Below are 72,089 nucleotides of genomic sequence, written 5' to 3' on the forward strand. Positions count from 1 at the left end.
GCCATGGGTGAGTCACACACAATCAGCCCTAGGAAACCCCAGTGATTATGTCACCTTAGGGTTTCCATAAGTCAGAAATAACTTGAAGGCAATCAACAACAACAGTTACAGAAAGTGAAGAGAAGGAAAAAGTATCCAGCTCTGTTCATTTAGCTGGATGCATAACATTGAAGGTGAAGTAGTGCATCCATCCACACAAACAGAGCAGGAGGACTGTCCACCAGCCAATAAATAGACATGGGGAATACTGAAACAATTAAAATGGGGCAGGGGAATGAGAGTAGAAATGTGTTGTAGTTCTGTCTGATAGAACTTCACAGTAGCACTTCCTGGTCCACAATCTGATAACAAAGGAGATTCCCCCATATTCCACCACACTCCACCACTATGTTCTACTGTTGAACAACATTAGGATGACAGTAAGAGGTGTTTGACAGTGGAACACACTCCTTTGGAGTGTAGTTGAGTCTCCTTTTCTGGAGGTCTTTAAACAGAGGCAGGATGGCTGTCTGTCTGGTATGCTTTGATTGTGAGTTCTTGCATGGCAGGGGGTTGGGCTGGATGGCCCTTGTGCTGCATGTTTCTATGATTCTAACCATCAGAGCTCCATCCTATAACCAGAACAGCAAGCCTGTGAGCATAGGTGCCTTCACATTGCTTGTTGTCTTATAGGATTTTCTTAGGCAAGGAGTACTCAGAGGTGGTTTTGCCACTTTGTTAGGCACGATCAGCATGTGCCTAAGTGGAACAAACATATACAACAAAAATACATTCTGGACCAAAGGGAGGGGGATGGTAGAAGGGTGGGATGATACTCCAGAAGGAACTGCCAGCTAGTGAGAGGGCAGTTCCTTAAAGACTTACATACCAAATGAGAATGAAGACTGCAAGCTACCTTCTCCAGTTAATGTGCTCAAACTAGAGTCTAGAACCTATGGACTGCAGCTTCCTGCCCTAGAAATGCCCATGCCACACAGCCTTCTGGGAAGGAGAAAGTCGGTGATCCAACACAGAGGGGACGACCAGTGCTCCACTCTTGCTCCAGATCACAAATATTGCAGGTAAGTCTAGCAGTTTTCTTTTGTGGATGAAAGAGGAATAAGTATTTGGCCTCTGAGGATGTATTTCTGAAGTCTGTGCCTTTCCCTTCCAGGCCCAGACATAATCCTTCTGTTGAAATCATTCTAATAATACCATGCTATTCATACTGAAGAATAGCTATTCCTTTTTTTTTTTTTTTCAATGTAGAAGTGGTATGACAAGAGGGCTAGTTCACATATACGCAGCTGAGGTGAGAGTTCTTATGTAGATATTTTGCTTCTTCTATAGAAACATTTGCCTCAGTTCGCACCCATGACAAAATAATGGAAATGAACCTCCCTTTGGGAAGGATACTGGGCCAGTTTCAATTGCCATTTAGAATTTAGTTGCTCCCTGCATGAAAAAGACTGTACTAGTTCAGAATACATGCTGCTTTCTGAATATAACCATTGGGGGTCCAGTGTTTTCAGAAGAAAAATGTATCAGAGATATGTATCACTTTCATTGCATTTGGCTATATTGATAAGGGGGGAAATCAGTCTGGAAAAATTATGGATATTTTGGATCCTATCTTCCTGTAAAAATTGGTCATGCACTCTCATCCTGATTTTTCACAGTTTTTCCATGCAGTAAACTCACAAATTAGTAAACTAATTCATCTTGCATCAGCCAATTTTATGCCTACATGCTAGATGTAGAGACCACCTATGGTTTCTGATGCCATGAGTGGAAATGTCAAGGGAGTTGAAGAAGGCCTTAGAAAATTTGAAGCAGACTTCATTGCAATTTGTCACAGCTTTGCACATCTTGTTAAGCCTAGTTTAAAAACCAACAAGAAACATTCTTTCGCTCCCTCTCCCTCCCCACCTTTCTAGGAGTGGAAGAGCAAAGTCCTTAGAACATCCCTGGAGAAGTGCCTAGCTCTGTAGGAGAGCAAAGCCAGGAGAGATAAAATATGCATTGAAAGTGAAAGAGAAAGTGAGTGGGGAGAATGAAAATCAATAAGAAGGTCTTAAAAATTCCATTAGCCTTGGAGGCATGAATGACTCCTAGAACAAGCCAACAAATTAAGTGTTTTATTTGACAATTTACTCAATTATTTCATAAATAAGTATGTACTTACTTGGTCTTATAATTGACAGTGCAGCAGGCTGCCACTAGAAACTTGGGGGTTGCAAGATCGAGATCCTCATTAACTCGGGAAGTGGAGAGAGGAGACCTGATCAAGTAATAGGTTGGATGCATTATGTATGGGGCAAAGAGCTGGGTCAACTTTTTTCGGTAACCCTTTTTTCATTCACTGATTAAACAAAAAGAAATATGAAGTTAAAGATTTCAGGGCAGAGATGATAGCAAATCAGGTTGCCCCCCAAAATGCCCATCAACCAAACAAAGCAATCCTGAAACTTTCTTTAGACGTTTCTTAAACAAATGGGTTGGTCTTATTATAGTAATTTGTGCTAAACTTTAAAAACTATGTGATTATATGCTTCTCTTTCACATCATTTCAATTCCTCTGAAGCATTACGAGAAGAATTCTCTAAGCCAAAAGAGCTTGCTCTCATTCTTCCCTTGAATAAATATTATATACATATGATTCTGATGAAAAGCATTTTATTTTACAAAGCAGCCAACAGCAAATAAGTAAGCAAGTATCTAATTTCATCCATATTATAAACTATGAGGAGATTCGACATGGGAGGAAAGTATTATTGCTCTCCAGTAACAACTGGTGGGTCTCCTAGAGAATCTAATTGGCTGCTTCACATTGGAATTGCCATCAGATTTCACCAGTGTAAAATGTCAAGGTGCACTTCAGATTTCATAAGTAAGTATATAGCAGTGATGTGAAAATGCTTATATATATATATATATATATATATTGTCCTTGCTAAGATTGTTTCAATATATCAAGACATTTTATTTTTTAAAAAATGCTCAAATGCCATGAGAATTTTAGTCTTTTTTTTTTTTTTGGTGTGCATGTGAGTGTGTGTGTAAAAATATGGAAAGAAAAGTTGCGTGAGAAAGTGTGAGGGGTAGTGTAGAAAAGAATGTATTTTTGCACAAAATGTATTTTTTTTCCTCCAAAAAAAGTCTCAAAGTGTGAAAAAATGATTAAAGATGTGCAAAAGCACACATAATTGTACCCAGTGGGAAGAAAATGTTTGCCATTACTCATTCTTGCATGTGAGAACAAAAGGAGTGAAGATTTACATCACTAGTATGTACTTATATGCTGACATGTTGACTTGTATTTAAGGGCCCCACTTAGAGGTAGTAAAAATGGTACAAGCATTTTGGCGGTTTGGAGGTAAAGATAAAATGGGGCAAAAGGATTTCCTAGGAAAACCCCTTTTAGGCACCAGTGCAGTAACTGTGGATTGCAATCCGCAGGGCTGCTTGCGTGGGGCTAGGAATATGTGAGATGTTTCTCCATCTAGATTTGTTTTATAATGGATTTACCTAATTCTGTATGTTTTTCAGTGAGCATAGAATAAAACACCATTTACAGTTGGAAATCAGTGCATTTTTAGGCTTGTGAAGAAAACAATCCATTTGACAACATGAACGCATCAGTCATCACAAACTTATTTTACTTGCTTTAGCATTATAAAGTCCATTCAGAACTAAACATATAAAACTGTACTACCTGATTTATTTCTGAAATGTAAAAGTATAAAAGCTACAACTCTGTACAAACAAAATTATCAACAATGCATGAAAGAGACTGATGCAAACAGCTGCGCCCTAAGGATGTGTTTTCATTTCTGCTATCCAAGAAGTAGGACAAAGTGGAAACAGAAATCACAAATTTGTAATAAGCAATAAACAGTAATAATGCAATAAATAATAAACAAAATAAAATGTATTATTTGGACAGAAAGAGCACATTGTTAAAGACCACACTGGCAGGATTTTTATAAAAAGTTTAACTCAACATTGAAAATACTGACATTTTCAACAGTGCATTATCCCAAATAATGCAGCCTCCCCCCGCTATCACCATATACTCCTCTTGTAAAGATCTCAGCATTCAGTAGGTGAAAGTTGTATATACCTGCATTATGCACCTACTTTACAGGGCTGTTATGCTGACAAATCATGGAGGACAGTTGTGTGCATTAGCTTTGATACATTGGTGAAGAAAGGATATACCAAATATTATTTCATTAATTCTGTACATTGTCATATAAATCTTCATGTTAAACCATTCCTGGCATTTTAAATAAGTAAAACCTTGTCTTTAAAACATGCTATATTTTATTAAACAAATGAGAAAATACTTTTATCATAGTTTTTTCCCCTTCCTATATTTTCCAAAGTTTTCAGTTTTCTCACTATGGAAAAGGGGCCCTGAGTTTTTCCCTGAATTTTCCATTCCTCATAGTCACATCTCTAGGTCCAGGGTGGCAGGAAGAGAGGCATGCTTGCCCATGAAGGCAAATGTCACAGCCACAAAGGAGGTCAAGACACCATAAAATGTAGGGCATTCAAGAAAATGTATGGCATTACCACATAAAAGCTAAAAACATGAATCGAAATATGAATTCATTTCATATAGTTTATTTATAGCTGTATTCCATATAGCTGTATTTTATTATCTACTCAGCCATATTTTTCTGATGAATTTATCTTTGTTAAACTGTCTTGTTGGTTTGCAATAATGCTTATAGAACTCAGAGCAAACCAAATGCTAAAAATTGTACTTTACTAGCAACAAACCCTTGACTTATCATTGCTTTCATTTGTCTTCCCGTTTGCTCTCTCATCCCTCCTGCTTCTTCCTCAGCCCAAACAGTCAACCCAACTTTCATCCTCACCACCCCAATGATTTGCTTCATAGAAATGTAGAGTTGGAAGAGACCACAAGGGCCATCCAGTTCAACCCCCTGCCATGCAGGAACTCTCAATCAAAGCATCCCCAACAGATGGCCATCCAGCCTCTGTTTAAAGACTTCCAAGTAGGGAGGGGATCATCCTTTCCTTTCCAGATCATCATTTCCTTTTTACACTTCCATCAAAACAAACAAACAAAATCATCACATGGCCAATGACAAGCTTTTCTACAGCCCTTTGCAGCAGCCAAGGTAGATAAATCTGTTGAGCTTGTCATCCTCCAAGGACAGGTTCCATGGCTCAGAATAGTGGACATTTTGGAATTCCTACCAGACCCTCAGACATGAAGCTGAAATGTAGGACATGTCTGGGAAAAGAAGGTCACCTTGCATGGGGGGCAGTAAGTCATACACACACACACACACACACACACACACACACACACACACACTTTGAGACGTTTGGGTAGAGGTAAATAAGTTCTGCATAAAGAATAACAACAGGAAAAAAGAAAGTTGTATGCTGTGGATTTTTATATGTCTTAACGTTACCTTAATGTTGGTAGAAATGTTCTGATTCCAGTCTGAGGTATGGATCAAAGCTAGAGGAGCAGAGACATTTCCCAGAGCCTCGGGGAGCAGCGCATAGAGTGCAGATGGTCTCTCATGATGGTCTTGGCTTGGCCTTCTGATGCTTTAAATGATAAACTAATCTATGGTGTCATGCTGTCAGTGTCGTCTGTGTCAGTACTGAAACATTCCTTAGCATCGCCAAAAGCATTTGTCCTGCTGTTGGAGCTCTTTACATGGGATGGCCCAGATGTCTTGTTTCACAGGTTAGAATAGGTACCTTTGAAGGCAGTGACACATATCGGATGGAAAGAAAGGCCAATTTTGACTTTGAGATATAATCATCTCCTTATTTCTAGGGATGTAGACAATGCATCGCTCTACAATTCAGAATATATTCTTTGGAGGATATTTTTATAGGCTATATCTGAGGGTTTTTAAAGAGGTGCCTCAATCGGTGGTGACTGCACGGATCAAGAAGCCATGAGCCTGGACTTAGAAAAGAACTTCAGGGGTTTATCACAGTGTACTTCAAAGGAGAAACTAGCTTTACAATTCTTCCATAGCTCAGGTTTTAGCATGAGAGCATGCAGGGAGGGGGGGGAATGCCTGGTTTCCTGACTGACAAATTATTTGCACAGTCAGATCTCTCCTCACCGATCAAAGCCTTTGTTAGGCAGGCATCATAGGAACTTTGGCAATTGAAGATCCAGCCCAAGTCTCAGTTCACTAATGCTCCCACAGAACATTTAATTCAGGCCTATTTGCTGAAATAGGGCAACATCATGCTGTCACAGGGAATAAGGTAAAAAACCAAGGGTTTCAGGGGCAAAATAAATAAATAAATAAATAAATAAATAAATAAATAAATGGAAAGAAGAGCAAACCAGTCCCAGTGGATCTTCTACAATATGTGAGGGAAAGTGCAGAACGTTTTTTCCAAGTCCATTGATGGTCTTGTTGGGGACACAGAATTGGGATGTAGATATATCCTGTAATAATAATAATAATAATAATAATAATAGGAGGAGGAGGAGGAAAAGCTTGAAGAATATCTCTCAGAGGACATGAAGGAATTTCCTAAACAGTCCATTTACCACATTAAAATTTTCTTCTGTGATTTTTGGTTTTTTTCTTAGACACTTTATTATTTCTAAGGTCATAATTTCCCAGCCATGATTTCCCAAACTATTAAAATTCTTCATTGGAAAAATAAAAACGTCAGTTGTCAATAGCTAAATGTATAAAACTCCGTAGTGAGGATTATGATCATAGCACAAGTTAAGTTTTACAGGGTGGGATTCAATCCTGGTAAGCTTTACACTTGATAGATGCAGTTTAACTAGATGGTGGAAATCTATCATTGCTGTGCCCTTCCCATTCTCCAAACTGTTGTCCAATTATTCTTATTGATATAGCAGTAAAAATCTCTCACAGATCCCACTGCTCTGCATTTCTGTGTTGTCCAAATTAGAAATGTCTCATCTCATGCAAAAGCTATCTTTTCATCAAGAACAATCCCATATGGGCTGAGAAAACTGTATTTTCCCTTTACATCAGAGCCTGCTGGAGACAGGAAAAGTGAGGTGAAGAGGAACAGGAAGCATCAAAAGTGTAGACAAAGTTGACCAATGTGGTGTCCAAACCTGAATCATCATCAACAACAACATCATCCCATCTTTTCCCCAAAATTGGGACTTAAGGAAAACTAAAATTTAAAATAAGGACAATACAATTAAAAACATACATAAAGTGAACATTAAAATGGAATTAAACTGTTTGCAATATTAAATATAAACTAAAAAAAGATAAAAAGCAATTTGAAACAGTTCGGTTAAAAACAATACAGCACTTTCTTAAAACTCCTAAAAAACTTTTGTTTTAAAGGTCTGTCAGAATAATAATAATAATAATAATAATAATAATGACCTTTGCCTGATGGAAAAGCATAAAGAGGGACCATTCTGGTCTCTTTGAAAAGGGAGTTCCAGAGACTGGGGGCAGCTACTGAGAAGGCCCTGTCTAACAGCCCCACAAGCCATGCCTATGAAGGTGATAGCACAGAGAGAAGGACCTCTCCTAAGGATTAAAGAGCCTAGGCAAGATCATACACATAGATACAATCTAGTAGACAGACTGGACCTAAACCATATGGAGTTTTATAGGTCATAACCAGCACTTTGTATTGTGCCCAAAGACAGGCTGACACCCAGTGGAGCTGCTATTGTCCCTGTAACCTGCCCCAGTTAACACTCTTTGCTACAGGTATCTCCAGGAACAGGGACAGGTGGTACACAAGCTTAATGCAAAATTACTCTTGGCCATTGAAGAAACCTGAGCCTCCAGGTTTAAACTGACTCAAGGAGTACACCCAAACTACAAACCCCATTCAACACAGACTGAATCCCTACTCCTGATCTGCCTTTTGACTAACCAGGAGCAACCTGTTTTGTCTGGACTAAGCTTCAGTTTGTTTACTGTTATCCAGTTAATTACTGATGCCTGACATTGGATTAGAATTGAAACAGCTGCCTTGGAATTAGGTGGAAGAAGAAATCGAGTTGGCATCAAACCTTTGGACAATCTCTTCCAGCAGTTTCATGTAGATGTGAAATAGCCTGGGGGACAGACCTGAGCCCTGAGGGACTCCGCAGGTTAGCAGCCAAGAAGCCAATGGAGCCACAGTAAAACAGAGGCTTCGTGTTCCATCCTAGTAAGGCAGTCCAGATGGGTATTCTGGCTGCATGCCCTTCAACATTTCACAGATGAAAACTGGGATGCATGTGGCCAAGTGTAGTCAAGATGACAAAATTATTAATGAAGAAGAATAGCCAAGCTACAACAGTGTCCCTCTTCTCCTTTTCCCCTAATGAGCTGAGTGCAAACTACTTTAAACTCAAAAAACATACCCAGGCATAGTTGTGTTAACCATCCAGGAAAATACAATAACACCAAAAAACAAACAAACAAACCCACAAACCCAAAATACATCATGCAACCTTTTGAATCCATCAGACGAAGATGTTAAAAATCATACAAGGGAGAGGGGGATAGGACATTAGAGTTACAGGCCTACATTTTATCAATATGCCGTTTTTGTTGTTGTCAGTGAAGATGATCTGAAGGGATATCAATGCAGGCAGAGGCCTCGGCATGATTTTTAACACCTTTGCCTGGTGAAGAAGCCAGTGGAGCTTTGAAAGCTTTCTTGATTTGCAATGTACATTTTTGGTTAGCCCAACAAAGGTATCACTGTTTTATGAATTTTGGATGCTATTGTACTATGAACTCAATGTGCAACAGTTGAAATAAGCCAATGCCTAAGAAAAAAGTGGGAGGAGGAGAGAGAAAAAATGTTTCAAAAACAATTGAAAAAAATGTGATGACAGAGGATAAATCTGGATTGTCCCTGCCATATCAGTAAAGTTGGAGGGCATATGGTCAATTATACTAAAATCTGTGAGAGGCCAAAAAGAACAACAAAGATGTGCTCCCTCTGTCTGGGTCCCAGTGTAGGTCAGCTCCCAGGAAACCAAATCTGTCTCTGTCCTAAAAAAACCAAGTCTGAAAACAGATTGAAATATATCTAGATAATCTGTTTCATCCAGAAATCTCTGGAGCTGGGACACTACCATACACTCCAATACTTTGACCCAAAATGATATGTTGGACACTGGTTGATATTTATCCATTATACAGGGATTTCAGGGAAAGCTTTTTTCAAGAAATGCCTTATGACTGTCCAATTTAGACCAGTTGAAACTCTCAGCAGGCACTGACTACTGCCTTCGCATGGGAGATTATCACACAGAGGTTTACCATTCTTAAAACATGGCTAGATTGTCCCTAAAGCACGAAGGTGTGATCACGGGTCATGCTTGTCTCCTGTGATGAAATCATCATGGAGGTGATGCTTTAATGGTGCTTTAATGACAGGGTGCCTCCCTGACAAGCGCAACCAGCGATTACATCCTTGCGCTTTTGGAATGATCTAGCCACGTTTTAAGAATGGTAAGCCTCCATGTTATAATATCCCTGGACCCACTCTGTGGCCTATTTAATGACTCAGGAAAGGCAAGCATGTAGCACACATGGGTTGGCTCTCACCTCTCCAAGGATCCTGTCAACATCCTGAAGCTGCACAAATGGAAATGTATCCAATAACTCAGGACAAGGAGGAGCCTAGCTTTCTCAAGTTCTGTTAGTAAAGTAATTGTATGATTATTCTACATTCCACAGTGGTCTTGCTCTGGACCAGTGGTTCTTAACTTGTGGTCCATGGATCCCCAAGGGGCTTATAGGAGGGCCATGAAGGCTTGAGGTTTACTCAGACCTTCTCCATGAACCAAGGCAAAGGTTGGCTGGACCTGTGAGTTGCCTGCCATGCCATGTGGTCAATTTGCTATGGGAAGTGGGTGGACTGAGCAGCTGAGCGACAGCAGAGATGACAGCTAGCCAGTCAACCAGCCTTTTCTCTTCTCTCTCTCCCTCCCCTCCTTTCCAGAGGAAACATATGACTTTTGTTTTCCTCTTCTTCATCAGGATGAGACCAAGACAGGAGAAAGAGAGAGGGAAAGAAAGAGAAGGTGGGCAATCAAACAAAGGATTTGGCAGCCCTTGTCAACACTGAATTGTGAGTTTGGAAGAAAAGGTTGGTGCCCACTGAACTGAAGCTCCAGTGTGAGTAACTGCAGTGTACAGGGGATCCAGTGTGCTGTGAGCTTCTTTCACAAGCACAGGTTGTTGTTGTTGTTGTTTGGCTTTTAAATCATGAATTAAGCCGTGGGGTTCCATGGCAACAAAAGATATTTAAAAGAGATCTGTGGTAAATACAAGTTTAAGAATTAGTGCTGTGGACCATTAAGCAGTAACCAACAGGTGAACAAAATCCTTCAGTTAGAATAATCTACCTTTAGGGATGGGCTGCAAAGATTGGGTGAAGTAAAATATTGCATCTGGCTCTCTTTTTGACCCAAACAACAGTTGTCTTGATGTGTCCTTGACATCATTTTCTTCTGTACTCAATGTAATACCAGAAGCTGAAGGGAACCAGGCCACTTTTCTCCATTAATGCATTGGGTGGATTGACACTGGGACTGGTAATATTTTATACAACAGAGGGAATAAACCAAGTGTGTCAATCTGTCATTTTTAAAAATTAGAAGCAAACAACCCGCATGGATTGTTAAATTAAATGTCCACATGAAAATAATGTTTGCGTAATTAATGTTTAGATTTCCAGAGTCACTTGGGGAGCAAGTATGTCCATACAGAATTGCAGTCTTGTCAATGTTTCTGTTTAAGTGCAGAAATACTAAGAGCACTGTTATTAAGTTAGCAAGCCAGCTGATTATCTGCTAAATGAAATGATTAATGGCTAGACCCTGCTACATTTCTTGGCAGTCATATTTGGTGATCATAACATCCCAATTTTATAGAATCCCCACGTTGGATTGTGTGGTGTGTTGCCTTTGCTTAACCTTGCTGCCTAAGCATTTCCACTGACTTCCAAATTAAAATGAAAATGCAGCCTTTAAAACCTCAACTTTAAACAGCAGAATGTGCAATGACTTTAATTAGTTTATCCTGGCTGTGAGGTGTAATAAAGCAAAGGGGTTTCATTTACTACCAGCAGTCTTGCTGTTTAGCCTGATCTGACAATGTAAAGCAATATTACTCAAAGCACTCATCCCTGGACCAGTACTGGTCCTTGAAGCACCATCTCTAGCAAGTTTCTGGGATAGAAAGAAACAGTTGAAGCCAACTGGCAAAAATATGGTACAAATATGGTATTACTCCCTGGCACATTGGGAAAAATAAATTACCAGTCCAGTCTTCCACATCAGACAGCTTGAGGTGCACTGATACAAAGAACAGAAATGTGCACATCTTTGATGAAAATCACGTTTCAATAGATCAGCCACAGGATCCATTCACATTTTCTAATTGTTTTTCAAAGAGATAAACACACACATACAGATAGAGATAGAGATAGAGAGATAGATAGATAGATAGATAGATAGATAGATAGATAGATAGATAGATAGATAGATAGATTTCCACAGAAAGTCCATTTTGTACAATACAACAAATAGGTCAGAAAACTCACTAAAATGCTAAATAAGCAAGCAAACAAACAAAAAGCATGAAAATTACACAAAAACTCTGGTCCAGCCAGAAAGAAAATTCTTGCAATTATTTGTTATTGTGCACAAAACAAAAATGAAGATTTATATCCCTCATATGATCTGCACCATAATGGTCCATTCACTTATGGCACAGGCTACACTATTGTTTATCACATTATGCCCTAATGGGTCACCAGTTCTAACCATCTAGCAAAATCCCATGTATCATATATACCACATTGATGAATAGGAAGAAATAGCAAAGTAAACAGTATCCACCAGTGTTTTGAGGCAAGCTGCAAAAGGTTCACATTGTACTCCAGACTCATGGTTTGTCCATAATGGAAAAACATTGCACTCCCTCCAAAGCTGGTGCAGGCTGTCCTGGTGATGTACATCTACTTCTCAAGAGGATCTGGGTTTTTCTGGCCTTAATCTGACTTTGCTCCAAACTAAGCAAAGTCCAGGAAAATCCTGATTTCTTCCTGGTACACCAGAGTGACTTCAGTTTTGTTTGGCATGTGGACAGCTAGACTGGATCAGGTTCAGCTTAATCCAGTTATTCACACACCAAGAGCTACATCATCCCCTTTCACCATGCTGAGCATGGCAGAGAAAGGTGATGACCTGTTTTTGGAGCTGCTACTGCCACTTCCTTCTGGGAAGAAGCTCAGTGTAAAACCTGCCCAGTATGCCACAGCACTATACAAATCTACAGTGTTAAATACATACATACATACATACATACATACATACATACTTCTGCTGAGGACAGAAGTGAACAACCAGAGTCCTTGTTGATCATATGTCTAGGCACCTGTTTCTGTATTCAGCAGATGCAGTAGCATACCAGGAAGGCTTTACATAGAGCTCCTGCCAATGAGGAGGCAGTGGTTGCAGCTCCAAAACAGGAGAGGGGCCAACAGAGTCAATACGTTGTTGGCCTGGCTGGCCCATGTGCACAACAATGCTGCATCACAACAGATTCATCCTGAAGTGTTTGGTTACCATTATGGTTGTTCCAAGACCAGTCTGGGGTATATAATGCTCCAGATTAAGTGGCAAGTGAGATGCACTCTCAGATACTGGCTAGATAACACTTGATGAGGTGGCATCCTACACACATGAAGCAGCAAGGTAATTTTGATGGCTCAGGCCAGGCCATGCACTATGCCCCTAAGTGTAAATAGAATAGACCAGGAAGTATCTGCTACCTCTCTCCACTATATGTCCCCCAAAGGGACTTGCCTCACTGACAAATAGTAGGGCTGCTGCTATTACCATTAAAGTAGAGAAGATACAATATCTCAGTGGAAGCAGATCTCTGGAAGTTTTTCTCAATTACTCACAAGTGGCATATAATGAGGCACAAGTCAATCTCATTATTCATGTCATCAAGACCTTCCAAAATTCATATTCTGATTCAGAGAGATTTCTGGAGAGAACACAAAAGGCAACCTCAACTTTAGCTAGTCCTGTACAAATAAAGATTCTTTTTGCCAATTTTAAATATTTTGTGTCATGAGCTTCTGTGAAGCTGGCACTGTAGATGTTGGGTTGATGCATAGTGATCCAGTTGGCAGATGCAATCTTACACATATTCACATGTAAGGCAGAGACCAAGGAACATCTTCAACTCCATGGCCCAAATTCAATTCAGATACTTTCAATGCTGGATGAAGCCAAAGGCAAAAGGACGAGACCAAAAATATCAGCAGATTTTAGCTTCAAGACGTTACTTCTAGCAACTAAGCCTTAGGATAGCATTTCAACATTTTAGAAGGAGAAAAATGTGCACAACAGTTGCCATGGAGAAAGGACATGGCAATTGTGGGAATTCAAGAGCTAATTTGGCCCTAGGTCTGATGTTCTCCATCCATGATATAAGCCTTTATCTTGCTTCCTCTGATGTTGAGAGAGCGTGACTTGCCCAAGGTCACCCAGTGGGTTTCAATGGCTGAGCAGGGATTTGAACCCTAGTCTCCAGAGCCGTGGTCCAGTGCTCAAACCACTACACCATGCTGGCTCTCTAGATACATACATCATAGTTCCCTCCAAAGTCACATTTTGGATTTGTCTAATGCAACTGAGGGAGAATTTAACTTCATTTCATTTTGGACACTTATCCAAAGTCAGGGCTGTCTTCAAAGTTGGGCTGGAAAGAACATGAAGGAGTGTTTGTTTGTAAGGAGAAAGTGAACTGGACATATTTTCCTGTCTTTGCTCTGGCTCTTTAGACATTCTTGCCTTAGGATCTAGGATCCAGCTTTGTCCATGACTGGAGACAATGGCATTTCAAATCCAATAACAATTAGAGGGTCATAGGTTGCTTCAATTAATTTCTTGTCCAACAAAGTCTGGAATTTAGTTCATGAAATATTCATTCACTTGTACAGACTGCTGCATCATCAGTCTGAAGATAGACAAGATATACAGTCAATGTTTCTGCCATGCCATGCTATCCTTATGTGGTTTAATGTCAATCAAGCACAATTGTTACAATGTTTTAAGGCAGGGCTACTTAAAATGTTGCATAGACTAGTTCCAATCCACAACCCATCAGTTGCCAGTCTCTGGAGAGTTTCCAGGAAATAAATGGACATATATATGGTACCAGTCCTTAGCACTTTTTTTAGGGGGGGGGGGGGTATTGCCATACTGTTTGGATGAGCATTTTTATTTTTTGCCATTGTAAAGTCTGGTGAAATAATATGGTTTGTATATTTATTTATTTCCACACACACACACTTTTGCAAATTAGAGGCATGAGTGAAAATGCCTTGGCTTAACACCACTATGCTTCAATTATAATTCAGTTCAATTAAGAGGATCAAGCAAAGTCTAAAGTTAATTCCAAACCCATTTTTGAACACATACAACCTCTCGAGGTAAGCACAGCAAAAACAGATAGCAGTGTCACAGCTGAGTCCCATAAATATAAAATTTATGACTGAGTGTCAAATGTTATGCATAGCTCACTGAAACAAATTAAGATAAATGCAGTTCAATTGTGCTGGCTCTCAACTTAGGTCTTTCTGTCAGTGTTGTCTCTGCTTTGTTATGATAAAGAATTACAGTGCTCTCACAACTACTACTGCGCACCCACCCTGCCCTGTTCCTTGCCACATCTTGGCAGATTTTTCATGGTCATTTCAATGTTGCCTGCTTCTCTTCTTTCTAATTTATGTGCATAAATAATGTATATAATCTATGAAGGATTGATTGGAGGGTGTAAGGGCTGATCCATCATTTCCCTGTTTCTTTGAGTTGCCATTAAACCTACCTGTTGTATGAGGTGAATTTGTTATTATTGCTTTTTTATTTAATAAAAGTGTGATAGATAATGTGCCATATGCCACAACCACAAAACAAAAAATAAAAATAAATACAAAGTTATCAACAGAGACCTAGTTTGTAATAGGCCTGAGTTCAAACCACCAGTCCTCTTCAAGTTCTTCATTGAGCCAAACAAATTCCAAGGTGTAGTTGTTTAGAGAATAAAACGGGAATAACATTTATGCCACCCTCAGCTTCTTATCCCTTCAGTGTTGTATGGTCATATATAGAGGCATGTTTGTATGGGTTCTTGAGAGATTCCATCTTAATGAATTCTACCAGCATCTATGAACTGACCTGACACCCATTTTTCAGACTACTATGAGGGTAGAAGCATAACAATTAATTGCATTTCTCACAGTTCCAAAAAGATTTTAAAATTTTTAAAAAGTTATACTTCATACATTAATAGATATGAGACCACAAGGACGAATCCAAGAAAAAGTGAATACTATCCAGAAGCAATAGATCCACAAACATGTGGAAATATGTTAGCCTTACAGAGAGCCCTCAGTATCTGCTGAGGTTTGACTCCAGACACACGCACACCCCACTCCCCATGGATACCAAAATCCATGGATGGTTAAGTGCCATTAAACACAATGCTGTTTAATGGTATAAGGTGCCCCTTATATACAGTAAATGGTGAGGATGGCAATCACAAACCCCTTCTGAAGAAATGTGCCAAGAAAACCCCATGATAAGAGTTGCCTTAGGGTCACCATAAGTCAGAAAAGATTTGAAGGCACACAACAGCAACAAATAAAAATGGTGAACAGCTAGGTTTGCTTTTGGGGGAAACAAAATTCCTGAATATTTTCAGGCTGTCGTTGGTTGAATCCCTGGATATAAACTTCATGGATATGGAAAGCTGACTGTAGTTAGGTTTCTCAGTCTCTGACCAACATTCTTGACCAATCACATTTATGTATTGTATTGAAAGTCTTTTTAAAAATAAACAAAATTCCACATCTAAATTTCTTCATATTTTGGTTCATTTAAAAAAAATTATGGGAATATGCTATGTTAAATTATTTGCTCCTGAAGGGGAGAATGCACAGGTTATTCAATTTTGCTCCAACTCTCAGAAGTCTTAGAAAGCTATCCAGTTTTCAGACATCGCTCAGAACAGAAGTGAGAAAGTCTCTGGTGAAAGGGCAAGGGAAATGAGAAGATGGGTGAGGATCAGGGAAGCTACAGCTTTCCAAAAGTGGCAAGGTTAATCTACCCTTGGCTCTCCCCATCTACCCTCCATATGACATCAGGAGGTAGGGAAGATCCGAGCAAGACTACAGACATCCATCTCAGACCCCCCCCCTTTCCCAATCTTTACCAGTAGGGCAACCTAGAGACAAAGATTGTCCTTGTCACTTATGTCTTAATAACAGGCATCATTGTCACACACCACTTATTGGAACACAGCCTATGATCTCACAAAATCCTGCTTGCTGGGTGCCCCCATGCCTTGGGGTCAGAAAAAGTGAGCCAAGGAAGATGGGACAGGAGTAGTCCATGAGGCTTTGCAAGGACCAAAGTGAAACAAGAAAGATAATTAAGGATTCCCTTAATTTCTCTCTCTCTCTCTCTCTCTCTCTCTCTCTCTTTAAATCTCAATACTTTCCATATTCTTTCTAAAACCTATGAATTGTTGTACACATTTTTCCAGTATATCCATTTGTAGACATTTTCTGTGTGGACTAAATGTCTTCACAACTAGCTGGACACATTTTTAAAACATGAAAGAATTGTAAGCTTCAGTTTATTTTTATTTTTTGATGGAACACATAACAAGCCTTGGACATATGCAGCACAAGTGTTCTATTCTGGTCTACTCCGGATGAGACAAAGTGGCTATTTTTGTTCAGAATTGACTTCCTGGAACTATACTGCACTTCATCTCTGGTTGTAGGGACAAGAAGAAGTTGCACTCCCAGAGGAAGAGGAGAGATGCAGCTGCACAGCACAGTCAGTATCAGGGTGTTTTTGACACCAGGGGTGGAGAAAGGAGGGTTTATAAGCTTGCTCTATCTTAGTAGCAACCTTGTTGCCATACATCCACACACCCTACAGATCCAGTGCAGACTTGGATTGGTTGCTACAGGGCCATGCAAGAATTCCTGGCCCACATCATCTTATTGGCATGTTGCAGAAAAGAGGGCAGCAAAGTTTTTGTCTATCTTACACTGCGTGCCTAGGGGACTTCAGGAAACAATAGAATGTCAGTTACTGTGGAAAGGGCATCGCTCAATTGGCATCAAGGGTCAGGTGAAGTTCAGTCCTGGAAGGGGAACAACCTTTGAGACTGACTCAGAGTGGGATTCCCTTTAAGTGATGTGTCAGATGGGTCTCCCTGGCCAAAAAAAATGACTGAGTGTCTTAGGTCAGGATACAGACATAGTCAGGAACCAGGGCTCAGGTGAGTTCTGACGTTGGAGGAGATCAGAAGAGACCACTGCCATAACTGGAATTCTACATTTGAGAGGCACCATTGCTGATCCATGCGGAATTATAAATAAATAAATAAATAAATAAATAAATAAATAAGGCCCTAGTTGATCCCATCACCTGTTCTTGGCCAACTTGTTTCTGAAGGAGATGCATTTGCAAATCCAAAATCTTTCATCCCATCCATACTGGTAAAGCATTGATTTTTATCCCAAATATCATTTTGTGAGCCACAACTCCTTCGTTATTGTGTACTGGGAAAGGGTCTGCTTTAGTACTGTATTCATTAACTTTGCAACAATACCATCATCTATTGATTTAAAAGCCAAAACGATGTTTGTTTTTTAGGCTAAAGCTGTATCAGAAAAGCATAATTGTCTTACAATCAGTTATCGACCATTCAAGGCAAGGCTGAACTGAAACTTCTCAGCAGGCATTTTCTGGGCAAATTTCTGAGATTTTCTTCTTTTTTTCACAAAGGAAGAAAAAGCCAGAGAGAGAGAGAGAGAGAGAGAGAGAGAGAGAGGATGCTTGTAAATTTTATCACGCCTGAGCATTGTGGAGGATGCAAAGCTATAGCCAGTTTTCTTGAAACACCGGTGGCAGAAATGAAAAGAATGAGAAACTATTGTTGTTTGTGAGGAAAGTAAGGAAAGCAGCTGTGCTAATGGTGTGCATGGTGAACTTCACTCCTCAAAAAATAGCTGGAGAATTTATCCTTTTTGAATATGGGAAGCAGCACTACACAGAGATGTCCCACTGTTATTTATTAAAACCTCCTGGAACACAAAACAACTTTAAAGAAACATAAAGATTTACTGAGTGAGACCAGGTTTATTGTTTCTCAGGAAGTGATGGAGGTCCCAGTTGGTATTCCTTCCTAGCTTCTGCCCCAAACTGAAAGCATTTCCCTCAATTTCTCACAAAGCCTCCTAGCAATGAAGACCCTGGTTCTTGCCACTTAAAGAGAGCATACACAACACTTCTCCTACTGGGGAAATTCAGTGATATTTGTCTTTTAGACCATTTGTCTACAAGAGAGTAGAACATTTTTGATCATTTGCACCCAGTTTGACTTCCAAGCACATCTCTGCACTTTCATCACACGGAGCAGCAGACTGTGTGTTTCCCGGTGCCCTAGGTTTCATGTGCCTGGATTTTATTTCTTTATTTCTTTATTATATTTGTACCCCCAATTTCTGCCCCCAATATGGCAAACTAGGCAGGTAACAATAAATTTGAACAAAATGGGTGTAGCTAAAACTATAGAAAAGATGAAAAGATAAGATGATTTCAAAAGGAATCAAAACACACCGATGAGGAAAAGAAAATGGAAACTACACCCACCCACTTTAAAAGCCTATGTGCCTTTATGTGCATGCATTCTGATATAGGTTGGAATTGTGCTGGTGTCTTACATGTATGGAACTACCTCTGTAGTAGCAGTTGGCCATTTTTGTCTGATGTGGAATGTGTCCCTTCAGTTCAAGGTTGTAGAAGTGGAGTTGTGTATGCAGTGCCATTATACATGCAGGCACATATTTTGTCATTGTTCATGGATGCATGTGTACATTCTGCATTGGTTTGCCTGTACACTGCACATGGATTTGCATATTTGGTGTCTTGGTCCATCTGCACAATATTATCATTCAACACAAGGCTTGAATAGCATAATTAATGCATAACTCTGAATGTGCTATGCAACCCAAATGTAGGATCTCTGCCATATCTGAAGATAAATCAAGTGACAGGAATACGTGTGTGAAACAGGCTTGTGTAAGAATGCCATTCTTTGCTAGATAAGAGTGATTGGCAACACAGAGATTACCATTTTTTTCTTTTTCCTACTGCTCAGATTGAACAACCCCAGATGCACTGATCTGTTAAACCTTTGGGAAAAGTTCTTGTGCTTTTTTATATAACCCTCACACCTTCTTCTCATCATAGGCCTCCAATAATAACCTAATAGGAGAAACTAATCTGTGCATAATTATAATGCAGCACCTACCTCTTCATTTATTTTTAATCCCTTAACAATATGTCCAATCAACGGTTCACATTTATAACATCTAATTATGCAGGGACATTATTAGATTAGTGGCAGATTAAGGGCATTATCAATCCATTTTTGAAAAAAAATCAGCACATGATGAGGTTTTTTATTTGCCTTGCAGCAATGAACATGAGGATAATAGAGCTGGTATCAGGATAGCATTCATTTGTAAGGCTGATACATAAGGATGTTTTCCCTGTGTCTTTGAGGGGCAACATGGGGTAATACATTAACTTGACTAAATTTTTATTTAATATCACACCACCAAGAAACCAGGAACCAAACCAAGAGGGAGAGAGAGAGAGAGAGAGATCAATAACAAAAATTGGATGAAGCTGAGGCCATTTTATTTACCAATTTACAGAAGATCTGCAGAAGACTTGTCACTACATGGTCTTTAGCTCAGACCAGCTTCCCAACAGCTATGCCATGAACAACCTACCCAAAGCCACAAGCTAATGTAGCCCGCCAATCCTCCAATATTAAAGGCGATCCTTCCAAATTACCCTGTCCTGTTCTGTCTTTAAATGCAATTCCAGTCAATTAAGTGAGTTGGAGACAAGCTACATGAATGGAGGTCTAGGAAAATTGAGTTACTTACCCAATGGTTGGAAATGCTGTGAGAAGAAGGGATAAAGTGTGTATGCCACAAATGGTCAAAAGTCAAGAGCCAGGTGGTAAATCAATACTAGCAGGTCCAGGAGGTTCAGCAACAAAGAAAGTCATATCTGTCTAGGTTGTAAACAAATATATGCAAAGAGGTTGAATACCAGTTTTGTTTTCAGTGCTGCTCAGATCAACCTGCTTATAAAAGTGAAGATCTCACCCAACCTCCCAGCTGTTATCATCAAGGCATTCTAAGATATGTTGTTCCTGAGCAGACCTTGGTTGCATTTGAGCTAAAGAACTTTCAGCTAACTGCTTTAACCTGTCTCTCTTGAGGACTGGGTAGCTGTTCCTTACCATATTTAGAGGCTGAGCTCTCTTCATCAACAAAAGAGAGCTCTGGCTGGTCTTAGGCTGCCTGACTGGGTAGCTGCTGGTTCTCTTCCTTTTCATACTATATTGGCGCCACCATGCCGCTTCCCACCCGTTTGTACTGGGCCATTAATTACAAAAAGGGTTGTCTTCTAAGTCAAATGCTGATTTGTTTTTTGTAATCAGATAATTCTTTCTCATTCACTTGCCAATATTTCATTTTCTTTAATAAGGGCTCTGCATATTGTTTCCTGATATTAGACCTTCAAAGAACAATGAAACCAATCCTCTGGTCCTGTAGCTCCAAATAAAGTCTGCCCTAGACTGGAATATTACCCAGACCTAACTACAGGGAACTATTAATGCCTCATGTTCAAATTGGAGATAGCTGAAAAACCTGCCAATACTTAATGGATTTAACTAATTCCACCTTTCCTAGACCCTGTTTTGGAACAGGACGCAACATGTGGCTGAAAATCCCTAAATTTCTGAGCTTGGAATATATTTTGTAATGGAAAGAAAAATGTGTTTAGGGGAAATGGACAAAACCACTGCCTACATTTCCAAAATCTATGCAAACACATTTTAGTCAATGAAGGCTTTTGCTCAGTCATGAAAATTTGGGGCAATACACACACAAACACACACACACACACACACACACACACACGTGTATATATGTATGTATGACTTTAAAAAATCTGACAGGGTTTTGAGAACTGAGGGCCTTAACAGACCAGCCTGAAAGGCCAGCCTAGAGGCAGAGTCAGCATGTCACATCCTGATAATGCGCACCTGACTCTGCGTGCACCCTGATGCCGCATGCTACTCCAGATAGCACACAGCATCATGGCACATCTCCAGCACTCCATCCAGATGATGTAGCATGCCATATAGTCACACCACCACAGCTATGCCGTCCTTTCAAGGGTGCAAAAAGGAGCCCCCCTCTCTCTTACCCCTTGCACTCCTTTCTCCTTCTCTCATCTTGGCACAACTTCCCCTGACTAACTTTGGTCCCCCATCCCACACACTCCTTCCCTAACTCAACTGTAATAATATGATAGCTTTGCCTTTTAATAAAGCTCCTTTCTGGGTTAAGTCCCAAAGTGTCAACTCTGTTTTCCCCCAGATAATTGCTCTGCTATCTAGATCAAAATCCTCCCCATTACATGCTCAGCGTTCCTGTTAATTTGGGAAATTATGCAGCGTCAGCTGTATCTGAATGACAGGCCCCTGTGCTCTGGCAGAATAGACCCAGGGCCATAAGTAGAAGGGGATACTCCAGATCTAGAATGTGTAGTGACAGTAGTATGCTTAATAGGGCCTTATGTTCTAAGTCTGTCACTTTGCCTCCTGAGATTATCCTCTTTCTGCTGCAAGCTGAATTCTGTATCTTGAGGGTGTCATACAGGAGAAATGCCTAGCTTGTCAGTCAGTTGATCCTGAGGGCAGTCCTTGACTACTCTGGAGACTGAGCTTTTGTTTCAACAACTTGCCATTTGTTGGCACTTCCTAATTCCTGGTGCCTTTCTTTGGGCCGAAACACATGGCCCTTTTGCATCACATTTCAGGGGAGCTTCGCACTGCTGGGTTTCTATACCACATGTCCTGAAGCTGCCCTGAAGCAGCCCTGAAGCCGCCCTGGCCATTTATATATGGGTAGCTTCAAAGCACTCTGGAACATGTCGGTTATATGCCACACACCACTAGAGCATCTTAAAGCAGCTTCTGGCTCCAAAGCCAGTTTTTTTGCTAGCCAGGTTGAAGGCAGCTTGGGGCCATGGTGTATGGTTGCCATGGCCCCAATTCATCTTCAGACTTGAAGGCACACAATAACAAAACAGGCAACTTAATAAGCATTGCAGTAACGTACTGGTTAAACATTATAAGTAATAACAATGAATTATTATTTTGAAAATAATAAGCCAGGGGAACTCCATCATCAATCCCATGACCACCTTGGCTAGTACATGAAGGGAAATTGTTGAAGAGAGGGGTGGGCAGTACACCAATAGAATCCCTAGTCTGTCCCAGCCACTCAGTTTCAGGTACACACACTCACACCCAAAAACTGAGGGACAGGGTCATGTCAGAGGGATGGAATCCCAGTAGACTACTGCAAGTCAACTCCTTCTCCCCACTCTCCTGGGCTTGCTATTACTACACAGAGAATCCAGTAAGCAAAAATGAGAGAGATTAACAGCCAGACTCATCCAGCCAGGTTTCTGTGATAAACACAGGTCAGTACCCTAAAGATGCTTCTAATACAAATTTTTGTACATAACACTCTGTTGAATGCAGGCAGTCATACTGGGAAAGAAAATGGGAGTATTCAGTTGTGTCTCTACCTACATAGGATCTTGTGGATTCCCAAAGGAAGGAGACATGCTGGTTTCCAAGGAAACATTTTTGAATTGCAAATGGACACTAAATTTCCTTGACTTTAAAAATCTACCAGTGACCACACAGCCGAAGGTGGAGGTGCCAGCCTGCAGATAGCCCTCCCTACCATCTGAACTAAGACTAGAAACAGAAAATGCAGGCCTATGACTAACATCTTCAATTTTTTCCCTGTTTGCCTGATGAAGAAGGCAGTGTGACCTCAAAAGCTTGAAACATGTAATTGTGCACATTTGTTGTCAAAATAAAGCTATCGTTGTTTGGATGTTATTGGATTTGCTATATGGCCAACACGGCTACCCCTAGATGTCAGTTGTGCTGGGTAATTTAATCTATATTCTTGATACAGCCGGGGATGGTATTAATGGATTCACATCCTTGCAGAATCAAATTTGTAGGATTTGACTAATTAATTAATTAATTAATTTGTCCTGAGCCAGACAATAGTCAAGTGGTTCCATGTAAGCATATATATATACACACACAAAAAACCCTATCTGTATCTACAGCGCTATATAAATAAAGCATAATAATAATAATAATAATAATAATAATAATATTTTATTACCCTTCATTTCTTTTTATCACAATCAGAACAATTTTTTTCAATGTAAATGCCTTTAACTTCCTCCTCCAATGGGACATTGTACAAAAACATTCCAGATGGACATTAGTTAAGGTAGACTGCTCCAAACATACCAGACACTAATTTTATTAATCTAGTATCACCTTGAAATTAAAATATGAGGTCTTGTTGAATCAGTTGTTACATTCAATGCTTAAGTTTTATTCTTTATTGCCTTAAAAAATAATTACAATTGCTGCATTTTTATTGAATATGCAAAAACCTTGTCGTATCTCTTCCATCTCCAGGAAGCCTTAAGTGTTTCTTCTCTCTCTCTCTCTCTCTCTCACACACACACACACACACACACACTTGAGCAAGGAAGGTGTGGGTCTTTGTTCTAGTTCTGCCCTCTGGAACAAAAAAGAATACGCATTCTACATTGACAGCATTTCATGAATCAATGAATTTTGCTCATGTGAAAATATTTTAAGAAAAGGACAATTTAATTATGGTGTTTTCATAATCTTATTTGAGAAGTCGTGGGAGAATGAAACAATAATCTTGTAGAACAGTGTCTGAAATTATGTTGTTGAAACACACTTCTGATTATTGGTAGCAATCTGGATTCTTAATTATTAGGCATCAAACAATGGGCCTTCGTAAGCAAGTAAGAAGGCACTCCACTCACATTATCACTGCAGATTTAAACTAGCTTTGCATCTCTTTAGCTGTCATTTGGGGGGGGGGGTGTTTTCTGGTCATGTAGAGATTTGCATGCTAGAAAAATCTGTCCCCCACACCATTTCGTGAGAGAGAGAAAAATTTACAATTCCCAAATCCTCTCAGGTCCAAATGTTGATCATCAAAACCAGGTACATAGTATAAATACTTATTCTCATGCTGCTACTATTTACCTGGAATAGTACTTGCCTCCTTATATCTGTTCTTGTGAATTATAGTCCCTAATTTTACCTCTTGGATATGTCTTGTTATATGTTTGAGTATTCAGTTGCTAAAACTGTTATGGTGCAAAGTTCAGGTTCTTTCTCAGAATCTAAACAAGTTACATGTAGGAGTGGAATTTAAACCACTCCAAATGCATGGATATAAACAGCAAAGTGTCTGTGACTCCTGGGAAATCCTACATCATTGTAGGTTCTGCATTCCTGATAACCTCAGGAGACACCTTTAATGACCTGGTTGGAGCTAGAGAGGAGGTTACCGTGCAGTTCTAAATAAATAAAAAATATACTGTATGATCTACCAAAACCAACCAATCCCTGCAATAATGACTGAACCCTTCTAGTAAAGAACAGATGTGTGCATGGGTGTGTATGTTGTAAGTGAGTCATTGTGTTTTGCTCACCTTCATGCTGCACATATCTCAAATAGCTCTTCATTTACAATTCTAAAATGGCAATACTCCATGTATGTGAAATGAGCTGGCATTTAGTCTGATTCAGTTCAGCTTATCGGTTATCTTTTGCTATCAAATATACATAAAATGTAAATCATGAATATACTTGTGATGCAACGGGCAAAGCCACACAAAACAAACAACCCAATTCAATCTGGTTGAAGCCAAATTGGAAAGAAGAATGAAGAACTCCAAAGTTAAAATAAGCATAAAAATGACTGCATCTTTAAGATAAAGATTAACTTATAGAGCAAAAGGATATGCATATCCTACAAAGCAGATTACAGAAGTCAAAGAATATTGACAAAATGGGCTAAAAACCCACAATCCAACAGCTGGTATTTAGGTTTGTTTATTTATTTTTAAAGCTTTAATCTAGAGAGATTCTAAATGCCCTAGTTTTATAAGCTCTTGACAGCAATTAAAACCATCACATTAAAATTAAAACAACCTCCAAACCAAGAAGTTTTATTATATTTTTGTATACTAATCTAAAGCACAACACTCATTACAGAAAAAGAAAATGAGCACAGTGGGTAAAAAGAAATGTTCTTTGGATGTATGGCTATAGCCATGACAGTTGTGAAAATGATTATATTCAGCAAAAAGCTCTTAAATAATGATGTTGCTCAGTTGAAAATTATTCAAGCTATTGCTACTCTGCACAGCTGGAGAATGCTGAAAAGGGATGGGTACAAATCAGAAATTCTCAGAGTTCACCAGGGAAAAATGGAATAATTTATTTTAACTTCTCTTGTAGGAAAGGCAAATAATATCTTGAAGGCTTTTACACTCCATGGGTGATAGATAACTTTTTCTCTTCTCTTTTGGATAGCCAATAGCATTCCTAGATCTCAAGACCTGGCACTTCTCAGGTCCTCAGGGAAAGAAAGAGAAAGAAATCTCAGGACAAAAATGCTGTCTTGATTTTTTGTTGTTGTTTTGTTTAAGTACTTCTGGCCTCCACTGCTGCAATACAGTACTACAGAGATTACTGCTTTGTGGTTCTTTCTGCCTAAATGCTAACTTTTCTGATCCTGTGAAATTTCATTTCTGTGAAAATCTTGAGTTTTTTCTTTCTTTCTGTTCATTGCAGAGATTAGAACACATGGGGTGGTGTCTTGTTACAGGTGGGGAGACTGGGAGACCCACACGAGATATATCAGTGTTACTCTAAATGTTGGAGAAATTAACTTTACAAGACTCTGGTTAACAAGAGTTTTTTGTGGGGGTTTTGGGCTATGTGGCCATGTTCTAGAAGAGTTTCTTCCTGACGCAGCATCTGTGGCTGGCATCTTCATAGAATGCTTGCCTGGAAACTTACAAAAAACTATGGATGCCGGCCATGAAAGCCTTTGACTTCACAGTCTGGTTAACCTTCAGGACCACCAGCACCTGTGTGCATCAGTAACATTAACGCACCCTGCATACCCCATGCTATACTAGGGGTCCCCATATGTCATATTTCATATCTGGAGCCAGTATGTTCTTGAGAGGTCACAATGACCTTTAGGAACACTAGTTTTCAGGAGAAAAGGTGCAAGACTCAAGGCTTATGAACAACCCAGGTAATAATAAAGTCAAAACTGATAATTGCTCCTTCCTTCCTTCCTTCCTTCCTCCAAGTCATTGCATTTCATCTAGGAAAGGATCAAAGGACCTCCTTGCACCCAAAGCAGTAGGTTGACCTCTCTGCCTACCTCCTGCTGTGTTCTCAGCCAAACTTCCCTGTCTATCCATCTTGATCCAATAGCTGTTTTTGTCACAGTAAAATTAAAGCCATCAATAATAATAATAATAATAAAATTTTTATTTTTATACCGCTATTCCAAAGATCACAGCGGTGTACAGCAAGAATAAAAACAGTTAAAACATTACAACCCCACACCCCCAGCAATATTATAAAAAATAACAATAACAACAATAACAACCCCAAACAACCCATACAGATGGCTGTGTAGAGTGGAATACTACAACACATTGTGAAGGGGAAGAGCATAACAACAAGGCTCACGGCGGAATAAGTAGGTCTTCAGGTTCTTGAAGACATCAAGGGAGGTGGAAGTACGGAGCTAATTGGGGAGGGAGTTCCAGAGCTGAGGGGCTGCAACAGAAAAGGCCTTCCGAGATGATGCATATCGAGCATCTGGAACTCTTAAGAGATGTCTCTCACCCAATCTGAGAGTGCGGGGCGGGTTGTATGGGGAGAGGCGGTCCTCCAAGTACCCTGGGCCCAAGCCATTTAGGGCTTTATAGGTAATAACCAACACTTTGTATTTGGCCCGGAAGCAGATAGGCAGCCAATGTAGATCTTTTAAGACTGGTGTTATATGGCTGGCCCTGGAACATCCAGTAACCAGCCTAGCAGCCATATTCTGCACTAATTGAAGCTTCCGGGTTTGGTACAAGGGTTGCCCCATGTAAAGCGCGTTACAGAAATCTAATCGAGAGGTTACCAGAGCATGTACAACGGCTTCAAGGTCCCCCCGGCCAAGGAAGGGTCGCAGTTGGCGTATCAGCCGAAGCTGATAGCAGGTGCTCCCGATCGTCGCATCCACCTGAGCAGTAAGGTGAAGAGACGAATCCAGAAGCACCCCCAAACGGCGAACAGAGTCCTTCACAGGGAGCGTGACCCCGTTTAGGACAGGTGGAACAATTTCCTTACCCAGGCCAGGAGAGCCAATCACCAGTAATTCCGTTTTCTCTGGATTCAGACTGAGTCTGTTTTCCCTCATCGAGCCCATTACCGACTCCAAGCAAGCATTAAGAGGAGAGATGCCATCCCTAGTTACTGCATCAGTCGGAGACACAGAGAAGACTATTTGGGTGTCATCAGCGTACTGATAACACCGCGCCTCGTGACTCCAGATGATCTCTCCCAGCGGCTTCATGCAAATGTTAAATAGCATAGGGGACAAAATTGCTCCCTGAGGGACCCCAGATGTAAGGGCCCTCCTATCGGAGCGACAGTCCCCCAGCTCCACCATCTGGGATCTACCCGAGAGGTAGGAACGGAACCACTGCAAAGCAGAGCCCCCGATACCCAACTCCCTCAGGCAACCCAGAAGGATACCATGGTCGATGGTATCGAAGGCCGCTGAGATGTCCAAGAGCACTAACAGGGACATGCTCCCCCTGTTCATGCCCAGACGGAGATCATCAACTAAGGCGACCATAGCAGTCTCAACTCCATAGCCCACCCGGAAGCCGGTTTGAAATGGGTCCAGATAATCCGTCTCATCCAAGATCCCCTGTAGCTGAAAGGCAACTGCCCTCTCGATCACCTTCTCTAAAAATGGCAGCAGCGAGACAGGCCGATAATTGTTCCGAATTAGGGGGTCAAGGGAGGGCTTTTTCAACAAAGGTTTAACAATGGCCGTCTTCAAAGCTGATGGAAACTGCCCATCCCTGAAGGATGTATTAATGATACGGTGTAACATATTGATTACAACCGTTCCCCCTTGAGCTGTCAGCCATGAGGGGCAGGGATCGAGAGAGCAAGTCGTCTTCCTAACACTACAAAGAATCTTGTCCACATCCTCAGTACAGACAGACTCAAAGTGATCCACTTTAACCAAGTCCACGGAAGCTCCGGATACCTCTACTCTAGATTCTGAACTAATAATGGAGTCAAGATCAGCCCTTATCCGAGAGATTTTATCCGCGAAGAAGTTGTTAAACTCGTCACAGCAGGCTTTAGATGGTTCCAAAATAGGGTTCAGGGGAGGAGGGAGTTGAGTAAGCTCCCTCACTACCCTGAACAGCTCTGCCGGACGCGACTCCATGGACGCGATACGCGCAGAAAAGAACGAGTTCTTTGGTGCGATTATCGCCACTCCATAGTCCTCCAAAAGAGAATCTAGGAGCGTCTTGTCCGCTAAGTTCTGATGTCTCCGCCATTTGCGCTCTAGCCGTCACAGAACCCGCTTCCTGGCCCGAACATCTTCCATGTACCATGGCCGTTTTTTGGAAGCAGGTCTGAGAGGATGCTTGGGAGCGATACTGTATATAACCCCAGCTCAGAATCCCATTGTTGATTCCTGTGAAAGGACATCCAGCCTTTGCTACCTTACAAGATGGCCCACCACTTGGGGCTAGATTTCAGGTATAAATATTGGGCCCCAACAGACAAGCCAAGATAAAGCTGCTTTGGGTCATTTTAGAGGTATGCTGTTTAAATGCTGCACGTGTTCTAAGAGGCCAAAAGCTGCACCAAAGCCACGCTCCAGCCCTAAGGACTGCAGTCCCATTGGTGACAAACACATGCATAATTGCAAATTAAGACTGAAGATGTCCTTTTTCATTTGCTGTGGGTGGAGGTTTATAGCACCTCCATCCATAACAACCCTCTTCTGGCACCACCTACCTCATGGTGGGCTTCCCCTTTCCATGCTCCCCTTCCATATGCTTGAAGAAACAGGTATTCTCATGGAAGTCACAAGGGTGCATGGACCACCTGAGGGAGGTCCAGGAGGAGAATGTCAACTTCATGTCTCCAGCTCCAGAAACCCAGCTGGACATCTCCTGGCTAGTTCCTGCCCTACCCCAGCTACTGAATGGTGATGGAGTGTTCCTCTGGAGAGGAGGAATCTGATAGATGTTTACACTCCATTACTGAAGCAGGTTCTCATCCAATGTGTTTGATATTTATGTAAGCTGTTTTTCTGATAAGTAAGTTGTGAGAGTTATATCTTGAAAGAGGATTTAAAGATAGTGTAAAAATTAAAGGGTCCCTTCTCACTCCTGAAACCACTGTTAGCATCATGGAATGTGGTGTCTGCTTTATATTTTAGCTGTATTTTTTCTGCTTAGAGAAGATGGTAATAGCCCATTCAAGGATGATTTAAATTAGGATTTGTAATTAATTTTTCCCTTACCAATACCAATGTTTCATTCAAAGTGGAACTTCCTGTACCAGTCTGATTTAAAAAAAAAAAAAAAACAGAAGTGAGGGTCATTGATTTTGCATATCATATGTTTCTTAACCTTAGAGCACAGAGGAGTATAAAAACTCACAATGGGATGCAGAAAAGGAAGAGTTCACTGAGGTAGGCAGAGGCCAATAGATAGGAAAAAATTAGCATTGGCTATGAGCTGAGTGAGAAGGCCAAGTTCTCAGCTTTCAAAAAGTCTTCAAATGTAAAATGCCTCTTGATTCTCCTCATAAGAATTCTTTTAATATGATAATACACGCAGCACTGCTCACTTACTCCTTAACATTCCAACATAGTCAAATGCACATTTTTATTACACCTGTTAAAATGACAGATTATGGAGAAATAAAAGATATAAAGACACAATTTTAGGCAAGTGTATCGTACTGTCATGCAGGTATGACCAAATGTTAACCAAGGAATAGAAAATGGAGGGGAGGACACACACACACACAATTGTTAATTGTGATAATTATACTTCCTATTGTTTTGTTATCTATTATGGTACATGGAGGCTTTTAAAAAAATAAAATAAAATATATTTTGCTGTTTAGAGTAGGGGTAGAATTTGTTCAGCCCACAGACCATATGAGGCCTATCCAAGTGGACTCAAATACAGATGCTAGATTAAAATCTGGAGAGGACTGTTCTGCCTTTAATTGCATGTAAAGAAGGGAATTTGAGTAGGTGTTGCTTGTCACACAACCAGGTAACAAGCAAGATCTGCAGAAATTCTATAGAAGATTCTTCTACACACCCACCAAAAGTACAGAAGCCCTCTCTTGGTTTCAATTCCCCATATTGTGTGAGTTGGGGGGGGGGGGGAGTGAGACCTAAAACAACCAGTAACTCTCTAGAAGCATCCAGAGAATTGCACTGATCTATTTTTCAGAGAAGAGAAACTTGGGCCATTGTTGCAAACACTTCCAATTTTGTAAATAGAAATAGTTGGGAGATCTGGTAAAAATGGGATGGGTCAGCCTTGATATCACACCTTTCAACAGTCCTGATTTGGCAGGGATATTCTCAGTTTTTTTCCATCTGCTTTTAAAATGTCCTAGGTTTTCCCCCCTCCTATACTCCTATACTCTCCCCCATTGTCCCAAGCTTACTTATCAATTTCTACGAATTGAGTTCAGAGTGCAAAAGCAATTTCTTCTCAGTTAACCCAGTGGGTAGGGAAAGAGACACATGTGTCCTATTTTTTCATCTGTATGTTAATTTGAATTTTCTCTACATCCCTTTGTAAACTTGTAAAATTATCTTGTTATAAATTAGATCTTCTTGGGCAATGAACTGGAGAGCTATTGCAGTGCAGTGTTTATAATGCTGGGCTGGGCCTTGGGAGTTTCAGGATGAAGTATACATTGAGATCTAAAACACACTGCAGAAATAATCCAGTTTGCAATGGCTTTTACTGCCCTGGCTCAGTGCTAGGGAGTCCTGGGAATTGTAATTTATTGTGGTACCAGAGCTCTCTAACAGAGAAGGCTCAGTGTCTCACCAAACTACAGTTCCCAGAATTCCCTAGCCTTGAGGCAGGACAGTTAAAGCAGCCTCAAAGTGGGTGATTTCTGCAGTATGTTTTGGATTTGAGTCAAGAAAGTCTTTGATGATCTAGTGCCAGTCTCTCACTCACTTACTCACTATCAGCCTTAGCCTGACTTACCTCATAAGTTTGTTATAAGAATAAAGTGGGGAACAGAACAGTCATGTACACCACCTTGAGTGCTTTGGGGAAAATTGTCCTTGGTATCATCTGGAGTTTGGTTCCATGACCCACATACTCCCAAAGATACCAAAATCCATGGATGCTCAAGTCCCATTACAGTCTTCCCTTAGGTGGGGGATCCATTCCGGACACCCCCCCCCCCACGTAAGGGAAAAATGTGGATGCTCAACCCCCATTCAAATGAATGGGGCTCATGCCTGCAGCGGCACAACAGCAGTGTGTGGGACACATGCAATGAGAACGTGTGCCATTGTTTTGTTCCAGCACGCGGCTGCCTTCCGGAGAATGCATAAAGTGGAGTGCAATCTAGGGACAGACATATATATGGCATTGGTATATGAGAACGTCAATTCAAATTCAAAATCCTTTGTGTATGGAAATGAAGTAGCAAGTCTAGTTTAACAATGGCAGTTAGTGAACAAACTTACCTCCGTGTAAAACCCATGGGGTAGTAAAATTGTGTTCCTTATAGACATTGGCAAAATTGAGGTTTGCTTTTTGGAAATTCAACGGGCCTTCCTTATCTGAAAACTTGCCATCTGCAGATTCCAGCATCCACAGATGGCAGGCCCCAAGTTGTCCCGAATGGCAGTATGTACATGCAGCTGCGCCATCATTAGGGACAACCCCAGCATTCCTGCTTTCCATGGAAGCCAACAGGGGGTGCCCCATTCCCACAGTGCCCTTTGCCTGCTGCCTGCCCTAGCCACCAAAGTCTGCCAATTTGTTCTCACACATAGTTACTTCACCTTTGGAAACAACCTTCAAGCTAATGGCACCACCATGGGCATGCGCACGGCACCACAATATGCCAATATCTTCATGGCCGACTTAGAACAACTTTCTTAACATCTGCACCCAGAAACTGCTCCTCTTCTTGAGGAACATTGATGATATCTTCATAATTTGAACTCATGGAGAAGACTCACTCAAGACATTTTACCAGAGTTTCAAAAACTTCCACACCACCATCAGCCTCAGCCTGGAACTATCTACAGAACAAGTTCACTTTCTGGACCCCACACTACAGCTACAAAATGGACCTCTAAGCACCACACTATATCACAAACTCACAGACCACTACACATACTTCCATGCCTCCATTTTCCACCCTGAACGCACCACCAGATCCATAGTCTGCAGCCAAACCCTCTGATACAATTGCATCTGCTCAGACCAACAAGACAGGGATGCCAAACTTAAGGAATTACAACAAGCATACCTCAAACTACATTACCCACCACATGAAGTAAAAATAAATAAATAAATAAATAAATAAATAAATAAATAAATAAATAAGGCAAGAGTTGTACCCAGGGCTGCTCTATTACAGAATAGACTGAAGAGAGAAAATGACAGAACCCTACTAGTGGTCACATCTAGCTCCCAACTGGGACCTCTCAGGCACATCATCAATGAAGCACAACCCATTCTGGACAATAATGCCTCTCTTTCAAGGGCTCTTGGCGACCTTTACTCTCCTGCAGACAGCCTCCAAACCTTAAACAAGTACTCACCCATAGGAAGACACATGATACAGATGGGGTCACAGGTACTAAGCCTTACCACAAACCAAGATGCCAATTCTGCCCACACATTTATTCAGGAAATGTCATCACAACACCAAACGGCATCACCCACAATATTAGAGGGACCTTCAAATGCCCATTCCCTAATGTAATTTATGCCATACTGTGTCATCAATGCCCATCAGCACTCTACGTCAGGCAAATAGGCCTGTCCCTGCGCCAGAGGATAAATGGACATAAATCAGACATTAGGAATGGGAATACACAAAAACTGGTGGCAGAACATTTCAGTCTCCCTGGGCATTCCATCTCAGACCTCAGAACAGCAGTCCCTGAACAAAAGAACTACAAAGGTAGATTGGAAAGAGAAACAGCAGAATTGGAATTCATCATAAACTACAGTACCTCAACAATGGATTGAACAGAGATAATGGCTTCCTTACTCAGTACACATATTTCAACACTATCTGACCCTATCCTCAGGGGGGTGTCTTACACTCATCTATTCTCTTCAACTACAGGCTAGTTTCCATTGCCAAACTGGTCTTGTCTACTCATTTCCATACACACCAGTCAGTTCACAATGTCTTTGTTCACTAACTGCCATTGTTAAACTAGACTTGCTACTTCATTTCCATACACAAACGATTTTGAATTTGAATTGACATTCTCATATACCAATGCCATATATATGTCTGTCCCTAGATTACACTCCACTTTATGCATCTGAGGACATGTGCTGCTTAGTTCAGTTAGTCTCAAAGGTGCTACAAGATCTCTCTACACACTGTTTTACCATAGTGAGATAGCTCTTTAGCCAAAAACTCAACAACTATTCACATCTTCATATCCCCAAACCAATTTTAGGAAACCATGATTCTGTATGAGGTCTGAGTTAACGAACTGGGCCCTCCTTCATCTCTAGGATCAGGGAACCTTAAAAATGGGGTGTTGAGATGATTGACAAGGAAGGTGGAGAAACAACTCTGAACTATGGTTGATGTTAAAGACAAAAGAGCAAAGAGGACTACAGAGATCATAGCATGTGGCTTTTAAACTGTGATTGCACCTGAAAAAAAGCAGCTTCAGTGATACTCATCACATGGGCCCATTGTGTCTGTTGTGTTCCCAAAGCATGGTTAAGCATCCCTTTTCATTGATGGGAAAAACTTGTCAATGGCCTCCCAACTGTGCTGGTTCCCAGATGAAAAACATCACTGCCAGAGAAGCTGCAATATGGGCAGTTGCAGGGTTACAGTATCTTCTCCTATCCTCTTACTATTCTCAAGCAAGCCGATTCCCTTTATTATTTTTTTCATATTGCTTTTATTTTATTTTAAACTAAACATGCAGTGGCGAAATCTCTCGGTCTGCTCATTAACTTGCTTCCTGACCTGCCTAGTAACCACAGTTTGACATTCCATAGCAGCTGATGGCTTCCATGTGAATAGGACAGGAAAACTACTTTAGGTCCCTTAAAAAATTTCAAGGAGCACACCAAGATGCTGAACCTAATTGGTGAGTAGGATTCAACTTCTCTGGATTCTCCTTTAAATTTTAGCTTACATCCTAGAGTGGATCTGTTGCCCCACTGACAGGCATAACCCCCAGTCCCTATCCTTGCTGTGCTTAAAGAGCATACCCATTATTTGTCAGTAAAGTTGTTACCAGGAAGCTATTTGTACAACTTAAGAACAGAAATATTTCTATTTATTATTTTCAAAGGGAGAAATACTGAAGAAGTTGGATGCAAGATCCTGGTGTGTCTGTATGCATGTGTCTGCATGTATTTTCCCCACCATTTGTTTCCCAACGTTGTTGGCTTTTCCCTCTTTTGGTTTTTAAAAAGAGCATGAGAGAGTAGCTTTGTCGAGTGCCATTCTTGTGAAGCGTATTGTGCAAGTTGGCATCTGGGGAGTGAAAGATTAGCAAGAAAAAGTAGCTGGTACAGGCGCTTCTCTTGAAGAAGCACTAGAGAGCTCTCATTCCTGAGGCAAGTCTTAGACAGAGTTCATGGTCAGTGCTTCTGGGAAACGAATTAAACCATTTGTGGAGCAGAAGCATTCAGTTTCTAAAGACAGCAGAGAGGATATTTTCTTGGTTGCTTGCATTAGTCCAGACGAGCAGTGCAAAGTGGTCATTATTAAAAGGGTGCATTAAACCACAATGTAGGAAGTAATTCAAGGTGTAGACAAGTGTGAGCAAGGGCACTTGGAGTCATATAATTGTTGTGGTGGTTGCAGGATGAAATGAGACACTAATCCATGACACAATGAAAATTGTAACTTGGCCTTTCACACAGAATTCTTTAGCACCAGCAAAACTGTTTGAATTTTTAGAGTAGCATTTGCAATATATATATAAAGTCACTTTTCCAAGTAATGTATAAAATATAGAATAGTTACGAAAAGTTGGAGTTGGTGGGCAATTTCTTTATATTTTTGTACATGTATCTACAAGTCCATATCTGTCTGGCACTGCAGAAGAACAAAGGATAAAAAGCTAGATAATGGTGCCCATGACAATGATGGTGGTGGTGATGGCCCATAGAAAGTGGGTGAAGGATTCTCGTTACAAACATGTAAGCTGGAATTCCAAATGTGTATTCTTTTTTTTCCTTTTGGAGGAAGCATAAGGGGCTATTACTAGCCTCTTGCTCTCCAAATAAATTCTGTTTTCCTGGCAGCTGCCAAACTCCATGGTCTGCTGCTTTGGTGTTGGAGGAGGAGAGATGGGGGATGCCCAATTTAGCAGTGAGTACTGTCTTATGTCCCTACTGTAGTTCTCCAACATTCCTCTTCCCTATGTCTAAAGAAGTACATTGAGGATGAAATGCAGTTCCCATTGCTTAACTTCATCCTTGGCCGCTGGAGAGGGGTGCAGAGTGACATACATGGAGAATTAACCACAAAATGCTTAATGTCATATCTCAGCCATTGTAGAATTTTTCAGCTGCTCAGGATGCATATCTGATGCTTTATTTCAATAATGTTTACTGCAACCCTAAAATGTAGGACATGGTTTTGCCAGATGAATATGTAGCTGTGGTAAACATTGGGCCAGGGATATGCCCCATTGCCTACAAATCATGCTGAAATTGAAAGAGATTTCAAAGAGACAATGGACAATGAACATGTGACACCACCGGCTAGCTGACATGGTCAAATATAATGGAAAATGTTCACAGGAAAGTATAAAAAGTGCCATTTGACAATGGAGGAGATAGACAGAAATTGGGGTGGGGAATCAAACTTTATGAAGAAGCCTTCTGAGAATTCTTGGTCAGCTTTAATGCCATTGATGCCTTTGCCAATTCCTTGCTTAAACCAACCAGTGTTTCCCAAATGTAAATCCTCAGGTGTTGCTAAACTACAGTGTGCAGAATCCCCATTCACTGAGAGTGGTCTCTGGGGTTTCTGGGAGATGAAATTCAACAGTATATAGAGACTCAAATTTGTGGATTATTATCCAGCTCTCTGAGTGGCCTTCATTGCCCAGATCACAATCAGACTTATGTCAGAGAAGATAATATGAAGTGTATTGGGAGCCCTTTTACAGGATCACCTTGCAGAAAAGGCTGTTATAATGTAATAAATTACATGGTGAAGAGGTATGAAGAAAGTGGCAGGAAGTAAAAGGAAGGTAAAGATACCTGTTCATACAAGACACAGTTATTTTGCCAGAAATGAGCAACGGATTTAGACAGTGTGATATCAGGAGCAGACTTGACTTTCATCAAGGAAATGTGAGATGGACTTTGCACTTAGCCATGGACTGTACTGAGGCACTGTGGACCTGATCATCCCTTTAAACACTCTCCATATCTGTCCTAAAATCTTTAGAGGAAAGATGGAACTCATAGCTAGGTGAACTAATCAATTTCTTTTCTAATGTGAAGTCAAAGGCTTTTATGGCTGACATCCATGGTTTTTTGTGGGTTTTTCGGGCTATGTGGCTACATTCCAGAAAAGTTTCTTCCTGATGTTTCGCCAGCATCTGTGGCTGGCATCTTCAGAGAATGCTTTGCCTGGAAAAAGTTGGGTGTATATATACTGTGTGAGCCTGGGAATGCAGGAGTGATTTGCAGGTGTATTGTTTTGTGCTGGTAGACTGAGCAAAACGCATCTGCGAACCCCACTTCTTGGAAGATGAACTGAAGCACTTGGACTGGGCTCCACAGGCCAATGGTTATTCCAGCTCAGATATCAGAAAGGCTGCCAGGCCCAGGAAAACCCAGAGAAGTGAAGACAAGCAGCCACCTAAAGGGAAGGTATTGTTACCATACATCAAAGGAGTCACAGACAGAATAGGTAAAGTAGTGAGGAAGCATAACCTGCAAATGGTTTAGAAACGGACGAAGAAAATCCAGCAAATGCTTTGCTCAGCCAAGGACCAGAGAGACCCTCTCACAGCCTCAGGAGTTTACCGCATACCATGCAGCTGTGGAAAAGTCTACATAGGGACCACCAAATGCAGTGTGCAAACAAGAATCAAGGAACACGAGAGGCACTGCAGACTGGGCCAGCCAGAAAAATCAGCAGTAGCAGAACATGCCACTAACCATCCTGGGCATAAAATACTGTTTGAAAACACCGAAGTTCTGGACCAAGCCAACCACTACCATGTCAGGATACACAGGGAAGCCATTGAAATGACACAAACACCTGGACAATTTCAACCGGAAAGAAGAAACCCTTAAAGTGAACAAAATTTAGCTACCAGTCCTGAGGAATAGCAAAATAAGGGCTCAACAAATGCAAATGGGAAACCATTCAGACTCAGGGGCTTTCCCAGCAGATAATGATCACCAATTAGCAGACATTAATCCTCTTTTGCATTAGCTTCCCAGGCTGAGGCCAGCCATCAACACAGAACAATACACCTGCAAATCACTCCTGCATTCCCAGGCTTACACAGTATATATACACCCAATTTTTTTCCAGGCAAAGCATTCTCTGAAGATGCCAGCCACAGATGCTGGCGAAACGTCAGGAAGAAACTTTTCTGGAACATGGCCACATAGCCTGAAAAACACACACACAAAAAAAAAACAATTTCTTTGCTGTGTTCATTTCTCTCTCTCCACCAAATTCTTTATTCTTGCTAATTATCAAACTTAGATATTGAATCAATAGTTTAATAGTGAGTCAACAGATAGGAAAATCCACCCACCATATATACTCGATTATAAGCCAAATTCATGTATAAGTCAAGGACAGGTTTTGGGGCCATAGTTATGGATATTGGTATGGCCCTTGGATAAGTCAAGAGTAAAATTTAAAGGCATGTAACAAAGGATCTAAAGGACGACGTAAGGGATGAAAAGGACTGAGGACATTGGATGTACAGTCTTATGCATGTGTAAATATTGTGCTCGTGTGAATTGGCCTTTGCAACCCAAGACATCGTATTTTGTGCTGAGCCATAGTACACTCATAAGTGTGGAAGACATTGTGCAGTTCAACCAGGATTGCTTCCCTGAATCTTTAAAATGTCCAAGCTGTGTGTGCAGAAGTTCTCTCACTGTGTCTAAATCCTCTTGCATTACAAGGTTTATACAACTCTGTATCACCACTTTGCTCCAAACAGCTGAAGATTGCATTATAATATACACCATCCAATCATATAGGCGAATGTGAGTAGTAAAACTCAGACTTCATAAACTGTCTCATGCTAGGCACTTCTACTGCATGTTAATATCGTCTCTCCACTTTCCTCTATCATTAAATCTGACAGACCAAATTTTATTCCCTTTTTCTGGGGTGTTAGGATGACTGGCCGCTAAATATGAACCTTAAGTGAAGATGACTTCACCTTGGTACTGTACTTCTTTGCTTCAATTAACTTCAGCACTTCACCCTGCTTCAATTAACTTCATGGTGTCTGGCCTCCTATGAATGCTAGATTTCTTGCAGAAGATGGGAAATGAATCTAGATAGTGGCAGGTGCACAATAAGACACAAATCAATTTTGGGGAAATGTCTTGATGAGTGAAGTCTCCAATTAAATGATGATTAGGATATACATCACATAAGCACCCCATTTTAAATTGTGCATAAAGTATACACTCCTCCAGTAGATAGCCTCCTCCATCATGTGGAGGGAGTGAAGGTGACATCAGTTGCCCCTGATGTGGAAGGAAGTAAAATTGAGGAATCCACAGCTGTTTGGCATCTGAATTGAGGACAATCTTAAGTAAAGAAAAGCTATTTATTATGGGAAATACATGTTTGATGAGGAAGATTAGGTCTGAGGATTATGGCTATATGACTAAGACAAAGACTTCAGAAGGAGGAGGGTGAGTGGAAATGAACTCATGTTTGAGAATATGAGTTTATAGGCTAGAAAGCAGTCAGTCACACAAGGAAAAAGGATTTTCTACACGGAAGCATTGTCTACACAGCAAACAGCATTTTCTGCACAGGAATTACTATTTCTGCACTGAAATATTATTTTCCACATAGAAAAGGCTGTTTCCCATACAGAAAATGCTGATTTATGCCCAAAACAGCCACATGGGATTTTTTCACAGACTAAGTCCTGAATTGTGAATAACTTTCAAAAACTGTGGCTTTCAAAGACTTTCTCACAGCAGGAAGAAAATTGTTGAAATTGTTTGTTGCTACCTTTGAGAATGAACTTAGGAAAGAATTACATCCCTATATGTATCTATATCTGTCTACAAAGGAAAGGGGTGGTGGTCAGGGGTTTTCCTATTTGTGGATGGTGAAACTATTCCAGCTTTTTTAAAAAAGTATCCAAAGTGCTGAAACGTAGTAACAAAACAGGTTCTGCGCTGTGCTAGCTCATTTTAAGTTTGGACGAAGACAATTTATAGCAAAGTCACCACCCCATAGACCCTGAAGCCATTGCAATAATACAATCTGTCATCAGTTTGCATTAAATATGTGTATACAGTACTTCACATTGAAAATAATATAAGTAATTCTAAAAAAAAATTTAAAAAAAATAATATACTCCGAACAATGAGTAGAAAAACAAATAGCATCAAAGTCAACTCTATAGGACAGCTATCAAATATAAAATCAAACAAAAGAGACAATAGGAAGGGAGAAAACAAACAAATTAATTTAAAACCCAGCTCCCCAAGACTTGGTGATCTATCTATCTATCTATCTAGCTAGCTATCTATCTATCTATCTATCTCAGATGAGGCATGGATAAACTTCTGGAAATTTCCCCCCAAAGCAAATATTAGCTTTTCTTCATCATGAGAGCAGAAAGGTAAATTCACTCTCCATACCTGCGACAGTCCTGCTAGTTACTGGCCGCAGTCAATTTCTTTTGCATTACCCTCCCTCCTGCACAGCTTTGATGCAAACTTTACCTTTTTTAAAGAAAAGCTCTCGTTTAGGAAGAAAACACAAAATATAAATCATATTTATAAATCATTATGATTATTATAATTATTGTGATAATGATGAGTGTAATGGTGATGACATTGATGATTTAAGGGTTTTTGAAAGCATCATGCAGCATTTATACAGCTTTGCTCAAGCACCACAGAGTGCTATTATGCCTTCTCATTTTTGGTGCAGAGGTGTTTGTGGGCTCTTGAAAGTTATTCTTGCAGAGTAGAAATTCTGTCAAGTTGTAGCAAGCTGTTAATGCCTGACATACCGCCCTGGAGCAGACTATGTGTCTGTCATCTCAAGACCAACCTAGCAAAGTACAGAGAGGCTCATCACCAGAAGGTTGACCACCAGGTGACAAATTGGCCAATACAACTATGAACAAAACATCTGTGAGAAATAATTGGTGGAAAGGGAATGCATACACAGATGAAATGGGTCTTGGAGGTATTTATAGTAAACAGCATCAGATGAGGCATGGATAAACTTGTGGAAATTTTCCCCCAAAGCAAATACTAGCTTCCGAAGAGGAATTTTCTTCATCATGAGAGCAGAAAGGTAAATTCACTCTCCATACCTGCTACCGTCCTGCTAGTTATTGGTTGCAGGCAATTTCTTTTGCATTACCCTCCCTCCTGCACAGGTTTGATGCAAAGCCATATTTTATGTCTCACTTAGTTTCTTCCTGGGTCAGTTGTAATCAAGTGCACTGTGTGAGTGACTTGGGGCCAGCTATTTTATCTTTATATATCTTTCCATTGAGACTTCATTATGTAGCAAAAATATGAAATCTTAACTTCTCCAGAACTCATTATCTTCAGTAAGAAATGTAGCACCCTGGAAGAAGACGTGAAAGAGAGACTTCATTTACTCTCCTTGTTCCTTCTGGTCTTGCATCTAGATGGCTTTATCTGCTTCAGAAATATGAAAATGAATGTCTGTAGTTGATTCTAAAGACGGATGAGATGTTTCATGGTGAGAGAACCAGTCAGGCAAGTCCCACTATCAGAGGTGACTTGGATTTTAGTGGTAATTAGCTCTTAAAGGCAAGCTACTGAGTGTTCAGATCACAGGTATGCAAGCTGTTGGAACTGCTCAGATCTTGTGATTTTCATTTTAGTACTAGGGACAGGAAAGTAGCTATGCAGCAGCTAAAGACTTAGCTAGAGCTGAAATGAGACTGTACTGGAATTGTAAAACTGCTGATGGTTTTATTTCTGTGCCTCTTTCTGTGCCTCATTCTTTCTTGAACTATCTATACGTTGTATGGTTGCGACATTCTCTGACCTCATATGCAAAAACTAATGAAGTGAAGCAAGAGAATGCAAAATTCAGAGCCTAATTCCATCACATCACATTTGAACCTCTTTCAGATGTGCCTAAGAACAAAAGAACATAAGAAAAGCCCTGCTGGATGAGTCCAAAGGCTTATTAAAGAAATTATCATATGCCTTTTTTTCTTGAGCTGGGCAAGGACTGGGCACAGGTGTAAACTGCTTGAAAATGGATGTTATCACACACCTCTGTGCCCAACTTGGAGGCATCATGTACCTGATCCAGACTTCTCCCAGACTTCGCAAAGAACGAGTCAAGTACTCTCTTCCCACAGTTGCAAACCATTGCTGCTGGGTAACCTACAAATAGGAAGAGAGTGGAAAAAATCACTACTCCATCTTGCTGGTATTTCTGCATAACTAATATTCAGAGGAGTCGAAATAGCCTATTAGCCAAGGCACAACTGAATTTTTGTGTGGATAGTAGAAATGGGACCAAAATGATTCTCGCTTCCTGTTCAGCCGCTTTGTCCTGGAGAGCTGAAAATCTTCCAGATCAAGAGTTTAGAGGACTGCAAAAGGCTGCAGTAGGGCAAAGAAAGACAGTATCCCATTGTGGGGATACAGATGAAGAGGAAAAAGCAGCCCAGTGCAAGATTTCTAGAAAAGTTTTTTGTGTCAGGGACTGGGGCTGCATCTGCACTGCAGAAATAATGCAGTTTGACACTGCTTTAACTGCCATGGCTCAATGCTATGGAATTTGTATTGTGGTGCCAGGGCTCTCTGACAGGGGAATACCTCATAAAACTACGAATTCCAGATTTCCATAGCACTGAGCCATGGCAGTTAAAGCAGTGTCAAACTGCATTATTTCTGCAATGCAGATGCAGCCACAATGGGATCCTTGCCATAGGGTTTAATGTCTGATATCCATTAATAGGAGTTTTCTTCTCTGGTTTTGTCTAATCCTGTTTTTATAGTCATCTACACTGGTGCCCATTCTCATATTTTGTGGTAGCAACATTCTAAAGTGTTTAAAAATGTGAAGAAGTGTGTGGGGATTGCTTATTATTATTATTATTATTATTATTATTATTATTATTAATGGAGGGTGAGTCAAACCTGGAGAATTAGTTGGGTGAAGGAGGGAGATGCCATTAGAATTTTGTTCCTCAGCCCTTCCATCACATTCAAGACCTGAAACTATCTTGTAAATTTTTAATGAACGAATAGAAACAGATTACTTGTGGTAGCAACATGTTTAAAGTGTTTGAGACTCCAGGAGGAGAACAAGCTGTGTTTACGTTTTCCATCAACTGTTACTGAGCCACAACACCTAAAAGTAAAAACTGAAACAACATCATGAGAAAAATGCAGCTCCATGATTTTTATGTGTAAATATGTAAAAAAAATATATTATGAGTTTCATGTGAGAACTTCCTCTCAGCTAATATATGATCTTTTCCAAAGCAACCACCCTGGTTTCACTTACTGTGTCCTGGAGTGTAAAGTCATGAAAACAAACAATGTTGTTTCAACACAAACAGTCCTTCTTGCCAATATCTACAGGCCTGTGCTTGGAAAGTTACTTCATTATAATGGCATGGTGGAGTTCTCAAGCACTGAGCAGTGGTACGGTGGTGCTCTGGATCACAGAGCTTTGCTATTGGTGAGATACCTATTATTATTATTATTATTATTATTATTATTATTATTATTATCCCGCCCTTCTCCCAAGGCTGGGACTCAGAGCAGCATACAACATTAAAAAACACCATACAATTAAAAAATACAAAAAAGTATATTAAAATAGAATTAAATTGTAACAATAATCGAAACAAATTCAATACTAAAATCCAATTAAAAAGATTAAAATGCTTAAAATACATTAAAACAATATAACAGCAGCCCGTCACCTGCCTTAAAAAGTTTCTGTTTAAAAGTCTGTCTAAACAAGTAGGTCTTAGCCTGGGCAGGGAGTTCCAGAGTCTAGAGGCAGCCACGGAAAAGGCCCTCTCTCATGTCCAACCATACTTGTAATGGTGGGGGGATGGAGAGAAGGGCCTCCCCTGAAGATCTCAGAACCCAGGTTGGCTCATATAGGGAAATATACATGATGTATAGCTTTTATCTGCAAAGGAAAGAAAAAGCACTTGGTAGATCTTAATATTTGCACAGGTATATGGAAACATGTATTCTGGTATAGATGTTGTACTTGGACCATGTTGTACCTGTTGTGTAGTGGGTAGTATAAGTTATGACTTCTAAAGCCATATACGGCTCAGGCCCAAGCTATTTGGCAGATCCTCATCATCATCATCACCCCTGTCTGCTACCTAGCTGTTAAAGATTAGGAATCACTCAAAGAAAAGAACAATTGGAATTAGCCATACTGATTTCAGTATTGTGAGCAGCTGAATATGCATTTGGCTTTGAATTCTCAAGACATTTGTATAGACAAATTTGTCAGTTTGGTTTCTCCCACATTTGATTTTTAAAACACACACACAGTTTTCCCCACCTTTTCTATGAAGAACTTGCTTAAGTTTTGGCATGTTGTCATCGAATGACTAACCCAACAAAACCTTCAACTATCCATACTCAAAGTTTCAACATAGTTACCTGTTGTTAGCAGGAAGAATGAAACTTCTAGACTGACCAAACTAGTACAAGTGCTGGGAATCTAGCTTTCTTCCCTTGCCTGATAAGCAGAAAGGTAAGTTTTGCAGAATGGTTGACTAGCTAGACCCTTGGTCTGATTCATTAAGCCGATTACTATGTTCTCCTTTTCACATCATTTGAACAACGCTCAAGAAAATGTTATACCTTTCTGCCCCTCTCCCTTATCCTGTGTAAGCTATTCTGCAGCCCATCAAACTGCTCAACCTAAATGCTCTTTTTCATCTAAAGCTTTATATGAAAATGACTTTATGAAGGATTTCAGGTGTCTGCCTTGTAATCAGTGTCTGCCTTTCTAGTCCATGTAAATTTGAGGTTGTCTTTGAGAGCTATCATTGAGTTCAATGACTTTTTCATTAAGTGCAAGGAACCTCAGCATGTTCACCTTCCTTGAATTCCCTTTGCATTGGGCCAGTGATTTCCGTTGTAAAGACTTCCATTGTGGGTTTGTGCTTTATAAACATTAACATGTCTAACTCATGAGCTATCAAGCTTTTAAAAATGGAAATGATTGTATGAGCTTTGAACCTTGAATTTTTACTTGCATGGCTGCTGGGCTATGAAGGGCTTTCTTTGCTAGTTATTTAACTTTTGGAGGGTCAAGATATTAGGCCAAAAAGCCTGTAGAAAATGGTTGCTTTTAGTTCAGCCTGGCTCTAAATCTCTTTGGTCATGATCTGGGGCAAGACTTATGACCATTAAAGTTTCCAGGCACCTTCCAACATAATCCTTGTACACTTTGAAACTATGTAATCACTACTCATCTAAATCTTCCTTTCTTTTGATCTTTCCTGGATTTATCTAGCCTCTTCCAGACCTGATCAGCATTTCTCCTGAAATACAGCTTGTACCTTGGGCACAATAGGCTTTTGTACTAGGGAATCCAGCTGGATTTAGTCAGTGGGGCATCTTACTGGCCAACAAGCTGTTGGCAGTAAGGGAGTACACTAAGCAGCTATCAGGAGGTAAAAATGCACCCTTAGGAAGACTCAGATGCTCTTGGGCAACCTGAACTTCATTTGTCTCTCTGGTGAGGACCATCACTGGGTGGTTTCATCACCATACCATCACATAAGGATCACAAAGCCCTCCCTTCATCCACCATCTTGAGGGAGAGAGAGGCAGGCTAGCTCCACCAGGCCTGCATGGAAGAAGAAAAGCCCTCACTTCATGCACCATCTTGAGGGAGAGAGAGGCAGGCCAGCTCCAACAGGCCTGCCTGGAAGAAGATTAACCATCCATTAAGAAGCCAAGTCCTCCCTCCAGTCCATCTGCATTGGACTGAAGAACTGCAGGACCTCATCCCCTTCCCCATCACCATTCCCTTCTCCTTTTGTGTCGTGTCTTTTTAGATTGTAAGCCTGAGGGCAGGGAACCATCTAATTAAAAAGATTGTATGTACAGCGCTGTGTAAATTTACAGCGCTTTCTAAATAAAAGTTAATAATAATAATAATAACAACAATAATAACAACAACAAAGATATTAGGCAAGATCTGTAATTTTTGACCAAGTACAATGGAGTGTCAATTTGGCAAGACCCATTAAAGACAGGTGCTGGTTTTCAAGTACAATCTGATGCATCAGCCATCTTGGGGTACTGTAAAGGACAGTGGTGCATATATTGCTGGCCAGAAGACTGAGGACCTAAGGGTATTTTAAGATACACAATGTTTCTGGAGTTCTTTCTCATCCTTCTGGTTTGGCAGAAGGAATTTACAAATAGAAGGGTCTGATGTGATAACCAGGCAGTCTTCCTGGTCAGAGAGGGTTTTGAGGCTTGTTCACTGTTTTGTCTTGGTTGTTTGTCCACTATCGTTTCCTTCTCATCTTGTTGTATTTCGGGTCCTTTGTCTCAAGTTCAGGAAGACAGATTTTGCTCCCAGCACCAGAGGCAGATTGTGAGCCAGCCTCCTTTCTGATAGAACTGTGGTACCTTGGGACAGAAGCATAAAGCAGACAGCATTGGATTCCAATGCCCCCTCAACACTTAAGTCATATGTATACCAGGAGGATGCACAAGTTCCTTATCCTCCTGGAACAAAAAGGGAAGTTGATGGGTTAGTCATACAGTTTCTAGTAGCACTGAAGAAATAGAGCTTGACACCATGCCCAATAGCTACCTACTTTGCTAATTTTTCAGCCAAGCAGACTCCTGTGCCTTCTTTTTGGTCAAAGGGCACTGGAAGGATGGCCCAGGGCATCCCCACCTGACCTGAGTTATAGGAGGTTCTTTCATTTAGGTTACTATCCAAAATAGTCAAGAACTTGGTAAACATGTGCCATTTTCAGTGTGAGGAAATGCTATGTGCTGCAGCACTCACTCACACAGTATTCATGCAGTAGGTAAATCACTTATGAGTACGCAAGATACATTCCCTTGCCCAGTATATAGCAAAGAACAGTTGAGGGCAATACCTTTGCCTGGAAGATAATGGCTTGGCTGGAAAGGAACGGTTGCTAGCCACACATCTTAGACACAGTGGGAAAAGCCAAATGCTATTGTCATGCACCTCAGTGAAATACTATCTACGATGCTGCAGCCTTTTTCAAAAACTCACACCAAACAAGTCTCAAAGAGAAACGACAACACAGAAAGAACCACAACTTGGAAACATCACCCAAGAAGACATTCTGCTGTGCTTTCTGTAAACAGACTTGTTTACCTCGGATTGGCCTTTTTAGTCATCAACACGCTTGTAGAAAGCGTGGGAAGAGCCCTTCCTGAATCTTTGTTCGTGAAGAAAAGCAGAGAGCAATGAAAATTACCTGGACAGATCAAAAGGGCTGCATCTGATAAATATGGTGAGGTCATACTTGGGACTGATGCAGAAGCATTTTGCTAAGGCTACCATCATGTGATGGCATTTCATGGGAAACTGCATCTGTTATTGGGAAAAATATTGAAAGCCTTTGGGGGACTGGGACTGGTTATGAGTGGGAGAGCTGGACTTCACTGTGAAGGATCGGGTGAGGATTGTCCTTTCATGAAGGATGAAATAATCAAATATTTACATCTTTACTACTGTGTAACATCTTTTAAAACTTTCAGCATTTTTAAAGGTACCATGTAAGGCTGAAAAAGAGTTCCACAGATCTGTTTATCTGAAATGTGGAGCTGGAGGACCCAGTTTGAGACTGCTTTAAATGACTTGGCTCAGTGTTAGGGAATCCTGGGAATTGTACTTTATTGTGGCAGCAGAGCTCTCTGACAAAGAAGGCTAAAAATCTCACAAAACTACAGTTCCCAGAATTCCCTAGCACTGAGCCAGGGCAGTTAAGGTGGTCTCAAACTGGATTCTTTTTTGCAATGTCTTTGGGACCTATATCACTGAACTGGAATTTAAACTCAGGTAAAAATGGAAATGATGCTAAACATATGAGTCCTATCAAAAATGAAAGTAATTCATCCATTAATGATAGAGTTGGTTTTTTAACTAAAATTATTGTTGTCATGTTTTACTGACTGTTTTTGGATGTATTTTAGGCTGTAATCCCACCTCAATCCAATTGGGAGAGGCGGGAAATATAAATAAACTATTTATTATTATTATTTATCATGGACCCGTAATCCCTCTAGTAATACTTGTCCATGCTTTTATCTATTGTACTTCTGTGCCACCAATAGCCAGTCATCAGAGATGAAGAAATGCAGCAAATCAGGACATTAGTAACATCTACACAAGACATTAACATAAAAGGTGGAGGAGGATCTAATCATATATTCTCCTTCTTAAGTGCTTTTACTGTTCTTTTACTGTTAGAACTAAATTGCCCTTTAGTAAAGTGAGTCTGACAAAACTGACAGCTAAAAGCAAATTCGTGGGGCTGTGGGAGACCTCTAGAGTCAGTGTGGTTTAAATGATTAGTCTATTAAACTAAGACTTGGAAGACCCAGGTTCAAGTGCCCACTGAGCCATGCAACTCACTAGGCAACATCCCTTCATTTTTCCTAGCAACTGCTATTCAAAGGTTTGGTGCCTGGGAAACTGAAGATAACATAATGACTGGAATTCTAGATCAGGACTGTTTAGCGGAGCTCTCAACATGTGAAGTTAGCCACTGATTGTGCTGCACAGTGTTTGTGTTTAATGGCAATATGGGACATCTGGATACTGCCCTGAATGTACAGCTGAACGCATAGCCAAATGCATATGTCATGTGGACCTGCATCAATAATATCAGCACATGCTCAACTCTGCTTCTGCAAACTGAATATAGGCATTCTGCATCAGATAGGAATGTCCAACTGCTTCTGCAGGGAAAGGTATGCATGCATAAGGCAGCAATAGAATTCTGGACAGAGACATTAGAATTGAAGAAAGTTAATTTTTATTATTATTATTGCACTATGCCTTCTAGAAACTGCAGGGATGGAATCACAGGAGGTTCTTCAAGTCATAGTGCAAAAAGGTAGGTTTTCCCAGTTCTGATCACGATTCTCCATGAATTTGTCAAATCTACTTTTAAAACTCTCTACACTGCCAGCTACCACAAGACTATACACTGTTGAAGAAAATTCCATAGTTTAAAAATAAAATGCATGAAGAAATGCTTTCAGTTCTCTCTTCTGAATCTCCCACCATCCAGTCTCATCACAAGCTGATGAATTTTAGTACTATGTGTGAACAAAAATCCTTTCTCTAACCATGCCATTCATACAAACCATTATGATTCATTTTATACATTTGCTTGCAACCCCTTTTCCCTTTGCAGAAACATTGCAAAAAAAACATTTTATTTCATAATATACCAGAAAATGATGGATTCTGACAACAATTTGTTATGACATTTGCAAATTGTCATTTTGATTGTTTCTAATGATTTTATCTCTTTAGGAACTAAACCCACCATTGACAGAAATGCTACTAGAGAGAAATACCATGATAATTAATAATCACTTTTAAATGGTTCAAGGTCAAGGTTCTGCTTTTAGCAGCATGTAGAATAGCTTGTTTTACATTTAAAAAATAACACATTTCAATCCACATTCCTATTTTAATATCTGTTTTCTAAGGGATTTTTATTTTAAAAAAAACACTTAAAATAGAAATGCTTGTCATTGAGATAAATAGCCACATAGCACCATCTTCTGACAAGCTGCAGTTCTGGAGGTAACCTTGACGAACATGTTGCTCTTTTTAGTTAAACACACACATACAAAACAACTTCCCAATACATATTTTGGAAGCTGTCAGAATGAACGATGGCCTACTTCATTAAATAAAAAACACAGGTTATCTGGTGAGGAGTGAGAGGTCTATGATATCAATAATGCATGCCACTGAGTTAATTGACTCAATATCAAAAGAACATGAGCTTTGGGTTTTATTCCCCTGTTTGAAAAAGCAACAGGTAACGTGATTGATCTATAGAGTTGCATGTTACATAAAGGGAGCAACTTTAAATCCTGTAAATGAACAGAAGTATCTCAAAGCATCAGGCATATCCTGAAGGGAAAGAGTAAAATCTCTCCCTTATCTCTTCCCTAAACTACAACTGTCCAAGAAAAGGATCAACCAGTATTCCCTAACTTTAAAAGCAACAACACTGGGAGCAATCTGTCAGGATCTGACACCAGTGGTGATTTGTGACAGACTCCAAAAGGAATGAAGAAGCACCTTTCTCTGCCTCTCCTCCTGCTACTTCCCTCTTCATCTTTCTCTCCTTCTCCCTCCCTACCAATGGGCTACTAAGGAGTGAAAGGATCACTCATGCCAGAATTCTGTACTGATAGCATGAAGAAGCCTTTAGAAATTAGACCAAGGATTGCTGGTTGACCATCACTTTTCTAGTGTTTGGTAGTAAGCAACTGAGAAATATGCTGTCGTAGCTCCATGATAGAGAGCATTTTCCATTGAAAAGCTCTCATGTTCTGTCATGTACCCCAGTTATTTTTTTTAATTCTCAGTTTTATTGAGACATTAAAGGACATTACAGACTAAATATATACATTTCTGTACCCCAGTTATGAGGGGAATCATTCAAACAAGAGAATGGAGAGAGTCCTTGGAGAGTTTCTGCTACTCAGTGTAGACTAGAATCCAGAAAATTAACTTTCTGGACTACCACTACCAGAATCCTCAGCTGGCATGGTGACTGGCCATTGTAGCGAGTAGGTTCTCAGAAATATAATCCAAAAAGTTTTTTCTCTGGCCTCTGGAGTAGAGCATAATGGGTTTGATAGACCATTTGTCATAGAAACATATAATCATGCAATCATAGATATGGAAGAGACCACAAGGAACATCCAGCCCAATCCTCTGCCATGCAGGAACTCACAATCAAAGCATCCCTGACAGATGGTCATCCAGCCTCTGTTTAATGACCTCCAAAGAAGGAGAGTTGGCCACTCTTTGAGGCAATGTGTTCTACTGTTGAACAGCTCTTACTGTCAGGAGAATGGGGGAATCTCTTTTCCTGTATCTTGCATCCATTGTTCTGGGTCCTATTCTCTGGAGCAGCAGAAAACAAGTTTGCTCCATCCCCAATATGAAATTCCTTCAAATAGTTAAACAGGGCTATCACTTCTTAACCTTCTCTTTACCAGGCTAAACATACCCAGCTATCTAAGAATCTGAGTGCTACAAAAAGGGTTTGGGTACTTCTGTTCTTGGACAACTAAGTATTGCACATAGCCATTCCCTTGGTGGATGGACCACAATATTCCTGAAGGTTACGAAGCACAGTATTCCTATAACTACTCCTAAAGGTTATAGTCATCTCATGAAAAAATGGCCCATTTGAAGTTTTCATGCCAGAGCAATTCATTGTAAAATACTCTATTAATCTTCTAATTATATAACTGTGAAAATGGCTTGTCCCATATGACCTTCTTTGTCCCTACTAAGCTAGCTGGTGCAACATTGTGTATGCTGTCCTCAGCCATATTACAGAACTTTGTCAGTCAGGAGCCTGCTAAGCTTGTTTTTAACTTCATTACTTACTTTTCATCCTGTGCTTCATCCACGAAGCTAAGATACTTGATTCCTCCCTCCATTTTCAAAATAAAGCAAGTTAGATATGAGTAAGACAACTTTGATTGACCTAGGATTAAGTGTATGAATAACCAGTGGTTTGAATTTGTGCTTCTCAAATTTAATAATGGCAATCTAACCACTATACCTCAGAGCCTTTCTGCTGCTGTTGTCTTTGCTTCTTTCATTTTTACTGTGGAGTAGTAGTAATAGCATCCTACTGACTTGTGTTGTTAAGTTTTATTTCAAATAGTATTGTTTTAATGCCAGGTTTTGTTGCAGTTGTATATTATCTTGGACAACCTATTAGAAAAGATGTCTATCATAGGGCTCATTCCCACTTACATTTAAACCCGTTTGGGATTCACCTTCATTCCGTGTTGGTAAATCAATTCCAAAAGTCCATTGTTCTCGCTATGAAAGCGGATCTTGGCATTGCCTTTTAGGAGGAGTAGCTACCATATGTGCCTGCCCTAAAATGGATTTTTAAAAATCACAGAACCATAGAATCACAGAATTGGAAGAAACTACAAGGGCCATCCAGTCCAATCCTTTTCTGCCATGCAGGAATGCACAACCAAAGCAATCCTGACTGATGGCCATCCAGTCTCTGCTTAAAAACCTCCAAAGGAGACTCCACCACTCTTCAAGGAAAGTGAGTTCCACTATCGAACATCTGTCACTGTCAGGAAGGTCTTCCTACTGTTGATGTAGGATCTTTTCCTCTCAGAATATATATACAGGTTGAGTCCCTCTTATCTGAAATGCTTGGGATCAGATGTGTTTTGGATAATATTTATATTATTTTGCAATACCTGCATTTGCATATGTGTACAAAGATGAGATATCTTGGAGATGAGTCCCCATGTCTAAATACAAAATTCATTGATGTTTCCTATACACCTTATGCACATAGGCAGAAGGGAATTTCATCCAAGACTTTAAAAATAATTTTGTGCATGGAACAAAGTTTGTGTACACCGAACCATCAGGAAGCAAAGGTGTCACCATCTCAGATCCCATAATATATATATATATATATAAATTTGGTGAACATTTCATATTTCAGAATTCCAGATAAGGGAGGATCAACCTATATTAAAACAGCAATGTGGATTGAAAGACATTAATTTTTAAAAGTAAAACAAATTATCCTGCATTCTGCTACTCCAACAACCAGCAGCCACATTGAGTGATGGGAGTCTGTTCTGCTGGTAACTGGGGTGTAGGAGGTTGATGTTTCCCATCTTGTCCCACTAGGGATTGTGACAGGGGTCCACCTCCATTTATCTCAACCTCACTTACTAGAAGAAAGGGGCAGGAAACATCATTGTCTTGCACTCCAGGCACCAGCAGAAGACACTTCCATCAACCAGTGCATCTGCTTACTGTTAAGCTTGGTTTGCTCATTGTTAAGCTTGGTAGGGCCAGGAGATATTACTGTTACTCATGTTGTAAGTGAGTAAGTAATAAGTAATGTCAGAGCTCAGTCATAATAATTTATAATACTCATAGATATGACTTTCATGTATGCTGGGAAGGGCTATTATTCTGTTTAGGTATTGCAGTAAATGCACTTGCAAGTGTGTGTGTGTGTGTGTGTGTGTGTGTGTGTGTGTGTATAAAAGTGGACACATCAGTAAAAAAACCTGTGTGTGTGTGTGTGTGTGTGTGAGTCAAGAAAGCTTTCCAAGATTACAGCCCTAATGAACCATTTTCAGCCAGGCTGATGTCTCATTCTACAAGTGCGTTAGTATAATCTCGCAAGGTTGTTTACCTGTTGTCAGTCTTCAGGGCTTTTAATTTACCTCGGCAAAGCGTTGTGATTATAAATGCCATTTAGAAATATTACAGCCCTTCCTTTTATTATTGAGCCTTGCAGCAATAATGAATGTTCTTTGACATGTTTTGATAATCATACAATCTTGTTAGGTAAAATGGATGATGGAGATGGAGCCAAAGCCACTTATGAAATGAAAGGGTGAAGGGGAGGTTTGGGAGCAGGAAAAGAGAACAGCTCGCTCCTGGAACATCATTTCTTTATGACTACCGCTATTTATTTTAAGCATAAAAAGCATTAACAACAATAGGGTAGCCATTCATTATATTGTTCCACATGCTGATTCCTGGAGCAAAGTTGCGGGGGAGTGCTACTGGACATAGTTCCTTTGGGTGATATCACACCAGAGACTTATGAGGGCTTCACTGAACCACCCTATGCAAACTATTCAAGGGTAAATTCAGTTCTCAGGTATTTAACCCCAGTTAGATGAGTATGGAGTCTATAGGTCCCGAACAGAGAGGCCAAAATAAAACTACTTCGGGTCACTTTGGAGGTACTGTATGCTATTTAAATGCTGCATGTGTCCTTGGAGGCCAGAGGTTGTGCCAAAGCAAAGAGTGCAGCTTTGACACAGCTTCTGGCCTCTTAAGATGTGTGTGTTATTTAAACAATATACCCCCAAAGTGGCCCAAAGCAGCTTTATTTTGGCCTGTCTGTTCAGGCCTATAGAGAGAGATAGCTTAGTATAGTGGTTTGAGCATTGGGCTATGACTCTGGAGATCAAGGTTTGATTCCCCGCTTGGTCATGTAAACTCACTGGGTGACTTTGGACATATCACACACTCTCAGCTCCAGAAAACTGCATGATAGAGTCACCTTAAGGTCACCAGAAGTCAGGATCAAGTTAGAGGCACACAACAACAAGGTGGGTATAGGATTGTTTCTTTTGGTCAGCTCCCTCTCAATTTATTCTAAATATCTTCCTATCTTATCTCTCTTCGTGGTCTTGCCACTTCTTAAAAACCTTTATCACTTTCTTGTGTACTCTGCCACATGCATAAGCCCAAATGCCTATCCAGTCCATGATTCTGTTTCTTATAGTGACCTTCAGGGTACAAAGGCAATAACGCCTTTGAATTGTTGAAGAAAAGGGCTTCACAAGCATAAACTTGGGGCTGCATATAGCCAATCATATCAAATCATCATTAATAAATTCATCTCTGTGACTTTGTCTCTTCTACTTCTGCATCTTCACCATCACCACATCTTATGGCAGCAGATTTCATAATTAAGTTATGCACTTTCCTCGCCTTCATCTCTTGCTTCATGTTTATTTTGACTTGATTCCAGTCATTAAGGTCAATTCGTGTAGAGATTTAATTCTAATATTGTCATTTTATTATAGTCTCACCAAGTTGTGTAGACTTTCTCCCCTTTAAAGTCAACCCCATTTGTTTTCATGTTCTTTAGATTGTGAGCCTAAGGGCAGGACCTTGTTCATTTTATTCTTTATAGTGCCTAGCATATTTGAGGTGCTTTTATAAATAATGCATGAAGAGGTGGCAGAGAGAAATTCAGAGCAATGCAAAACACATGCATAAGATGCCTTGTGTTAAGCCGGACCATTTCAGGGCAGGGCCTCAGCAAGTTAATAACCTGGAACTGGGAATCAGAATTTTAACGCAGGTCAGAAGCTAGGACCAAAAAGCACAAAGACAGGAAGTGAAAGGTAGAGCCTTTTGTTAAAGCAAGGCTCATCTGCAAGAGGAACAGCCTTGCAGTCTCAACTTAGAAAGATCCATTGGCCAGCCTGGATGGAATCAGTTCAGATCTAGAATGTTGTTTGCTGAGAATTTGCACCCTAAAGTTGAGTGAGTTACCACATGTAGTCTCCACAGTCACCAGTAGTTTCTCCAACTTCAGTAAAAGGCTACTGTTATGGCTTCCCACATGAGGTTGATCACGGGCAATCCCCGACACACTGACACAATAACTTTGTGTCATTCACACTGATCCTCAGTAGCTCTCAAGGGTTCCAAGTAGGAATTCCCCCCAAGCTATGTTGGAGATGCTCAAACCAGACCTGACGTCTTCAGCACATGAAACTTATTGTCAACATTTCAAGGACCTCCCACTAGCCATCATGTTAGAAGGGACATCTACACATACATCAGTATTATGGCCAGCTCCATGCTCACATCCTTTTTGTGCTGTGGAGATTGCCCATTTCAGTGCCCTCAATCCCTGTTAGAGAACATGCCAGTAAAAATAAGGACTCCTTCGCCAGGTTGATGATATTGTGCATAGAATGCAAAGATGGCTAAGATTTTAATTCAGTCATCATGTGACTATCAATTAAACTAATAAGTGCCCCATGAACACACATATGGGTTGGGTACAGTTCCGATTCATCACTTCTCCAAATTTGGTGGTGCTGTTTTTGGCTTCAAAAACATATAAATTAGTGTGTTTTATAAGAAAAAGTGGTATAAAACAGGGACAAAATATTGACAAATTATCTGAGGGAGATTGTCATGCCCTAGTTCCAGAACATGAACATGGACTCTGACTCAGAGACTGAACCCCCACCCCAGCCCCTGGTGAAGCTTTCATTTCCAGTCATCCTAAAACCCACCAGCTAATGATCTGTCCATGACAATGGAAATGCAGAAAGTTCCTCCACACAAAGGCCCAAAACAAATGGGTCAAATAAGATGACTTTCAACTGCTTTTGGGGACATAGTTTTTACATGACACATGTCCCCTAAGTGGCTGGAAGCCACTCCAAGGCTGTAATAATGGGGGGGGGGGGAAGCCATCCCAAAAAGGAATGGATTTAATCTGCTCCTGTAACTGGCCCATTTGGGACTGCAGTGGTGGCACACTTTGGAAATGGGACGTGAGGTCTTTCAGGCCATCTGGTTCAGCCCTTAGATCATCATCACCCCACCCCGCACAGAAAACTAGGTCCACAGTGTGTGGCACCAGATGCCACTTGGAATAGAACCATGGTTATCATGGAGGACATGAAGTCCTGAGCTGTCCCTGGCAGAGAGGACTCTGCATGGGTGTTGAAATCTCCCAGCACAACAACCCAAGGGGATTCCAACATCACCACCAAGAGCAACTCAACCAGCTCAAGAAGGCAGCTCAGCAGCAGGGTGGACAGTACACTAACAGAATCTCTATTCTGTCCCAACTACCCACCTCCAAGTAAAATGTCATGGACATCCTTTAATGTGCAAAGCTGTCCTCAGAGAGTGATATTTGAGCCTCATATTACAGTTTCAAGGATTAGTACAGGTGTTATATCAGTGAAGAACTTCAGAGTCATCTTTTCCCTCCTCATTGTACCTCCCTCCCTTTCCCCTCACCCCATTTCTCTCCCCAGGGGGAGCAATAAACTATCTAGTCATAAATGATTTAATGGAGCATGAAATAACACATAGTGGCTTCAAGCCAGAAGACAGGATATTTTACCAAAGAGAAGTGGTTATTAGGAAGGTCATTTTGGTTATTGTTGTAATCGAAAGCTATCACACCTCTGGTGTTTAACATGATGGGGCAATTGCAGTTACTGTTTGATGGTAGTAAAGGGGGGCGTGTGAGAAAAAAGAGGAGAAAGCTTTAGATTCCGTCTATCTTTCCTATCAGCAGCAGGAAGCTGTGCAGCGTTGATATCTTTCATTATACCTCATTTTACACCCCAAAAGATAGTAGAGTCCTAGCAGGGCTCCAATGTACTTTCCCAAACACCTGTGTTTGACAGTGTGATTGGAATTCCTGAAAAAGAAACATTATACTATTCGGTTTGATGTTCACCTAAGGAGAATGTCTCTATGTCTATTCAGAGGGAATCACAAAATCGAACGTGTTCCTTTCAATTGTCACTCATTTGTCACTCAGTGAAGTCAAAATAAAACAAAACAGAACCCTTGTAAATATTTTGCAGAATATGGGCAGAAGAATGGAAGTGTTTAATTGAAGATGCACTTGGAAGAAGACAGTCTTTGTGACTATTTCTGTCAAACACACACACACATTTTCAGAAGGGATCTCTGTCAGACACAGAAGAATTTGTGGCTGCCTTCAGTAATCCCTAAGATAACATAGGTTTTTTTTTCTGAAGTCATCCTCATAGAGCTCTCTTCCTAGCATTTGTGGAGTTCAGAATGGCTTGATGTTGTTCATGGAGTGGAACCAATGTATAAGGAACTCTGCATTATTTACTCCCCCCTACTCCCCCCTCTTTGGCTTATGCTGTTCGAATACACAAAGTACATACAAACATTTCTACAAGCTTTCTTTCCTTTAGTTCATTTGTATCTGTTTTTCTCTATGCATCGCCCCCATAAACTCAATGGGGAGAGCAGCAAACTTTATGAGGTTGTACATATGTTGATACAAAAATTCTCCTATTATTTTAATAGAAATAGTACCGAAATACTGTTATAATCTTTCCTCCACAGAAATAATATTTTCAGTGCTTGTTGTACATTTTGTAGGAGAAGCCATACTATAGGTAGGTAGGCACATTGGTCTTCTGATATGTATATAAGCTTTAGGATTTGTCCACTAGGACCAAAAACTAAGACGACATAGAAGAAGCACATGAGCTATCTCCACGGTCTGCGATTTTTATTTTGTTGCAGCTGGGAGAAATTTGACAGGAGCAGCAAGAGGTATCTGTGGGTTTCTAACTCCCCCTGTGAGATGTTTTTGCAGTAAAAATTTCTTTCTTCTCCAAAGCTTGATTTGCTACACATAAGGAAAACAAAGCAAGGGTATGAGGATACTCTGTGTAATGGTTGATGCTGGGGATGGGGGGGGGGGGGTGTTTCAAAGCCTGTAAATTCACTGTAAATTTACCTGGATGATCTTGGAGTAGTCTGGGGATTGAGACAGATGTTGCTCTCCTATGATTCATCTCCATTAGCTGTGCTGGCTCGGGATGATGGGAATTGAAATCCAAAAACATCAGGAGCAGGACCTATTCCTCACATACACACACACCCACACACCCCCACACAACTTTGGTTTAAAAAAAAGATATGTTTCATTATAGGTTTCTTCAAACATCTGCATCTGTGTTTCCACAGACACCCTTTTCACTCTTTCTGCTGAATCTACTTCATAATATTGCTGTGAGTATAGAATTATTTGTAGTGCCTAAATAGCCTGAAGGCACCAGATCCTGGCTAATCTTGGAAGCTAAGCAAGATTAGTCCTGGTTAGTACTTGGATGGGACACCACCAGAGAATGACAGGTGTTATAGGCTATATTTCAAAGGAAGGTAGTGAGTAGTATCCCTTGATTAGAAAGGAAAGCTTGTGAAATTCATAGAGTAAACATAAATGTACAGGAAGCTTGACAGGCATGCATTCACATACATATGCACTCAAAATAGTGGAAACACCTTTTGTTATCCAGCATTTTAGGGAGAGAGGAATTTTAAAAAATTAAGAACTTATTGCCCAAATCCATGTGAATTTAAGGTAAGTAAACATTTATGCAAGTTACATTGATTCAATGGCTCTTCTGTAGTTGGAACTAACAACTGAAATTAGATTCAGGCCAGTTCCCTCTTATGGACGAAAACAGCTTGTTGTGTGTGTGTGATTTTTTTTCCTATATAAGAAGTCCATGGAGAACATGCAAACCTCCACACATATTCTTACTCCCTGTTGACTGTTTGCATCCCTTTTTAAGGAAACAATAGTTGACATATCTCCTGCATCATATATTACTGTTGCTGTTGTTACTGATGATGGTGATGATTCATTTTGTTGTTGTGTGATGTCAAGTTGTTTTCGACTTATGGCAACCCAAAAGGGTTTTCTTGGCAAGATTTGCTCAGAGGAGGTTTGCCTTTGCCTTCCCCAGAAGCTGAGAGCATGTGACTGGCCCAAGGTCATTCAGCGGATTTCATGCCCGAGCTGGGAATGAAACTCTGGAATCAAAACACTCAGACCACTACACCATGCCACTTATTCCCCAATACTGGGAGTTAATGTAGCTTACAATAATAGTTTTTTTAAAAAACCCAGTTACAAGCACTTACAAAGTAATAAATAAAACATATAAACAGTTATGATTAAAATGGAATTAGACTACTCAGAGAATTAAAACAATTTCATATTAATTAAACAACAACTACAAAAAGCCCACAAACCAGCAGAAAGCCTGCACAGTAATTTCCAAAAACCCTATCAAAATTAGGGGGTGGGGGGGGAAATCACCTGCTGGTGGAAAGCCAGCAAGGAGAGTTCCATCCTAGCATCCTAGGAAGCAGTTACCAAGAAGGCCACCAAACATGCCTTGGAAGGTGGTAAGACCAAGAGAAAAGCCTCCCCCAAGACCATATAGCCTAGGAAGGCTCATACTGGAAGATACAGGCCCGATACAGTCCTGCGGGAAGCGCCATCCTGGCAACGATTCTAGGGTTCGGGAGTACGCAGCATCCGCACACTCCCGAACCCTAGTCCATAAGGTTGATGCCATCATGGCGGCCTCCCGTCCACATGGGGGCCACGATGATAATGCAAGCACAGTGTCCAGATGTCGCTGCACCACACTTACATCATGGATGCACGACAGCCAATGGCACAGTCATGGCGACCAGACTGTGCCATAAAAAGAACCTGCTTTTAGCAGGTTCTTTTTACTGCAGAGGGACACCACACTGTTTAGCTTCTGCAGCGTCCCTCAGCAGCAAAAACGGGTGGCTCCAGCCTGTCCTTTTCAGGCAGTCTGTCAAGCCCCACAGTCCCTTGGATAGTTTGACTGTGCTTTTTAAAAAAATGTTTAGAGTCATGAAAATAATTTAGATTACATGCTTGTAGAAAATAAAATGTATAGGTAGGAGATGCCCAGAGGGTGATACAAATATTTATTTATTTCATAGGAAATATGCTTTGATTCTGCAGGAAGCAGAGAACGGGGCAGAGGAAGCTGTTAAAAGAATGGATGGCATATTCTAAAGTTGTGAGCCTGGAGATAATTTCTTTCAATGTTCAAATCTATTTTATTTCATATTTTCCTTCGCCATTCTTTTGAAGAAGATGCTAGTAGATCTCAATAAGCATAGCTTTTATCTATCATTGTTAGCATGCTGCAGAAGACAGGCATTTAAGATCTTTTTAATCTTTTGAAGATCCCTCCAGTACACCAAACACCTATGCCTATTTATAAGTTGCCCTCCCTTTTGTGGGTTTAAGTTAGATCCTCCATGCACATCTCTGAATCCAGGCAGGTATATGAGAGAGAGTCTGTGAATGTGTGTGAATTATGAAGTGTGTTGGCTAGGAATCAGATCTTTGTTTTCACTGGCTTTTTTGTCTCCATCCAGGGGATAAAAACAAGGCTATAAATCCCAGCAGTGGAACTTGAAGAATTGGGTTTCTTGGCTGAAATCTTTTGAAAATTCTATAAAGCAGTAAGAGACAATGTTCTATTCAATTCCAAGCTATTGATCCAACTGAATGCTTGTTTGGAAATTGCCTTTGTAGCTTTATTTGAACATAAGAGATTTAAAAGTTGGGTATATAGGAATTTTAGTATACAACAGTCATATATTTATGTGCCTAGAATATTCATGGGGGATGCATTTTAAAAGATTCTGCCCTTGGATGAAACCTTTGCTGGATATCTGCAAATAAAAGAATGTGTATGTTTGTTAGGTGGGTACATTTGATTTGAACCTTCTGTTTACACACAGAAGTACTTCTGTATACTCTGTATTAATTTCAGGGTTTTACTTTACCTATTTTACCCCATCCCATTTTGTCCTCTCAGAAGCTCAGGGAAGTAGCTTGGGCTGAGAAATGTTCACAGCCTCAAGATTACCCTGGGAGTTTGTGCCTGAATGAGAACTGAAACACAGTCCTAGAAGATTATCAGACGGGGGAAATGACAGGAAAAGGACAGAAGCGAAGCATGATGCACCGATCCTTATCGTGTCATTGCGTGAAGATTATCAGATGATGTCATGATTATCCCATGCTTATCCCATTAATGAAGAAGAATTGTTATGTCATTTATCTCCATTTCTTAATAATGGGATCACCAATGGGACAATTCCTCTTCATTGACAAGATAATCATGGCATAAGCACCATGTGTCTGAGTGACCATGCATTAAGGACAGGGCCATCCTTCTCCTGTCATTGCCCCCCATCTGATCATCTCCATAGTCTGACATATCAGACACCATAGTGGGTTGTAGCAATATGACCTCAACTCACACAATTGTATTGTTCTCCTCCCCTCCCCACCCTCCCAAAAAATCCTGGCCTTCCTCAGAAATTTATCAGCTGTTCCTCTGTGAGAAGCTTGATATAAACAACCAAGCTTCCCTGAAACAAAATTTGCCTACCACAGCTTATTTTCCTGAAGCCGCATACTCTGCTAACTCTTGTGTCTCATGGAACACTAGTTTATGTCACTCCTGATTAAATTGATTTCTCCTTCTCTGCAATAGAGTCCTTCCTACATTTCAACGTTGAGGTCATGGCGGATCCAATGGTGTCACTAGGGAGGTGCAGACCACATCAGGTGGCACCCCAGAAGAGGGGTGACACCTGGTTGGGCCTGTCTCCTGCTGCAGGGGGAGAAGGGCTGAGTATGCCCCTCCTGACTTCACTGCAACATCACTGATCTCTGGTGAAAAAGATGACCAAGCATGCCCTTTTGGCTGCCGCCCCCCAGCAGTAGTCACTGTACCCAAACATTACTCTTGAGTCCCCTGGCTTTTCCTCTGCTTTATTTACAGAGTTGTGTGTGCTTTCCAATCTAGCTAGCAAGCCCTAAATTAGCCTGCTGCCCTCAGAGGTGGTGGACTTTATTCTATTGCCAATGTTGAAGAAATATTCAATATCCAGTCCAGTTTGCTTTTGAATTTAGGATTGAGGCAGTGCATCATCTTGTGCATTGGCTATATTTTCATTGTATCACCGTGCCCATCACCATTGTGACTGCATCTTTCACACATTGTTCTCCCAATTATTATCGCACTCAGTTATAGCTGGTGGCTTCTGTGTTAGTGGAGAAGTGAATCCACTCTGCCTTTTAGGTCAAAGTTTAAAGGAATTGTACAAAATGCTCATCTTTATCCCCGAAACAGGTTCAGTACCTTATCTGAATTCAAACAAAAACCCAAACCAGATTTGCTACTCAGTGGGCATAGAAGACAGTATCCACCAATGGTTGCATTACTAGAGGGCAGAACATGGTAAACAAGGTAAAATTTAAATCTTTGAATACACCTAGGAGTGCATTTGGGTGAGTTCTGCGGTTGTATTCAATAGGGCTGTGGATTTGATCCTGGAGCAAGAGTCCTGTGACTACAAATGGAAGGGGTTAAACTCTCATCACCAATAACCATTCAGAGCATCTTCCGTAAGGTAGCTTATGGCTTCTTTGACATAACATTATAGTCTGCTTGAGATTTGCAGTGCTTAGTTCCGTTTATGTTCAATGCAATTGTGTAGTTATTTGGTATACTGTATCACATTCTCCCTAAGATGAAAATAGGTTATTGACTTCAAGTTTCATAGAGTCTTACAGACTTTTGCAAAACGGTATTGATCCATCTTTATGTTTGGAAGGTCATCATAAAGTTTACTGAGAAAACGGTATGAGGTTAGATATCACTGCTTGTGTATTTAACTGCTAAAATGCAGGGGAGGGGTGTTTTCACCCAAGGTTTTGCTGTTGTCATCAACTTTCGAAGAACATTTTCATTTGTGCTCTTGATTAGTGTAGCAGCTGAAAAACAGATCTACACCTGAAGAAGACTTGTGGTTGACTCTTACCTCTACTAGGAATATATGGACAATCCATGCTTTCTGCCCATTCACAGGTGATCAGAAATATTATAGTGGCAAGCTCAATATAAATCAAATTTGAATTTTAAAGACTAATTTCTACAATTTATCTAGCTGGGGGATCCTAAGCAACTTGCTGGGATTGGAATAAACAAGAAAAATAGCTAACCTTTTCATTTTGGCAAAATCCTTTACATAATCTTTTCCTCCCCTTTCTTTTGGGAAGATTCTGCATCTAAGGAGCTTATCGCACGGGGCTCTAGGAATGCAAATGGCACGGAATGAAAGAGAACGGAACAGAGAAAGGACGCATTTTACCGCATGCCAGAACGCCGCCAATGTTGCCGAAGTCCCCATTCCATTCCATTTCATTCCCCATCAGAACAGTTCTTGAAAATCAGCCTGTCTGGTACGGATAGGGAACGGAACGGGGACTTTTCGTGGCATCGGTGGAGTTCCAGCGAGCAAGAAAATGCGTCCTTTCCCTATTCCATTCCCTTCCCACCCCCTTTCATTCCATTTTAGTGGATGGTGTTCACAATGGATATGGTGTATAAATACTTCATTAGTTACACAGTTCATCAGTTTCTTTACCTTGTCTTTGTAATTATTTCTTTATAGCTTGATATATGTTTCCTTACAGACTAAGTTCTCACAGAACTTTTATTAAACTTTTGTATCTTATAACCCTTCCTTCTGGTTACCTGTGACTCCACTAGTCACCAAACACTATATCTCCCACAGGACACTATAACAATATAATTAAGGATGCTCTTCATCCCTTTCTTGGGTACCTAAAACCCTTTCCAATTGCCCCTCACAGCAGCCTATCCTAGCTTCAACAGCTCTTCACACACACCTCTCAGGGCATACTAAACACCAACCATTCTCAAACCAGCTGCTCTCTATTATATATTTACTCCTGGGAGCAGGCTCCACCTTTTCCTGGCTTTGTTCCCATCGCCTGTTGTGTCCATACCCTCTTACTTCAGGGATGGGTCAAGGGAATATGGATACAGGAGAGAAGTCTGATATTTGCCTATAAATGACACCTGAAGAGCTAGATAAGGAAGAATTTCAACTAAACACTTTTGTAGGCTACGTCGTAATTCACTGGAGAGGAGAATTCATTGTGGACTAGCCTCTGCTTCCTGCTAGTGAGAGCATTTTTAAAAAACCTATTTTAATAGGTCAGAATACCTCTTGTGATGTTTATTGGCTTACTGAGGTGTAGAGGCAGTCAGATTTTTTATGTTAAACCATTCTGTAATCCCACTCTTTTGTTTTTGTTACACTTGCCATTAGAAGGTGACCTTTGAGAGCATTTTTAAAACTGAATTTAACCAAACTTCCAGGTTGAAGATGACTTTATGAAGCAGTCCTCCAAAGCAGCTCTGTGGGAGGAGGTGGGGAAGAGTACTGCGTGTGGCAGTCACTAGTTAGAGACTGTATAAGCAGCAAAAATTGCTTCCCTAGTATGGGAAGCTTGGCAGCAAACCTCACATGAGTCTGGATCCTGCTGTGTGCATTCACATGCACCTCTTGTGCAGTTTGGATGTGAGAAGATTGAAGGCGACTACGAGAAGACATTGTGCTCTACTGCACACAAGCCTTTTATGAGTTTATGGTATGGCTTAAATGTCAGGAAAAAGCAACATGGGATATATAGTCACAAGAAATATAATATGTATATGAATGTATTTGAAAGTAACATGACACAGCAAAAGCTATTGAAATGGCACATAGGTGTTGCATATAATGTAATTAGAAGTTCCTAAAAGCCAAGGACACATGTGGCAAGGACAAAGTGAAAAGGTGCAAATTGATATCACCTGAAAGTCATTGAGTGGACAGGAATGTATGATGCAATGTGAGGCAAAGATTGAGCCAAGTATGATATGTCAATCATATTGTATGTACACGCCCAGGAGGTGGCAACTGTATAATGAATTGAGAGACAAATGCCTATATAAGCAATAATGTATGGCAATATTTTTTGTGGGTATTGAGGAGTATAGTAGTGTGAGTTTTGTGAGTAGTGAAAAGTTTTGTGCATAGTGTATATATTAGAATAAAAGTAGATCTTTTATAGAAGACTACTGTGTTGACTGGTGTCTTGAGAGCTGCACAAGAACCAGCAGACTTCAGAGAAGACTGGAAGACATCTTCAGCCAATTCTCAGAGCTACTGGTCAAACTGGTTGTTCTTCCGCTGACCAGGGGGGTGAGAGTGAAAGCCAGGAGAAGAGCTGCAACTCCCATCATCCCTAACATTAAAAACCCAACTTACCTCTGCCACATTGAAGTCTCTTTAGGGATAAAGTCAGGTATTATCACATGCAAAATGCCACTGATGCCGCTGCCTGGCTGAATCCTGGCTAACTTCTGGCTAGAAGCTGTGCTCAGCCAGCCTCTTCTCAAAACCAGGAAGCTCCAGCCTTTGCAAATCGGGCAGCTGAGCAAGGCTTCTAGCTGGAAATTAGCCAGGATTCAGTCAGGTAGCAGCACTGGCATCATTTTGCATGTGATAATACCCAACTTTATCCTGAGAGAGACTTCAATGTGGCAGGGGTAAATCGGATTTTTAAGCAATGAAATAAACTCCTTAGTGTAGATCATTCAACTTTCTTAATTACCCCATAAGTATGATATAGAAGAAAGAGAAAATTGAGGAACTTGCTGATGAATTGGGATGATTTGAATTCTACAAATAACTTCCACAAACATAAAGTGTGTAACATATTGGGAAAGTTTTATTCAAAAATACATCTTATTTGAATAGTATTTAAAAGCAAGGAGCATTTAACTCTAGAAGAAAGTGGAAAATAAACCACAAATTTACTATCCACTAAAGGCAACTATATTTAATATTGCTGTGCAGCAACTTAACATGGCAGTTAAAGGAAAGAACCACGTTGTTTACTTACTTGATATAACACCAAGGCCACCTTCTCACTCTGTAGGGAGAGGGTAAACTAACAACTGACAAACTGAAATCTAAGTTCCAGCTGATGTAAGAATTTAAGCTAAAAGGTTATTCAGTTTAAAGAATGTAGCAGCATATTGTGGATAAGTGGTTAACTGGCGTTAAAGGAAAGAATATTTAGTCAGCTGTCAAAATGGTCTTTATGAATTCAGAACAGACATTTGATTTGATGGATATCAGTCAGATGATTTGGTGTGAGTTTAGCTAGATGAGGATGATGATGAGGCAGAGTTTTGTAGACATAAAGGACTTGAGTTTAGAGCTGAAGGATGTTATCATACAGATGGTGAAGGAGGCAATGGAAGATTTTAATCACCTAACAAACCAGATAACTATGGAAATCAAATAGACATATGAGGAAGGAATTGAAGCTGGATGGTGGAATGCAAATTTATCTATAGATGCTATTGTAATCAAAAATGGAGAAATGGAGATCAATCTGGACAGCAAGAAAAGTCATTATGATGGAGACAACAAAATAGCCTGATGAGGCAAAAGGACAGATAATAAATATGAATGGCTATGAAATGAGTTCTCCAGAAGAGGGTCCTTCAGAGAGAGAAAGAGATATTGTTGTTGTTGTTGTTGTTGTTGTTATTGTTATTATTATTTCCTGAATTTCTCCTGATATAGAGACTCAAGGTGGCTAACAACAAATTTAAAAACAGTACAAGTTAAAAACAAATCAAAAGTATCAGTGAATATCATAATATATGTTCTGAGTCTGTCTTTTGTGTGCATTTTTCTCATTTTTCCCATTTTTCTCTTAACAAATTCCCACCAGTTAAGAAATCTTATGTCATCTATAAGTAAAAATGATTTAAATGTGGCATGGCTGAACCTGGTTTAATAGAACAACTGAGGACTTTAAGGATTTGGTATTTGTGTATGACAAGTCAAGAAGCCCCAGGGGCAAGAGTGTTGTAGCTACAGATAGAAGGGGCCAAACCCTGATCACCCACAGCATCTTCCATAAGGTATCTGATGGCTTCTTTGACATGACATTATAGTCTGTCTGCAATATGTAGTGCTTAGTTCCATGTATCTTCAATGCAATGGTGTGGTTATTTGGCATACATACAGTATTACACTCTCCCTAAGATGAAAATAGGTTATTTACTTCAAGACTCATAGAGATCCTTTGAATTAGCATGTGCTTGCAGGAAAATGTTTGGTCTTCCAGATGTTATTGGATACCAGTTCCTATCAACCATAGCCAATACTAACAGATCAAAGACGTTGCAGCCAAATAACATCTAGAGGGCCATACTTGCCACCCGCACTGTAGATTATTTGTAAACTAAATAAACAGTTGCAGATTTATTAAAATAGTTCTACTTTTATTTTTAAAAAATATTGTATAGTGTTATTGGAGCCGGAGGGTCATATTACTGCCTGAAGATTTCAGTCCATCAAAGCTAAATGTTTGCATACAATATAACATAAGAACAAGTACCGTCTTCACATTTGAATTGGCATAGTTCACAACAACATAAATCCTCACTTGTCTTATTCTCATGTCCAGTAATAAGAAACTTCCACTTTGTTCTCCTTTCCTGCATGAATGCTGATAGAAAGATATTTTCTGTTAGTCTTGTGAGACATTTTGCATTTGGCAAGCATTGCTAAAATTGTTGAAATTGCATAGCTTAACTATGATGGATGCTGTCTTGTTGCAAAGACCTTAAAATCAGAGGCATGTTTCTCATTTTGATTTATCAACCAGTCTTTCTAGGTTTTGCTTCAGAAAGGTAAATACATAGGCTTTATGGAGAGAAATTTTGCACACATCCACTCAGTGAGTGCTGTCCTTCATTGTGTGGGTGAAACGTAATGTTCTGCTCGCATGGCTCCACATCCTTCCTGCCTCTGGAAACCAGTTTCCATGCTGCCACAGCCATTTAATGGCCAGAAGTGGGTAAGGGAGGGTAGAAGCTGTCCAAGACAGGACCTGCTTGAAGGACTATAGCTATGACTTACTAGAGATCCAGGAGGGTGACATGCAGCATGACTGCACTTAAATTTTGCTTGATTTCTTCCTGCCTTTCCTGTTTGCACCAGTAAAGACCTCATCAGACCGACCATTAAGGCTGGCCTGGGGGTGGAATTGGGGCGTTACGTCCAGATGATGGACCCCTTTTCATGCCCTGGAAAGGCCAGATTGGGGTTGTGGTGTGCAGCTGCTGCAGCCCCAATCCAGCGTGAAAAGGGGGGCTGCAGGCCACCCCTTAGTGGTGGTCTGTAGCGCCCCCAAATGGCCTTAAAAGAGTTCTCTGGTGCTTGGGCAACGCATGGAGAGTGGATGCTGTGCAAAAATGTAGTCACTATGTCCTTTGCAAAGTCCAAAATGTCAGGAAGGGAAAATTGTTACTATTCATTTCCTGCATAAAACGGAGTGGGCGAGGGGATGCACAGAAAAATGTACCCCTGGAAAAGTTTACTAACTGCTAAAAATCTTCACTGTTGCTCTGTTCCTCTCACAGTGGTTTCTTGAGCATCAGGAAACCTATTATTCTGCAGGAAAATGAATAGTAACAAATATTGCTTGCACATGAAGATGAAGAATGCAATGATTTACATCCCTGTAGAGAAGGTAGGGAAGAGTCTTCAGTGATCTATAACGGAAAGACAAGCAGAGGCAGTGTTTCTTTCAACTATAAAATGTTAGCAAGCATAGGATGTTGCAATAAAGGATTAAGCAAAAGAGGTACTTAGGTGATAGAGAATTGGCAATGTTTAGTTATATGGATCTGCAACAGCTGATTGATCTTTTCACAACGGCTTTCCTGTGATGCCATTTCTGGAAACCTGATTGCTTTCTCTGTAACTTCCTTTGCTCTTTCCATCGCAGAATCCTTTGTTTAAAAAAGCTTTATCATTATCAAGGCAGCTATGCAGCAAATGCCCTTGACTCATTTGACACTGCCAGTCAAATTTCTCCTTCCTTCCAGGCAGTTCTTCTGAGCTCCTTAGCTTCTGAGCAACTCCTAATGAATAAATCAAACCACCCTTCTAACTTGTTAATAGTCTTAATTTCCTGCTTTCCCCTCAAGGTGCCAGGGCTTGATTGCAATGTTCAAAATATGAAAATTAGTACTGGAAAATAGGGCAAAGACTGGAGGTGGTGGCATTGGTTGAGAGAATGCTGATAAAAAGAATTGGATTGAAGTTGGCAATGAGCCAGCAGTGAGGGAGAAGCCAGCTGGCAAAGAAAAGGCACATAGCACACTGTTTGCATACAATGGGCCCCATGTTCAATCCCTGGCATTTCCACATGGTACTGAGATAGACATGGAGCGTACCTGCCAGTCTGTCATAGAAAATACGGAGATAAGTGGAACAATTATATGACTTCCTGTGATAACAAGGCAACTTCCTGTATCCCTATGGCTGCATCTGCACTGCAGAAATAATCCAGTTTGACACCACTTTAACTACCATGGTTCAATGCTGGGATCTGTCATTTTGTGAGATATTTAGCCTTCTTTGTCAGAGAGCTCTGTTACCATAACAAACTACAAAGCCTTTGGATGGAGCCCTAACAGTTAATGTGGTGTCAAACGGCATTAATTGTGCAGTGTGGCAGCAGCCTATCTTTCAGTGTGGCTGAGTGAAAGGGGCTGTGCAGACCGCACTGAAGCCATCCTTTTTACAGCCAGATCAGGACCACAGCAACCGCACGCTGCAGTCCCAATCTGGCTTTTGCAAAAGGGAGCTGCAGAAAGCTGCTCCTTTTTGCACCCTTCAAAGGGTGTGATAACTGCAGCACAGCGGCTTTACGGTGCTCCTTTGGCCAGAAGAGTGCCGCGACACCTCATGTCATGTGGAGTGTGTGAAACCATTTGCATTAAGGAGATATCTTTATACAAATTCATCAAAAGTACATCTGCTAATGGAATCTGCAGTCATAGTACAGATGTCACACAGGGTCCCCGTTCGTATCAACTGGGATTTGATTCCAGGAACCCCGATGGATACAGAATCCGTGGATGTTCAAGTCCCATTATATACCATGGTGTAGTAAAATAGCTTCCCTGATACAAAACAGCAAAATCAAGATTTGCTTTTTAGATTTGTGTGTGTGAATATTTTCAAACCACAATTAGCTGAATCTATGGATACAAAATCCATAAATACCAAGGGCCAACGGTACAAATATCGTTGCCATATTTCATTTATATCCTAGCTTTTTCCCATTATTGAACCCCAGTGCAGCTCACAACATCAAATGCAATTAAATAAAACAGACACAATAAAAAATACAATTTAAAACACGGGGAAGGGGGGGGGGGGTAAAGCAGCCCTCTCATCTTCCTCAGCAGCCAGTTATTGTTTATTTGTCTACAGTATGTTATGATGAGTTCAAAATATAGTTCTGCAGCTGTAGCATATGAAGAAGCAAGCTGTAAATTGCATAGACGATGAGAACTGTGCTTTCATTAAAGTAGCAACACTGGATTCTATGCCATTATTAGCTGATCTATGCTGCAGAAATAATACAGTTTGACAACACTTTACTATGGAATCCTGGGATTTGTAGTGTGTTGTGGCACCAGAGTACTCTGACAGAGAAGGTTAAATAGTTCACAAAACTACAAATCCCAGAATCCCTTAGCATTGAGCCTGCCAATTAAAGTGGTGTCAAACTGCATTATTTCTGCAGTGGATGTGCAGCATACAACTCACTCTGTTGGAAGCTTCTAGATCAAAGAGAAGATGGTAGCTTCTCAATGAAGTATCTTCGTGCACTGGACAAAGTCTACCCATCCTGACTGGCTGTTTGATCCTCCTGGATAGGAAGGTATATATCAGGTTTCCTTTTAAGATATTCAATCCTTTTGGGAGAGGTAGGATATAAATAAAAATTATTATTATTATTGAGCTAATCGCATTTAATGAGAAGATTTCCTTTTCAACTGGAATGGTCCTCAAGCATAAAATGTTGTTGTTAACTTAGCATATTGCTATATTCCATACTGTTCTTAATCCTTACAGTTGGGTTGTTCCAATAGGTCCTGGGTGCTGGCTCATCCTGATCGTCTAGCCCACAACCTAACCTTGACTGAGGCAGTTTTAAAAAATATTTACAACTCCTAAAATCTCTTAGCCAGCATGGCCAAATGAATGGTGAACTCTTTCCTGAATCCCTATGCTGGATTTTGATTAACAATGGAAATATTCATTTTCTGTGGCTTCATAGGAAACATTTCTCATCTAGGGATACTCCAATGTTGCCTTTCTTTTTCCCTGGGGCTTTTTAATGAGAGAAATTTGCTTGTTACCAAACATGTTTACCTGCATTGCAATTAAAGTAATGAAAATGTCTTCAGGATTAATCAAAAAGCATGGCAGATATTATGGATAATGAAATCTACCTTCACTGACTCCACATACACAAGTGGTTTTATTGTTATTATTAAATGGCTCTTGTAAAATTAATTTGCTTTAATTTTCAGTATTTTTCCCCCTATAAGCCATTTTGTTCTTACATCTGAAGCCTCCTGTATGCATATCAGCAAACTTCTTTACATTACCACTAAATACTTCCTAAAAGCTACAGATGTCAAAAAGTGGTGTGTGGGGAGGATGCAAAGAGAATAGCTGTATGTTGCTGTAAGACAGCATCATATGGCCCACCAGATGTTGTTGAACTCTAGCTACCACTTTTCCTAAATATTGGCTATGATTGCTGGAGCTGCTGAAAATTGCAATTCAACAACATCTGGAGGGACACATAATCCCCCCTTCCCCACTGGGCTTCTTGTAGAGCAAAAATGTAGGAAATATCTAACCTAAAATGATGTAACATAGCATACAATAAAGCTGTCAAACTAGAACCTTGAGCTTCAGCTGCCTAATGGAGGACATTATCACACTAAGCTGCTAAGATTGCATTAGTATGAGAAACTAACTGCATTAGTATAAGAAACGCAAATTTGCCAGATTGGGGAGAGTCATTTTTGCCCCATTCTTCAAAAGTGCCGTGGCGTAGCTATAGCCCCAGGCTCTTTTTTTTCTGCACATTGGCCTTCATAATCCCACCTTCCTGCCCTATACCCTTTGCAGCATGCCTTTCAGTCTGCAAGGCCCTCCTTTCAGCCACCATCTTAGGGAGAGAGAGGCAAGGCAGCTCCATCAGGCCTCCAAGGCGAGATCTGCTGGACTTTTCCTCTTCCCTATTGCCATTCCCTTCTCCTTTTGTGTCTGTCTTTTTTAGATTGT

Source organism: Sceloporus occidentalis, unplaced genomic scaffold (assembly GCF_023333645.1).
Source record: "Sceloporus occidentalis isolate IW3139 unplaced genomic scaffold, rSceOcc1.0.p SCAF_8, whole genome shotgun sequence".
Taxonomy (NCBI): Eukaryota; Metazoa; Chordata; class Lepidosauria; order Squamata; family Phrynosomatidae; genus Sceloporus; species Sceloporus occidentalis.